This window comes from Buteo buteo, chromosome 9 (assembly GCF_964188355.1).
Source record: "Buteo buteo chromosome 9, bButBut1.hap1.1, whole genome shotgun sequence".
In the NCBI taxonomy this organism is placed as follows: Eukaryota; Metazoa; Chordata; class Aves; order Accipitriformes; family Accipitridae; genus Buteo; species Buteo buteo.
In genome coordinates, this window is record NC_134179.1 from 46,668,730 (window position 1) to 46,725,494 (window position 56,765).

A 56,765-nucleotide genomic window follows, 5' to 3' on the forward strand; every position below is an offset into this window, starting at 1 on the left:
TCCTCACTCTTGCCCTGCTGTCCCCTCCGTGGCACCATAACTCTGGAGCAGGGATTCCCAGTCCACAGGCTCCCTCCTAATCGCCAAGGCAGTTTTCTCTGCTGGAATAGCCTCTGCGGTTGCCATGACAGTGACTAGCAGGATCATAATACAAAGGTGAGGAAGGAGCCTGTAAGTTGAAGGAGGCCTCATGTAGGGTTTGATTGATAGAAAAAGTGATTTTTAGCTTGGTAAGAAAGAGTGTGAGCAGCTCCTCCACTTGCCCCTCGCTGGGTTCCCAGGGCCCTAAGCCCTCTTGCAAATAAGGAGGTATTTGCCCAGAAGCTATGAGAACAGAAGCTTGTCTAAAAAACCCAAGGAATTCTTCCATTTCTCTCTGAAGGATTCCAAATTGCAAAAAAGAGCTAAAAGTGGGGCAAGGAGGAGCTACTGATCCATCCATTCCAAAGTATGTATTATACTGTGACTAGCTGCAGCTAGGAGTATATACTGTTACTGGCAGGTTTAAACACCTTGACACTTGTTTTTTCCTGTATCTACCATATATTTGGATATGCTTAGAAGTCAGAGAACTCTCTTACTTTTGTAAATAGTAGCATGTTAATATGTTAAAGATTCTAGACTATAGTAAGGACAAACTTTTTGGATAGGATTTGGAGAGGATATTTTTCTTTCAGCGAGTCAGTCTTGCAGTTAACATTACTCTTTTTAATAAGAGCTACAAGACTTCAGGTTGATGACACAAAGTGCTGTTTGTTCTAATTCCCATAGCTGGTACTTACCCATATGCTTTCTAGGGGACTCATAAGATACAAAGGTACTGCTATTATACCTGCTGTAATTAACCTTCTGTTCCTTGTAGGTAGTCAATAGACAACAATAGAATGGTAAGGTTAACTGGAAATGAAAAATCTTTGACTGAATTTTCATGAGTATAATGGTCTAATTCTCAAATCAGCTGAACATGTGTATCAATCAGAAGTCAGACTGTGTTTATAGGTCTAACATAGTATTCTCATTACCAACTAGTGGAGTTCCTAGAGAGAAAAAAAGAAGGGAAAATGACAGAAGAAATACTTTCATAATGCTTTCTTTATGCTTGCTAGTGTTGTTTCAGGCCTGCAAGAATACCTCAGGTATTTAGTCAGTAAACCGTGTGGAAGAAGTGTGGAAAATATACTTGTGTTATGCCTATGAGTAAATAAATTTTTGATATACAGTTGGAGTAAAATTATCAGTATATCATAATGGTAGTTCCTCTTTTTACTTGGCATCAATCAGAAACCATGGTTTCTACCCAGGAATTACCCAAATAATAAAACATGAAGTTTTTAACTTGGGGGGAGTGTGGTTTCATTAGAAAATGTGAGTAACAGGGACCTGAAAGTCAAAAGTGTATTTCCACATGGTGATTGAGTTAACATATAGCTGTAGGCAATTCATTGAGGACCAATTTTCTAGATTTTCAAAAGATCTCTACACTCAACATAGAGGTATAGGTTGCTTTATCAAGTCCTCTGTTTTGCCAGGGGTCTATGCCACTAGAAGCTAATACTCGGAGGACTTAGATGTCTACTCTGTTCAGTTCTGTGCTAGAGTCAGCCTAATGCAAGTAGGAAATGGACAAAATTAAACACAAACTGACATTAAATTCACACTTTCAAATGGTTGCCATTTGAAAATGATGTAGGCTAGATCCAATTAGCAGTTACCACTTATTTATTATGAACAAGTAGAAATTCTAATTAGGCTCATTTGAGCCTCAGCTACCCCCTCAGATTGAATTGGCAATTAAGGTAATACTTGCACTAGTAATTATGGTTTACCATGAAATTACCCTCCCTTCTCCACTCTCCCCCCAAAAAACCATTGAGTTAGCCATGAGTGGAATTATATTTATCACAGGACCCTGTGCAGCAGAGGCTTTGCAAATAAATACAAACAATTAGAAAACCACTCAGATTACTGTGCCAGCACAGTAATTAGGGTTTGAAGGCAGGAATTTTTGCTGAAGCCAAATTGCCTGGGTTGTCATGCAAGAGGAGCTGCAAGTGTCTTCAGCAAGCACCTCTGAGGGTGCAGATCCAGTCACTGGCTCTCCTGGTCCCCTCACAGGAACAGACCCAGCAGAAGGAGCTATGCAGACAATAGAGTGTTCTCCCCATATAATCCTGTAGTAAGGAGCAGACTTTGTGAATTCACCAGTTTAGTGTTTTCTGAGATGTTACAGTGACCCCAGTGGGTAATGGGCAGGTTACAGACCAATACAAGGCTGATGCAGTGTATTTCAGCAGACAAAAGTGTAAACGAAAGGATAGCAAGCATAAACTAAACCTAAATTGTTTTTCCTTGCCCAGAGAATTAAAAACAAACTTCTTGTCCTAATATTCAACTTCTAGTCCCTATAGTTGCAGTCTGTTATTTCAGTGATAATTTCCAAGTGTCATGCTGTTGTACTGGCTAATGAATAAATCAGCTTCTGGCCTTTTCTCTCCCCTTTCCTCTTGGAGTTGCATAAATGCAATTGTCTCTGGTCTAATAGCCAAAGTGTAGAATGCTGTACCACAGAGCTTTTGACTTTCGTAGATGGAATAATTATCCCACTTCATTATCGCTTTTACATTTACTACCTTGGGGTCTGCCTGGTACAGCTGTTTATGTGTATCATCAGTAAGGGATCATGGACTAAATATTGTGTATACATTTTAACAGTCACCTTCCATTTTTTTATTTTTACTTTTGAGGAAGTAGCTTTGCCTCACCCAATGTGCAGAAATGCTGAATGTTTTATTTTTCAACTTGTTTAGCCATCCAAATACTCATAAACATTATGAATTTCCTTTAGAACACTACGAATTGTTCCTAGCTTAGAGTCAAAGTGTTAAATTGCTTTTAAGCAAGCAAAGAAAAAAATCTTTGATTTATAAATTCTCACATCTTGATCATCTTTAGATCAGTGTTTGTAAGACTAAGAATTACCTCTACCCAAAGGCCATCTTCTCAGCAAAGGAGTCTGTCCTAGGCCTTCAGATACCTGGGAGGTTGGGGTTTTTCATAAATTATGATAGATAATGGTATATTTTCCAATCTCCTAGGTTTCCAAAACAGTTAATGCTACACAGGGTCTTTCTCTTACAGATTTTGCTCAAACTCTCGGATATTATTTGTACTTAGGCAGTTAGCACATCTAAGAACTTCAGGTCAGTTTGGAAGCTAGGTAATTCTGGATTTGGCCAAAGCAAATTTATACAAGATATTATGGCTTATACTGAAATTAGTTATTGAGGAATGGTTGAAAAAGTATCCTTCCAGAAGCTGTCTCTCCTACAATACAACCCACCAGCACAAGAAAACCCCTTTTTCCTCCATGTCATCTGCCATACGCTGGTCCCTGGGAACCTCCTCCCATGGACTTATGCCAGCAAGGTGTTCTTGTCTAGAAGAGAATTGTTCCAATGGTTTTGTAGAGTAAGAATCTAAAACACAATATAAAAGATACAAGAAACTAAAAAAATAGAATCTTATAGTAGAAATATTCACATGTTCTTACCTGTATACACTGCTGGTACTTCCATCTCTGCATGCCTTAGATTTCATCCAAAGGGAATAATTTCCCTTTTCTAGAAAGTAGAGAGAAACTGAAAATTAACTTTTGCTACATCTATCGTGTAACCACCATTAGGGGAGGACTTGTTAAATATGTTGTTAGCTACTGTTTGCATAACAAAGAATCGGAGCTGGCAAAATTAATTATATTACAGATATTCTTCTCTGGTTACTGTCATGGTTTTTTATCACCTGCCAAGGATTCATTAGAAAGGACTCTGATGATATTGCAGTAAAATGGTTATTTCTCACAGTAATGTGTGGTCTTTTCAAGTCTTGAGCACATATTCATAAATTTATCTAAAGAGTCTGAAGACTCTGCACACAAACTTGGTCTTCATGTTCCTAAAAATGGTTCGTTTTGAGAACAAATAATAGGTTTGGAGAAAAACTCCAAAATTTTCTCTTCGCTAACTCTAAAATGAACACCAGAAAGATAGAGTGCAGTCAGCTGAAGGTTTGCCTGCCTTCCTTATGTCTGCAGTAGAGTCACTCTGTGTGTCAGGGAAAAAAAGGAGAGTGTTGTAAAGATTTTGTTCTTTCTCTTGCCAAAACATTCATATGACAGCAAAATTTACCGACATATGTTGGAAAAATAAATCTGCTTCTTTAAAATGGGGGGGGGGGGGTGTTGTCTATAAATTAATGTGCTATTTTTTTCCTTTTTTTTTAAATAGCATACCATCTCCTAAATTCCAATCCTGAGCCTAAGGTAACTCTTTCTTTCCATTTCACTTAGACGTGATTTCTGATCCTGCAAGGACTTAATAATATAGTGAAGAATGCAATTAAAAGATAGACTGTAGACACTAGTGCATTCTGAATGGCATCATAACTAAATTACAATTATTAACAAAGATGCTTGCCATTAAAGAGGAAAAGACTAAGGAAAACAATAAATTCACTTCATTAGATTTACAGAAAGTGTAATTCAAAATATATTGACAAAAGCAGGCTGTCAGCATAATAAATTGTCTCCCTGTCTGTAAAATATGACATGATACTTCTTCCCATTTCAGTAAGAACAATCTAGAACGCAGACAGCACAGAATAGCACATTTGTATCATAGCAATTCAAACTACCTGTTTAAGTTAGACAAATGAAAAAAATAGACTCCAGCCCACACATTGTGGCCTGGCACAGAGTAGCATCCAAAGATGAATGCAGCTGATGAGATTAATTTGTCGGGCCCTTACTTATCACCTACAGACTGAGGCTTCATATATTATGAGATCATTTCCTGATGCATGCGCAACGTGCTATTTCAGCTTGGCTCCATCCAAACAGGGCAATTTACTGTGGCCAGAAGGGGCCAGAATTACTACCATATCACATTATTAAAATGGTCTCATAGTTCAGCCATTTGACCTCTGAGTACTAGGTCTACCATGGGCTTCTGCTAAGGATGGCATGTGAAAGGTCTCTTTCTTTTTGGTCTGTCTTATGCCTGTCACTTTTTGTCCCTCTAATATTTAAAATATGGGAAATTCACAAGCTTTGGTGCAGGATTTTCTTGTTTGCACTTATCTGTATGCTAGGGTCTGTTTGATTATGTTAGCTTCATGAAATCTTAATGTAATGTATTGTTTGTCCGTGAGAAACAGATATTATCCAGTGCTATTCAGTCTTCTGCAGTAAGGGTCACCCCCACATGAAAGCAGTTCAAGGAACAGAGCTAGGACACTCAGTATGTCCAAACTGCCATATCCCACAATTTGTTTAATTATTTTCCTGGTGAAAGTGAAACTGTGACCCGAATCATGCTATTGGCTATAATAAGTACTTTAGTAAGTCACAGCTTAATATGATTCTTTAAAGGTAGTCAGCACCCTCCTTCTGGAAGGAAGGTTCTGGCAGTCCTTGCAGGAATCCAGTACTTCCTACTGGTCTTCAATAGCTAAGAATGATGCAGCTCCTTCAGAGTCAAACACACCTGCAAAACCAAAACAGAGACACTCCATTTTTTGTCTTCAACAGGCACAGGAAGCTCTCTCTGCATCCACAAATTAACATGAACGTTTCTCACAATTCAGTTTATTGTACAGAGTAAACAGAGTTTAGTTTATTGGTTTTTATCTTAAATAATAGGATCTCTGGGGCTCTTGTTTCTTTGTGTACAGCCCCTGGCATAGTGTGCCCCTGAAGATAGAGCAATACCTCTAACGAACAGTTTATTTACCAAAATGGATTGTGTTTGGAAGTGTGTTACTCACACTACTACTCTAGCTATGTCCACCTTCTCATTTCAGTTGGAATTGATCTTTCCTGTAAAAAGCTACCAAGAATCAAAGCATTCACAGAGAGGAAGTTTTTCTGCTTGACTGTTAGAAATGAAATCCTGTCTAGTATCCAGACCCATTCTGAGTATTCTTAAGGCACGTGCAGAATGATAATCTGATTTCAAAGAAAGGTGAACAATTTACATATACTGAACTACTTAGTGTTTAGCTATATGATATGAAAATAAGATATTCCTCTAATGACATCTGAAGTCTGTGAAAAAGCTTATATTGACATCATTATCTGACTGTAGCATTTTGCCACTATCTCAAGGACCCATTTCTATACATGTCTGTGCTCCTGGAACATTCTTCCTTGATGTACATTTCAAATCTAGTAGTAAATGTCTTATCATGAACTCAGTAATTGAACTCTCTACAACAGTATTGACTGAGGTTGATTATCCACCAGGCTTGTGTGTGCATGTGTTTTTCTTTTACATTATATAAATAGCTGCTCAGCCCTGAGAGCAAGATAAGATGCAAGTCTTTGAACTGCAGGAAGGACAACACAAGTGACTGACAGCAGCAAACCCATGAAAGTGGTTGAGACAACTTTAATTTATTCGTACAGCATGCATATGAAGGGTCCTCACCTCCCGTTTTGGTAATGATAAATGACAAGATGTTGACAGTTATTAATTAAACTGCCTGGCATAGCAATGTACACGATGATAAGACCTAAGAAATGTGTAGCATTCCTTCTACCCCATCATGAGAATGAGGCCCCTCCACTGTTCTCTGGCACAGCAGAGATTAGGCTAAAGCATCAATATTCCAGTACAAGCTGGCTACCTAGTAACTGCCTGAACACAAGGCCCTAAAAATTGAAATCCTCTCTCATGCGTTGTGTAGTAATTAAACTTCAGCATTCTTTCTGCAGGAAATGTTTCTCCTGTGTTGTTCCCACAGATTGTGCTACAACAACAATTTTAGCCCCATGAACTGTTAACCAATTATAATGGGATTTTCTCAGTCTGCTTTAACTGAGGATCAAAGGCAAAAATGTTTTTTTTTTTTTTTTCTTGCCAGATATTGTAATTTAGGATACATAACACCAAGCGTACACAGGACTCAAGGGTTTGGTCAGCTGAACAGAATGAACTCGGGGCAGGGAAGTAACTCCCACCCCGTTTCAGCTTTTCTGATTTGACTTGCCAATATTCCAGTGCTTTCCTTCCTTCAAAATATCCATTGCCCCACAATTGGAATGCATATATCCTATTCTACTTTTGTTTATATCTTTCATATCTATATCCTTTATGTATGTGCTACCTGGAGCTAATTATGTTTATATACTGCTCAATTACTCAGAATTTAATACATACCCAATTTCTCACCAGCTTACTTGCCTAATGAAGCCTAAGTTTTCTTTTTAGAGTCCTTTTTGAATTTTAAGTTGTGTAAGAATAGCATGCTGAGCTAATTTGGTTAGCTAATACAGATTGTGATGATTTTTGTCTGCATTTGCTGCATAAAGCAGTAAATAAACCCTCAGTGCTGTACATAATATTTATTAATCATTATTATTTAAAAGGGACCAGGAGACTCTCTTCAAGCTTTATGTTTCAGTGAGTTTAGAACGCTGTACAAAGGACTGGCAAAGAACCGAAGTGGTCTTAAAATAACATTGGTGTTAACCATGTGAGTTAAGGGAAGTTCTTTGAATTAGCACTGTAGGTCCTAGAGCTTCCCAGTTTTGTCCCAAAGAGGAGAAAAACAGTCATGACGCAAGCAAACTATCTGCTCAAAACACAGCCACAGTATCACAGAATTGTTGAGGTTGGAAAGGATCTCTTGAAGCCATCTAGTCCAACCACCTTGCTCAGGCAGAGTCAGCTAGAGAAGGCTGCCCAGGACTGTGTCCAGTCAGGTTTTGAGTATTTCTATGGACAGAGATTCTCATGAAGTTAAACAAGGCCCAGTACAAGGTGCTGCATGTGGGTCGTGGCAATCCAAAGTGCAAATACAGGCTGGGTGATGAGTAGATTGAGAGCAGCCCTGTGGACTTGGGGTACTGTGCTAGTGCTGAAGTGTCATGACAGCCCCACCTGTATCAGTTGGAATCCGAGTAGCCAATATGTGGCAAAAAAGTGATTCACATCACACACTGCCTCACCTGGGATGGCTAAAATGGGTGTTCATGGCATCAGTGTGAACCAGTCAGGCCCTGGTAGCACCAGGGAGAAGCAGGGCTGGGATGGATTACAAGCATAGATACTAAAGTGTTCAAAATGACACCAAGCTGAGTGGTGTGGCTGATGCTCTAGAGGGAAGGGATGCCGTCCAGAGGGACCTTGACAGGCTTGAGAGTTGGGCCCACGCAAACCTCATGAAGTTCAACAAGGCCAAGTACAAGGTCCTGCACATGGGTTGGGGCAACCCCCAGTATCAATACGGGCTGGGGGATGAAGGGCTTGAGAGCAGCCCTGTGGAGAAGGACTTGGGGGTACTGGTGGATGAAAAACTGAATATGAGCCAGCAACGGGTGCTTGCAGCCCAGAAAGCCAATTGCACCCTGGGCTGCATCAAAAGAAGCGTGACCCCTCCAGGTCAAGGGAGGTGGTTCTCCCCCTCTACTCCGCTCTCGTGAGACCCCACCTGCAGTACTGCGTTCCGCTCTGGGGCCCCCAACACCAGAAAGACATGGACCTGTTGGAGCGAGTCCAGAGGAGGCCACAAAGATGGTCGGGGGGCTGGAGCACCTCCCGTATGAGGACAGGCTGACAGAGTTGGGGTTGTTCAGCCTGGAGAAGAGAAGGCTCTGGGGAGACCTTGTAGTGGCCTTCCAGCACTTCAAGGGGGCCTACAGGAAAGCCGAGAAGGATTTTTTACAAGGGCGTGTAGTGATAGGACAAGGGGTAATGGCTTTAAACTGAAAGAGGGTAGATTTAGATTAGGTGTAAGGAAGAAGTTCTTCACTGTGAGGGTGGTGAGGCACTGGAACAGGTTGCCCAGAGAAGCTGTGGATGCCCCTTCCCTGGCAGTGTTCAAGGCCAGGTTGGATGGGGCTTTGAGACACCTGGCCTAGTGGAAGGTGTCCCTGTCCTTGGCAGGGGGCTTGGAACTAGATGATCTTTAAGGTCCCTTCCAACCCAAACTGTTCCATGATTCTACAACCTCTCTGGGTAATCTCTTCCAGTGTTTGACCACCCTCCCATTATTACCAACTGTGGACCCAAAATGAAGGACAAGGAAAGCTTATAGCTATACTATATCTCATAATCAGGAGCCTGTTGTTCAAGACTGAATTATTTAAATTATAATGTGGCTTAGGCATAGAATCAGATCCATACTAACTAGAGACACATGGGTTTTGACCCCTACCCAGCACAGTGAAGAGGGTTGGAGTGTCTGCCTATAAAATTTTCTTTATCCTCAAGAGCCAAAACTGAAGCACTGGGATTCTTGGTGTCTGGGCGTGCTGGGTCATGGTAGTGGTGAAAAAGTGTCTAACAGCAGTTGACTATAGCCTGTTCCTTTGCCAGGACTTGCGGGCTAGTGCTGAGGACCCAGATGCCCTGCTTCTACCATGCTGAGGCTGCAAGCAGTAGTGACAAGCCACTAGACAATTCCAGCAGAGTAAATGCTACGACTTTTTGCAACCCCTGGAAAATATTGTTCCTCAGAGGATTTGATCTGACTTGCTTAACTTGGCTTCTGTAGTTAAAAAGAAATATTCTGAACTGGAAGTTTATACATTTTAAATTATTACATGATTCACTGTAGGTCTTCTTCAAACCATATCTTAAGTTCAAAATTAACATACGCGTGCCCTTTTCTTTTCTTGTGAAGACCTGATATATAGCTTCAGGCCTCTCATTAGATCATTATTTTTATGGAGCATAAAATTTCCATCTTCCTGGGATATTACCTAAACTTATTGTTATGTTTGAAAGTCTGTTGTCAGCCACTTATTTGTTTATAAGGCCTGAAGTTCCCATGAATAGTAAGTTATGTGAGGAAAGCTCATTTTAAAATGTTGTGATTGGTCATTTTGATTATGCGAAGAGTAAAGAGTCAGAGTAAAGAATGTCAGAAATGATGAAAAATTAAAAGCATCGACAGGCCTGGTTTGAAGATTTGGTAGACGAGCTTTCTTTCCTGCATTTAGCCTCAAAGGCTCTGAGAGTAGCATGGGCCACAAACATTACTGGCCGTTATGCTCCTGCAGCTCCTAGCCAGGTGGCTCACGCTGACAGCCACCTCTCAGGAATCTGGGGTGTGATACTGATCTTAGCATCTGGAAATCCTGATCCACTTTCGAAAGTGAATATCTAACAGCTTCTTTTCTACTCCTCACATTTCCATTGTTGTGGTTTAACCCCAGCTGGCAACTAAGGCCCATGCAGCTGCTCACTCACCTCCCTCACAGTGGGATAGGGGAGAGAATCAGAAGGGTAAAAGTGAGAAAACTCGTGGGCTGAGATAAAGGTAGTTTAACAGGTAAAGCAAAAGCTGTGCACGCAAACAAAGCAAACCAAGGAATTCATTTACTACTTCCCATTGGCAAGCAGGTGTGCAGCCATCTCCAGGAAAGCAGGAGTACTGTGTAACGGTTACTTGGGAAGACAAAACACCATAACTCTGAATGTCCCCCCACTTCCTTCTCCTTCCCCCAGCTTTACATACTGAGCATGATGTTATATGGTCTGGAATATCCCCTGGGTCAGTTGGGGTGAGCTGTGTTCCCTCCCAACTTCTTGTGTTCCCCCCAGCCTCCTTGCTGGTGGGGTGGGGTGAGAAGCAGAACAGCCCTTGACTCTGTGCAAGGACTGCTCAGCAATAACTAACACATCCCTGTGTTATCAACACTGTTTTCAGCACATATCCAAAACATGGCCTCATACTATCTACTGTGACGAAAATTAACTCTACCCCAGCCAAAACCAGCGCATCCATATAATAGAATTATGATATAGTACAGTATTTCCTACAGAGGCCTATTTCTAGCATTTGCAAAAATGGTAAAAATTCATGTGCACACACCTTTATGTGTACATGCGCATACAAATGAAAAAGAGCCTGATTATCATGAAGTCAGTTTTTGCCTTAAGGAGAGGAACCTTATTTTGATGTCATTTTACCTTGGCAGAATATAAAGGGGAATCTGGTCCATGATGCTTAACAGTAGATTTTAAGCAATGATTTAGGTGTGGCACTCGCATGCCAGGAGAGCAGGTGTTAGTGACTAGGGACTGCCTTGTACATCCTATTCCTGCAGCAATGCCTCCTGCAGTATTGAAACTTGGTAATTCACCTGTTTTGTCTTCCCTAGTTACGCACCTTGTGCATTCTGAAATCAGGGAATGTTTTTCTAAATTAACTTTAACAGATGTGTAGACTTTACTTTTCCATAAATATATAGCAGATATGAACTAAACCACATGTATGTGTGCAGTCTGAGGTAGCTGCCAGGAAACACAGGAAGAGCCATATGTGTGGAAGCCTTGGCAGCTACCATGAGGTTTGTGTCTGAGCATTTTCAAAAAGCAGCAATGAGATAGCACATCAAGATCTGCATTTCCAATAGGAAAAATACAATGGCTGACTAAGGAGGCTTGGAGTCAGTCACTGCATGAAAAATGAAATGAGATCTACAGTAGACAATGCAAAAAAACAGTATTGTGATATAAAGAAAAGAGTGAGAAGAAAGTGGCAGCTAAATAATTACTTTGCTTAGAGTGGCAGCCTTTCCAAAGTCACCATGGCACTTACACAAACAAAGAGGGTCTTTTAGAAATACATACACAGCTTAATCATTTTCACAGTTGTTAAAAACACTTTCCAGTATTCTTAAATGCAAAAAAAAAAAAAAAAAAGAAAAAAAAGGCACTATAAAAAAGCAAACCTTCTCCCATGTAATTAAATAGCAAGCAAAAAATTTGATGTTGTTGGAAAAAAAAAAGTAGATGCTAATTACATCTTCTCTCCTTCCAGTGTCAGTCTCCTGACTCAACTTACTCTACAATTAAATCTTGTAAAGCCCTCAAGTTGGTAGCAGCACAAAATACCCTCTCTAAGGGCACTAAGTGCCTTTCACAATGTGAGGCTTTGTTTTTTCTTGGAAGTGCCAGAATATTTAACCTGCTTTTCTTTTGTTATTTTATTCTGTTATTTTATATTTGTACTGTACAGTCCTAACTGCCTTCACTGGTCTGGGATTTTTTAGTCCCATACATGAAGAGCTTGCAGCCTGAAAGTTTTTACAATGTACCTGCTGACTATATTTTACCATGTCTTGCATTTAGTATAATTTATCTACAGCGAAGGGACTGCTTTAAATATCTGTTATTTGTAACAGATGAGTGCTATGACCTCCATGACTAGAACTACTTTAAATGTTCCAGCTGGTTTTAGTCCTTTCAAATTCGTCTACCTGACTAGAATTAAATTTAACTTTTAACAGTGGCAACGTATTGATGCGTGTGACAGTATGAAAAAGAATACATAGCAACACTGTACATATCGGTCTTTTTTTCTTTTTTTTTTCAGTCTAAGGGTAAATCACACTGCTGTATTATTTAGAATTTTAAATACATTTATTCAATGCACTCCTGTAAGGCAATAACAGATTGTTCAGCTTCTCAACCAAAGCATGATCAGGTGCTCTTTTTTCTTTTCTTCGGAAACAGTCAAATGAATCAGGCCAGCAGGTTCAATTTTTTTTTCTTTTTTCCTTTTTTCCTCTTTTCCTCAGTTAGAAAGCATAGGTCCATTTTATGGTTGTTGATACACCTTTTAATATCCTCACATTCTCTGTGATTCTTAACTGTGGGTAGGAAAGCATGCTATAATTTTCTTCCTGCAGTTACAATCAGAAAAATATGTCAGAAAATGTCTACACTCTTTTCCTGCTGAAAATTAAAATGTAAAATACTGAACATGTTAAGGAAGAGAGCTGTATTTACTAATATAATAATAAAAAAAGACTAAAGAAACTTCCTATCTGGTACCTGTATAGAGTTTAATATCACATCTGAGTAAAAATATTTTGAAATAACACTGCTATGTGCTGATTTACTACAAAGTATGTCCAAAAGGATATGCATGAGTTTTTTAAGGTAAACCGTGTACTAGGCCTTGTCCTCAACTCTTTGCAAAAAATGTAATTGAAATGAAGTCAACGGAGAGAGCTCAGCTTAAACCAACTGACAATTTAATCCTTGTTTATTTATATTCTGAGAGGTTATTAAGCTTAAGCGTTAAATCCAAATATTCTTACCTGCTATGTATGTCAGGATTATTTTTGAGAGATTAAATGTTACTGAGAATTCTCAGTTTTGGCTCTCAAGAGATGTTATTTATGCCTATGTATGTAACCAGACTAAAATGGTTGATGCTTGATTCTGCAAACCATCACTAATTCTACATTCACTGGTACTGAGAAAGCTATCTCTCCAGGAGTGCAACATGCAGACATACAGCTGACTCTAACAGACAGCTTTTGTCTTCTTAAGAACACTGGTCTTGCTTACCCTATACATCCTGTGAACTGCACAGAAGTCCATTTTATAAACTAGAAAGAACAGAGTGTGAGTAGAAAGGGTTCTGAGAGTACAACAGAAGATTTTCAAGAACACTGAATTTAAAATGTGATTCTCCACCATATTTCTGCTATGAAGGGAGTGACAATGTAAGCTAGTATGGAGAAGGTTAGGCGTAGCTGTAACAAGAAAGGCTTCTGTTTGGCAACTATGGAATAATGGTCCAAAGAGTCCCTCACTGATGAAACATTTTGCAAGATTTTAAAATTTTATTTGGGAACATGTTGTAATTATATTTGAGATTTTTTTTGATACCTAAGTAATCAGAAGAAAGCTTTTTCAAGCTTTTTAAATTTGCAGACACCTGGAAATTTCCAGTGGAGGTGTACTCTCATGCGTAGTGAACATATTTGATATAGGGTCATTTTTCTCAGTCAGATTCCAGACCATCCCTGCCTTTGAAGTAGTCCCCAGAGTCTAGGTGTTCATAGCCCACGACTCAAGAAATTATCTGAATTTTTTTTTTCTAAGTGAATTTCTTGAATGTTAACTCATTTTAAATCATCAAGTGTTGCAGATGTGAAGAATCCTTCCATTATTACTGCTAAATGTGTTTCTTTTTGCTTATTAGTATGGCTTTTTTGGCCTTTCATAAGTAGAAAGATCTCTTTTTTAAACTGCATAAATGTAATCTGGGTGATTGTCCTTTAAATATTGTCTTAGGATCCAAATGTCAAAAATCAGTACAGTTCCACCGAAACCCATATTGGTTGCAGTTTTCACTTGGATATGATTTTCTTCTCAGTTATGTTTTGTTTTTAAAAAACAAAAAATTTCCTGGACCAGCTTCTCATCAGACGTGTGTGAGGTCTCACTGAACAGCCAGTTCCAAGTATGTTTTTAGTATACCTGCCATTGCCCCAAAGACCACCCATAAACTTTCTATAACAAGTTAGGGGGGTTTATGTGAATGCCCTTAGAGATGTGGCACATCCACTGCTTTTGGCCCTTCTATTTGCCTTCTAAATAGCAGAGCATTCTATATATATTAAAAGTTATATTTTCACTGTTTGCCGAGAAATACAAGTAAGTTCAAAGTCACTGGCTATAACGTCTGTAACATGTACTTCAAAATAGTAGTGATGTATTTCAGTAAATATAGTGTGATGGTACTGCTGACCAAGACAGAATTACATATTTGAGAGCTATGAAGCTTAAAAGTAAATTGGTCATGGACTGAGTTTATTGCTCATATGCAGACTGTTCAGACTATGCTACAAATCACTTGCATACACATCTGATGGCCACTTTCAGGTTCCAGGCATCCCAAAATAATGAAAAACTAGCTAAAATCCTTAAATTCTAGACAGACAGCATTTCCAACTAGAAGAAAGGGACATGTTTGAGGATATGATGCTTAAATTCTGAAATTATGCCAGTTTTCCCAGTAAGGATATCCTATTCACTAATTCCTGTCACTGAACTATGCTCCATTGAATGTTTGCATTTATTAACCCTTTTCACTCCATGAAGTACTATTGTTCTGTTCTTGTTGTAAGTGCAAGCCCAAAGAATAATCATTATGACTCATTGTTAGCTCTTGATGCCATATTAGAGATGTTAATGACAAAACTAGCTCTAGAAAAAAGTGTCTTTTAAAATGACTGGGCCTATTTTTGGCTCCTAGGAGGAGCCCAGACACGTCTGATTTGAACATTAATTTATTCAGAGGCCCATACTAATGAGCAGGCTGAAATTTCACATGCATTTTCTCAATTCATTGGAAGTCTATGCAATTGTCTGTCCTCTCTTTCCCCCCAATAATGATTTTCTGGTAGTGCTACTTTTGTTTCTAGACATGTAGAAATTCATCATGAGTGAAAAGTTTCTGGTTCTGAGCACCACCCTTAATCTGAAGAACAATTTTAGAAGAAAACTATCACTTTTAAAACTGACTTCTCCTGCTAATTTGACTAGAAAAAAATAAGGCCCTGCAAATAGCAAAACCATCCAAATGGGAGAGTAATTACCTTCAATTAAGCCTTATTTCTGGTTATAAAAAAAAACACCAAAACAAACCAACAACCACCCAATTCTAAAAGCATGTTGTGCAGACTGGAAGCATTAGAGTTAAATACTGGCCATTTTATAGTGAAAGGGAAGGAAATAGACAGGAGGAAGGAAGGAAGAAGAGATTAGAGAATCTGACAGATGTAAATAGTCTCAGAGGAGCCACTATGTCCCAAGGCCTCTCCTAAGGGAAGTTTTTACACCAAAGAATCTGGTAGCCTGAATGAAGAATGACATCACTGATTTATTTAGCCAGAGCTGAGCTGTTTTCCTAAGACATTGAAATAACCTCATGCCACAAGCATTAAACTGTTGGTGAAGTGATAAAGATGTCTGTTTAATTTGGGGACTTGATAACCACAAAATAAATACACTTTTATTTCTTGGTTTGAGAGTATATTTAAATTGCCTGGAAAGCCATGAACAAGAAAGCTTGAGTCTGAAGGTTGATGCTACAAACAGCCTGATGTGGCAGTCTTCAGTAGGAAGATGCATAATTTTGGACTTGTAACTCAGTCAAGGAGTTGGGGCTGCTTCCCTTTGAGATGAAAATGATGGTATTACCCTTATGGACACCAAGCACAGGCCAATGTTTCCACATCCTGAGTGCTGTACAAATTCTTAAGAAAGGAACGATTTCAGTCTAAAGGGCTAGTGCTGAAGTGTCATGACAGCCCCACCTGTATCAGTTGGAATCCGAGTAGCCAATATGTGGCAAAAAAGTGATTCACATCACACACTGCCTCACCTGGGATGGCTAAAATGGGTGTTCATGGCATCAGTGTGAACCAGTCAGGCCCTGGTAGCACCAGGGAGAAGCAGGGCTGGGATGGATTACAAGCATAGATACTAAAGTGTTCAAAATGACACCAAGCTGAGTGGTGTGGCTGATGCTCTAGAGGGAAGGGATGCCGTCCAGAGGGACCTTGACAGGCTTGAGAGTTGGGCCCACGCAAACCTCATGAAGTTCAACAAGGCCAAGTACAAGGTCCTGCACATGGGTTGGGGCAACCCCCAGTATCAATACAGGCTGGGGGATGAAGGGCTTGAGAGCAGCCCTGTGGAGAAGGACTTGGGGGTACTGGTGGATGAAAAACTGAATATGAGCCAGCAACGGGTGCTTGCAGCCCAGAAAGCCAATTGCACCCTGGGCTGCATCAAAAGAAGTGTGACCCCTCCAGGTCAAGGGAGGTGGTTCTCCCCCTCTACTCCGCTCTCGTGAGACCCCACCTGCAGTACTGCGTTCCGCTCTGGGGCCCCCAACACCAGAAAGACATGGACCTGTTGGAGCGAGTCCAGAGGAGGCCACAAAGATGGTCGGGGGGCTGGAGCACCTCCCGTATGAGGACAGGCTGACAGAGTTGGGGTTGTTCAGCCTGGAGAAGAGAAGGCTCTGGGGAGACCTTGTAGTGGCCTTCCAGCACTTCAAGGGGGCCTACAGGAAAGCCGAGAAGGATTTTTTACAAGGGCGTGTAGTGATAGGACAAGGGGTAATGGCTTTAAACTGAAAGAGGGTAGATTTAGATTAGGTGTAAGGAAGAAGTTCTTCACTGTGAGGGTGGTGAGGCACTGGAACAGGTTGCCCAGAGAAGCTGTGGATGCCCCTTCCCTGGCAGTGTTCAATTTAGCCATACGTTGTGATGCAGCAGAGGTGAGAATGTTTTGATGATTGTCTTTGTGTTCCTTATACTTTTACTTCAGAATTAGCAGGGCTTGTGCTGATGAGTTTTACCTCTACTCAGGTTTTAGTGATTAGTTTTATTATCCTCTTTTCAGAGTAATAACTTGTCCTTATAAAAGAGCAGTGAGAGCTTTTAGGATTGAAAGAAATAGCTAGTTCATGATACAGTGTCAGGAATGGTTAAACGGAGACAGAAGAATTATTACTTCCTTTCCTTTGGACTTCAGGCACAATATGTTTATTTTACTCTAGTGAGAAAAAAATTCATTTTGGCATCAAAACAGAGAAAAGCATCATATTCCTAATCCAATGAAAAGACATCAAGGCATCATGAGCCTTGTCCATGAAACACTGCAGCTTGACGTTACAACTCTCCAACATTCAGTGTAAAAACTGTTCACACAATTCTGGGAACAGAAGAGAAATGTCCACCCCTTTGTATATAACTGGAGAATACTTTGTGCAGAATTGTCCTTTGATGACTCTAAGACTGTAAGGGGAGCAGTTGTACTGTTTTGTGTAACTGAGTAACATCAGCTGTGTTTGTTGAAAGTTCTGCAGCCTATACTGGCTTTATTTTAAACTGTGAGTTATTTTAAAGGGGGACTTCCTTTACTTGCCTATCAAGGGGAGTTTCAGTTTATTCAAATTTCAGGTTACAGCTGCACAGTATGTTCAATCCAAACTCAAGCTACATATAAATGTGTTCTATGTTAATTTAAGACTTTTGAGCCTGTTTACTATAGAAAAGTTGTTCTGTGCGCCCATATACTGTACTAATTTGAGTGAAACAAGCTAATTATAAGTTGATGTCATATGGCTAAAAAAATACATGTTTATTCCTTCCGTATTTCACAATGCTGACTTTCTCAACCACATTTGCAGAACACATGCATAATATGTTTTCTGGACCTAGGGCCTCACTGGATGAAGTTATGTTCTTTGTAATAAAAAGTTGAACCTCATGCAAAATCTTTGGGACTTTGTGGATACCAGCAGGCTGTTTGTGCTTCCTGTAAATTCATCTTTCACTGAAAAATAGCAGAATTGTATTTTTGCCAGAAAAAGAAATAAAGTAGGCACACTGACTATTTTAAGTATATTGTAGAGAATGCACCGTGATTCATTGTCTACACAAGTTAGAAATAAAAATGGGGGACAAATGAATGTTCAAAGCTGATTTGGAGAAATCATGAATCCTGCCTGAAAAAATAAACTTGCTTTTTTTTCTGTGAACTACCCATTATGACAGTTGTTCAGTTGTTGACAGGCAGCTGTCTCCAGCCAAGTGAAGGTAAATTCAGTGACCTGTTACTACTTATAGTTCAGGAGCACTTAAATTACATACCATTGTACTATTTTATTGCAAAAATTACAATGAAGAAATTTACTCTTGCCTGAAGAGTTTATAGTCCTGAAGAAAAACTATTTAATGCTTCTGTAAAAGGAGTGCACAGCAGTTCTCTGCCCATTACAAAGCCCCTTTGGAGTATTTGTTACTCTGAAAGAGCCTGTCCCATGTATGTCTTGTGTACAGTAATGTTTCATTGATGTAAGGACAATCTATAAAGTCGCTCTGTTTTCACTTATTTCCTCTGTGTACGGTATCAAGCTTTTTTCTTTGGAAAGGACTGGAAGTGTATGGATTTGGTGTGAAAGACAAACTGAAATTTCCAGCAGATGCTCATTCTCAAACCCCCAGTTAGAGATGGCATCTCCGATGTACAGCATGTCCTTTGAGTCATAAATAATGTTTTCAGCAAACACTGACACAGATTATTAGACCAGTAAGTCACTCTCTAAATTTCTGTCTTGTTCTAGAACCCTACTAATAGCTGTAAGTAATATGTACTAATGTGAGGCTATAATAATGTACACCTTTATTAGAAATTACAAAAAAAAAAAAAAAAGAGAGTGTGTGAAAATCAATAAATAAATAAACAAACCCAAATGCTCAGTTTGAAAAGAACCCACGTGGGGGTGGGGGAAACGTAGCAGTCTACCTCTGTGAAACATCCCACATTTTGGGTTTTCCAGCTGTTTGCAGAATACTACTATTTCTTGTTCCTCTCCTGATAATATAAATTGCAAAAGAGGTGGTTAGACAGGACTGTTTCAGGAGTAAGATTACAGAAGACTAAGCATATCTGCAGACTGCTCATCTAATCCACTTTTAACGTGTGGTAAGAAACCAGTAGAGAAGCAACTGTAAACAGGATGGGTGTTGAGAGGAAATGTAGTAGTGTAAGTGCCTCAGGACTACCTGTCTATTGGTATTCTTTTAAGAGCTTTTATAACATGCAAAGAACCAATCATTACATTGTAAGTCAGAAAACTGCAAGATTCTGAATGGCAGCTTAGCAGCAGGAAACTTTTGCACTTTTGGTAGAAGAGAATTGTGTGGGAGGACTGGGGTTTTTTTTGGAAGAGGACATCTTTAAGGTGAAACATTTGGGAGAAAGATATTACTGGTTCACCTGCAGCAGGCCCTATATTTCTGAACTGCCTGGAATCCAGCATGAAGTCTCAGATAAAGTAGAGTAAGTCTCTTTCACTGGCTTATCACAGTCAACATTTTAAAATTAACATTCCAGTAACTTTAGATGCCAGTGAGACTGTGGAATAGCTTTGCAGAGGAACTGAACTTTTCTTATTTAAGAAGCCCTTGCAAGTGCTCATGCTGATTTCTGAAAATTAAGCCCCAAGTGCCAAATTCATAAAGTCAAAGATAAGTCTGGAAAACATTGTCACAGGTATGACAACTGTTTGTATTAGGTTTCTATATGAGGTATCAAATAATAGTAGTGATAGGACACTTTATCTACTGGCTGTCTTGAAAAAGCTGTTAATCTTTACAGCTGTATTGAAAGAGCTGCACGCTATGTGCAGTCCAAGCCCAGATTTCCCTGACTTCATTGGAAAATGTTTTTGTTTCTTAAAGAACGTGGCCTTATAAATGAAAATAAACATAGGTCTACAATATCAAATTGTTAAAAAGTTTAACTGTTGCTTGGCAGCACTTGCAAGGGGATTCCACACTTTTTTTTCCAATGAGAGAAATCTGAAGCAATCAGATTTCAATCAAGAAATCTTGACTGGCAGTTCACAGACTTCTTGTTTTCTTTCGTGGCTTTATCAGGTTGTGAACATATGAATTGGGAAATGTCACTGGGAGTAGGAGGGAAACTGAAATTGGCTGAGTTTTTCTTCCTCAGGGGAAGTTCTGAGCTCCACATCTGCCCAGGAAGACTTTTTCCATGAGAAATGTCATGCATTGGAGCAAGAAGCTCCAGGATAGAGCTTCTTTAGAGATATGTGGGTTATTGATTGAGAATTAAGGACCTTGACACTCTCTATCACAGAAATTGGAGTCAACACCCTGACTGTTCTAATTCACCGGCTTTGCAGCACATCAGCTTTATAATATAGCTGAAAATCAATGAGTCTTCCTATAATTAATCATTGTTTCTACTTTATTAACAATGTATTTAAAATTAAAAATAACAGACTAATATTTTTAAAGCAGTATTACTTTTCATTCTCTACAAGGAAAAACATTGCATAAATAATTTCTGAGAAAAAAATAAATACGTAATTCACTCTCTGAAACAATACCTTTTCTCTCTAGGTTCTGGTCCCGCACAAAATAATTGCAAAATCTATCAACATCACAAATTTCCATGGTTTATATGATTTCAGCATAAACTCTACATAGAAAATAAGAACAGTGAGGAACTGTTTTCATCCCAAACTGTGTTCATCTGATACTAGGCTTAGCACTTCTACAGGATATATACAGCATGTGACAACTCACTTTCTAACAATATTCTTTAATGTAAAAACACAAACATTAGTCTGAATGTTGAGAAGCTAAGTAAAGGAAAGTCGCTGTCAAACTAAAGACTTACCAAAGTTGCACATACCAAAGACTTTTCTAGAGGAAATCATGACTTTAAAATTAGCAGAGGCTCACTTTTAATGCAGAACCATCACCTTACTCCCAGAACTTGGCTTGCACAGTCAGTGCTACGAAGCGTGTGGCCAGATAATCCAAACTCTACAGAATAGAAAATGTATGTTGAGATATCTAAGCTGATACTAAAGTCAATTGTGTTCTAGGAAATAAGGCATAATCAGTACCTTTTATGTTAAATTATGCACATCATTAGCTGTTTACAGGACAAACATCAGTGAGGTTATCTGGTTTGAGAGGAGCATCCATTTCATAAATCCGCTCCACTTAGAATTTTTTTAACTGTTCCTAAAACAAATCATTGTCCCTAAACTAAATATGGTTTTAGTTTTCAAATCTCAGTTTTGAATCTGTTGATCCTACAGTCTTTTAATTAAAAGTACGAAATAGATTTATCACACTTTCACTTTTGTTTTGACAACATAAATATCATGTTTTGTGTTTTAGAGGAAACAACTGGGGCATGAGGACATCTGACAGGATGTTAATTTCCAAACAATTTGACTTCAGCCACCATAACTGTTGAAATCCCTGCTATCACTAACTTTCTACAAGTCATTCAGAGAGTGGTAACTCTCCAGGTACTTCCCTAATTGCATGCTTGTCCTGCATCATGGCACTTACAAAATTGGGAAAAGGATCTCAGTGTTCTTTTCACATAAAGTGAGTTAGAATGACTTCTAACAAAGTGTGATTGTCACCATAGCAGCTTCACTTTCTTCTGCCTTTCTACTTGTACAAGCCACATGACTTCACATGAATCTCCAAGGTGTACCTCTCCTCTCAGACTGAATTTAGGTGTTGCTACCTCCAGCTTGGTTTATCTCATTCTCTTATCAGACCATAACTGCTATAATCTGATAGATTTTTGACTATGTGAGCCTTTGACCCAGCTTAGCAGAAGGAATTGGAACCTACTGCAGTCAGAACGTCATGCTGTGGCCTGTGAGTGCCATTTGATGTTTTGTAAAATATCCAGAGCTGCTAGGCTGTATCACTCAGAGCCACCTTCTAATAAGCATTTTCTAACTCATGCTGGTTAGATTTGCTGCTCCTGGCTCTGGAGAGACGGGGCTTCTTGTTCTTCTGAGGCCTGACAGTTTCCTTTCCAAAGTCCTTCAGCTCAGACTGGTTGTGGTAGCGGGTGTAGCGCTTGCATTTGCAGGATGTGACAGCTCGGAATTTGTAAGTCCGAGTCTCTTCCTCGGGACAAGCCATCTGGATGCGCTGCGTGCGAGTATGAGCAGGAATGCAGCGATAATCCAGGGCATTCTGACGCCACCACTTCCCTCTACCAATAGAGTTGGGAAGGAGATGCGAGGGGACACACTGACCAGAGCAGACCAGTTCCTTGACAGGCTTGATGCTGCGGCAAGGCCCCTCTGTGACATAGCGGGTGGTTCGCATTTCTCTGCAGCTAAAGCCAGAAGCATCTGCAAAAAAGAAACACATTAATTACTGCTTTCCTCACCATCCTTGAGAAAGCACTTTTTGTTTCTGTAGCAGATATCTAGCTCTGAGCTAGATACAAGCTGGACATCTTGAATGGCAGATTTTGGGAAGAGTATCTCCAAAGACTCACTCATGCAGCTTCTAAATAGTTGGTTACCCTAGTTATGAGACCCTTGAATAACAGTGTACAAATTGATGAATAAAATCCTTCTCTTGCCACTAGGTAAATTCCATGTCAGGGTTATGCAGGTGGGCAGGGGAGCTTCTGAAGTGTAACCCCAGCAGCAGCAGTTACTTCATGGGAAATTTTGATGGGATTCTCCTGGCTTCATTTACCTGTGGGCAAAACCTTCTCCCATTGCTCTAGTTTAACTCTATTGACTTCAGAGGTTGACTCCAGTTTTAAATTCTTTTGCAACAAAGAAAGTGTTACTTAAGTGATTTTTAACCAGCATTATGTGTTAGGGAAATAGCAGGTAACAACAGTGCTAAGGAATTCCCACTCTTCAGGCATTAGATTTTCCAAGTTTACTGCTCTCTGTGATAATCCCACATGTCCCACATAATTTCCTTCAGACAGCGAGAGGCATATTCTGGCTGATTAGGAACCTTAACTGTGTTTTTCCCCCCCCTGCTTCTCAATGGATAGCTATAGGCAAATGAAACATTAGGAAATATAAGATTTTTTAGCATTAAGGATTTAGAAAAACTTTCCAACTCTAGGAGCAGACTTTTTCCAAAGGTGTCTCTTGCCAAGTGACACGCTTGGCTAATTGACTTGTTTGGAAGACACAGAATTTGATTTTTGAAGGTGTTTATCAAAGAACTTCATCTAGATAAACACATGTTAATGTTCTTCTCTCAGTCAAAAGGGTAGTTTTAACTCAGGAATGCTACTTGGGGTGGAAATCCTTGAAGGTCAGATTACAAACAGAAGGCTGTGTCTGTTAGGCCCATTCTCCTTGCTGTGCACAAGGTGGTTCCCTCCTTAGTACATCAGAAGAGAATTCTGACCCTGAGTCATTAGTGATAGAACAATATTTGTACAGACATTTTAATTTTTGTTTTTCCTGTGAAGTACAGAAACATGATTTTTAGTGCTCAGGTTTATATTTATCAAAGTACAGCTAGCAAGATTTCATTTTTTAGAAGTTTTAAGGACTGCATTAATGAAATGAAATGAAACAATCCATGTCATAATACTGTGACAAAAAACTAAACTCCATGTGCACTTAGACTAATCCCACCAAGTTCCCTAAGCATTTAAGAAAATTATGTCTGTCTATGTAAATAATGGTCTGAATCAGGTGTATTGTACAACCGTAGCACATAGGCAGATACAGTTAAATATACAGGCATTTGCCTCAGCTATATAGGTTTTTTTTTCTGTGCATATATTTCCTGTTCTGTACGTGTGCAGGTTCCACGTACTGCAAAATTATTCATGGTCTGGTGCAACGTCATGTGTCCTGGGAAGGTCTGGACACTTTGGATTATCATTTTGATTCCTTGTGTTAAAGATGTTAAAATAAGTATGCAACACCATTGCATATCTTGAATAACTGTCCAGTCTCCTTCACTCTCTCTTTCTTAAGTAAATGTCCTTTCCACTTAAAAAAATATGCACATATGAGAGGTACAGATTCCCCCCAGTTGATGTCAGAGTAGTAAGAGGCTAAAAAATGAAGCTATTCAGATGTAACAACAAAACCAACCTGCCTTGACCTGGTGGTTGGTGGGGCTGCCTGGGAGAAGTAGAGTGCTCCCCCTTTTAGGGATTTAAGACCCATATAAAGTTGCACTCTCAAAATCATTCTTTTTTTTTCCTTTTAAAATATTGTTAATGCTATGGTTTTAAACACCTTAACTGACAGCTGCAGCAGGAAAACAGAATTCCCTTCCAGTTGTCCCCAGAGAAAGGCAGCTAACTCAGATCTGCAATGCACAATAGTGGAAAGTGTAAGTTTGACTTGTTGCTATGTGCATTTGGTAGCCAAATGTGTCAGTCCGGAGGACCAAGTTCGCCCTGTTTGCCAGCAGAACACTTCTTTAAAACTACCTTTCTCTGTTTGGTGCTAACTACCCATCTTCCATCTCTGCGCACAAAGCTTGTGTTTTGCATCATTGCTAATGTTAGACATTTGGCCAAATGCAGTAACAATATCTTATGAAGTATGTCAGTGCTGTAAAGTAGCCAAACTGATTCCAAGATTGCACACTTCTGCAAAATAAAGTCCCCTCCAATTCCTTTCAGCATGAATTCCCCTGGGGACTGCTTTAACTGTTCATAACAGCTTTTTTGGCTGCTGGAATCTGGCTGAAAAGCTGGCTGTTGGCAAAGGGCAGTGAGCAGCACGCTTCTCTCATCCAGCTGAATGCAACCTCCATGTGCCATTTGTGCTGTGTGATCTTAGACATCACTAGTGTGACTCTTTCTTAATATTAAGAATTTATATTATTATCTTCACTGTCAACCCATTGCCCCATCTTAACATCAGAGAAAGAAAGATCACTTGTGGTATTTCCCCACGCTGCTTGCAAGCACAAAACACAGAGAAATTTAAGTAATATCTTCTACAGGTTTTATGTACTGGATTTGTGTCTGCAGGGAGCAGCTGGGCAGAATAGGAATGCATGTTGTAGTACCTAAGGATTGTTCAATAGATAGACCACATTTTTCATCAGTAAACTCCGGTATATCCCTTCTAACATTTACATTGATACTTCAACAGTAGCTGTAACTCTGTATCACTTTACAGTGTTAGCTCCACACCTTAAGTTTTTAATAAATAAACATATATGGTAACAAGTATTCTTCTACAAACTGTCTGTTAGGTCCAAAACAGTAATAATGATGTTATTTTTCTTACCATTAGGGTCTGGAGCTTGTTGTATGTGTCTTCCTCCATGCTTTGCCTGGTTCATTGTGTTGTTGTTGCTGAAAGCCTGCTCCATCGGTGTTTCTGTATTTTCAGTGATCTCAGGAATGATTTCTGTGGCATCATTTTTAAACATTTGCCACCCTTCCACAGATCGAAATGCAATTTGTATTAAGACACAGACAGAGTACACAGCCCAAGCGATCTGCATGGTGGCAGCTCACAGATTAGCTTTTCAGCACCCTGACAGTCTCAGATCCCAGGCAAAGGCACATTATTCCCCTTTTTTAAATCCTTTTTAGAACCAAGCCAGCCAATGACTATACAAAGTGGGAAGGGCCAGACAACAACTCATTCATCTCAGCTTTTGTCAGTGTGAAATAAAATGGGTGTGTGGGAGTGGGTTAGTGACAATATTCTACACCTTCTATGTAAAAACTTCTCATATGTGCTTCATTTTTATGCCTGGCAACAACAGTGATTGACAAGACTAGGATGAATTGCAACCTGACAAGCCTTTCTGCAGTTTTTTCTGACAATGGTAGAATTAAAACTTGCTTCTACCTCCATATTTGAATCTTTGGTTATTGACTTTTCCAAAGGTTTTTCAGACTTTTTATTTTTACTGTTCTTCCTCCCTGAGCCACTCCCTGCCCACCCCCACCCCGATCCCTGGTATAAAGTAAGCAAATCTAGAAACTGTAGCTCAGTAGTTACACTTTTCAGTCTCTGCAGGCAAATGACTGGGCGGTGGGGGGGGTGTAGCTTTTTTTTTCCTTTACAAAACAAGGAACTCCACATTTTGTTTCACAAATGTACTGGAAGAAACAGGAAAGAACTTCTTTTCAAAATGAGAAGTTGTTTTGTTTAGTTTTCCTTAAAAAAAAAGCTACTTGGAATATGTTAGTTAGGGTAAACAGCCAGGATGTTGTACATCATGCTTTTTGTTGTGCTCTTTCTCACCTTTGTATCACTTAAAAAAAAAGCATTCATGTTTGCTTTAAATAGACTGCATACTACTACTTCTGCTGACATTCTGTGCAAGTGTTGAATATAGGACATTTGCTTATTTTAAACACAAGAACATGACCAGACTGATTTCCATTCATGATGCAACCAACAGAGAGAATTGATGACCTTATGTCTAGGGCACCGATGCCTGAGATGTATTAATGTGTCATGGTTTAAAATCTCATCTATAGTATCCTTCTTCCTTGCAAAAATAAGACAGTGGTGATAGCTGCATCATTTCTTTGTCTCAAGACCACATACACTTTCAAGTTATTTGCAAATGCTGTCAGGCTAAATACATTAATCGGAAAGCATCTCAGCTTTTAGTAAGGTTAGATACTACACTGAGCTCATCATAGCCACTGAAAGCAAAATGTTTGCTTAAAGCAGTAGAGGGACATCCATGTGTGTTACTGCAATGTTTGTTGCATACATCCTCATGAAAATATTTCACGTAGAAGAGATTAAAAAGTGATTCACTGTCTGACTTTTCCCTACTACTGTAAGAGTCATTACCGAAGGCTTGCATTCCATTCTGACAATTCCCCTGACCTGGCACAGAAAACAGATGTCACCAAATTCAAAGTGGAGGTGTATTTCTCCCCTGGTGTGACCTTGATGATAAATAATAGATTTAAACAACAGCAATGACCTGAGGACATTTTGCCTCTTCAGCCTTACACATACAGACACACACAGCAGATGCACTAGTGAGTTTGATGAGCTTTAGCATACCTGCTCTGTACAATGGTCCTTTCCTAAAATAATAGCATCTGAAATATATTATGACATGCTTTCTCTCCTACCCTTTCTCTCTGCCCAAAATTATAGAGATTAGCATTCTCAGAAGAGCCCTCCTTTCCAAGAATCTCTAAAAGCAACCATGCATTGTGTTGCATACAACTGTGTGCCCTTACTGTCTGTTCCCCTTCCTCCTTTCCTCCAGCCCACATCTTATGCATCCTACCATCTCAGAAATTATTCTGTTTTTATGGAGGGCTACAACTTACTATCTTCTTTTTACAAGATTTTTTTCTTCTCCACAGTCAGTCAGGATATTATTCTTTAATACAGGCTGTTGCCACATAAGTTGCCTCAGATGTGCTGATTCCTTTTTCCCTATAATCATCATCAGCAGCAGCAGCACTATCTTTCATTAATAACTGCCTGCTTTACTCAAAGCAGTTAATTATCATCTCACAAATACAGGAAACCTAAACACTCAGCCATTGCAAACATTTTTCCAAGCATAATTTTTTCCCACTTATGAGTAAGTCTATTTTTGTCTTAGACATACAGGTGAAATCTATTCAACAGCAAGGGATACACAACTTCACAGGGGGATCATATGATTGCCGACCAAATAAAAATGATTCTGAAGAAAAGACGGACACCAGCTTGGAAAGCTGTGCAACCACCTTCCTTGCAGATTTTGGTTGGTTGGTTGGTTGATCGGTTGGTTTATTTAGGGGTTGGGTTTTTTTTCCTTCAGAGAACAGGCTAGACTACCATGATTATGTTATACTTGATATTGCGTACAACGATCTGAAGCTTTGCTTTCAGGCCTTACACTACCGCTGTTTTTTCTTTTCTTTGGAAATACTGACTTGCGATCTTCTAATGGCCCTCAAAGGAATAAAAAGGTGTGGGGTTTTGTTTTGGTTTTTAGTTAACTGAACAAGTTGGGAAGGATGACCAGGAACTAAACAAAGATTTTTAACTTGGTATTGTTTTTGTCAGATAGGAATACCACTTTGTATTGGTATTCACCAACCTTGTCCAAAGTGACATCACAGCTTGTGGCACAATGGAGTGCAGCTGAAAAGCAGAACAGGAGAGCAGAAAAAAATTGAGTACTGGTAATCACTGAACCATTGCTACCGATTCACTCCCCTATTTAAATGCCTTCAGAATTGTATGCATCTATCAAAGTTCAGTTTCTGTTAATTTCTTTTCATGTAATGTCTGCCTAGACAATATTTCCAAAAGCTATCATTGTTGAGTAGTAGGCCTACTACAGAGAACCACACTTACAGTAATCGTCACATAAAACATAAACATTTCTTGATGTAGCTTCTCTAAGTACTTAAACAATCCCCTCTATTAACTGTCTTAACATTTATCTGTATTACCCACTGGGAGAAATAATAATAATAAAAAAAACTATGAAAGTAAAAATCAGAAGCTATTTTTAGCCTCCAGCTTAAAACTTCTTGACCACAAGCTGGGAGGGCAGCCTAATAGAGGCAAGAAAAGAATCCAAATCCCATAGACATTCAGATTCCCTAACTACAATAACATTCTTCCACGTCCTGTAGCTGCATGCCTGCTCACAGTACTTCCTGCAACAAAGCAGACGTGGTCTGGGCTGCAGCCCCCTACAAATGATTTTTGCACTGTTAATGAAGCACAGGAAAAAATAAGAGAGGTATCAAGGATGCTTTCAGAATGAACCCTCACCCACCAGGGTGGAACTGAGTTTGGATCCTCTACATTCAGAACTGGGATGCTATATTCTGAGCTGAAAAAACACCACCCTTAGCCATGCTAAGTAGGAATCAGACATATTAGGGGAGCAGGTACAAGGAGTAAATTGGCATCATATACTTAGCCTGAATCTGTTGCTGCTGCTTTCTGGACTCAGACTTCTGTCCTGATGTGCTTGCATTGCGAGACTGTACTGTGAAGGCATGCACTTATAAACCAGTTTCTGCCATCAGTTCTATCACTTGTAACTTCTGGTGTTCACTATGCACCCCACTCTGCCCACACCTGGGCCAAGTGGTGTTCTGTTAGGTATCCAGGCCTTAAGATACACGTGTGCAATTTAGGCTTATCTGTGGACAATGGCTCATAATTTACACACTGCCCAGGAATTCAGTTTCTAACGTTCAAGAACTTGTTTGCTTCTCAAACAGTTCTTTTTCTAAGATGCTGCTAAGCCACTCTTGCCCAAGCAACTTTTATCTGTCTCATAAGAATTTTGCTGAGTCACATACTACCTTGTGAATTTATCAGTCTGAATGCTATGATGTGATCATCTCCAAGCAGCCAAGAATAAATGCAATCTTAGTATTCTACCACCAGAGACCAGCAAATGCACTGATAAATCATTCTGGTGGCTTGCCTTTTTCAGTGGTAAGATAAGAATACATGAGATTCATACAACAGCATTGTTCAGGGATGGAATGATGACTATCTAGTGAAGAATAACAAGCCTACAGCTCCATCTGGTGAGTCAGCTAGCCAGCAACCTTGGCATACTGGAATTAAAATAAAAAAAAACCCAAACCCCAACACTTAACTGATTTCCAGGTTTTATTTGCAGAATAGAAGAAATGAATAGGATACTAATTCTCACGCATAAATCCTTAGAAGATACCTCTCAGGCCTGTTCTATTTTCAGTTTTACTCATTGGCAAAGCCCAGAAAGTCATTTTAGAAGAAACCTCTGTGCTATGCTAAGTGAGATTCCATTACATAGTCCCTCTGTGCTAAAAACATTACAGTAAACTAGCAGAACTAATTTAAAAAAAGAGGGGAAAAATCCTGCTTCTAGTTCTAGATTTAACTAGTTCTGGACAACAGAAGACAGCTCAATGACAATATTTAAATGATGAAAACAGAAGACAGCTCAATGAAAATATTTAAATGATGAAAATAGAAGACAGCTCAATGAAAATATTTAAATGATGAAAACAAACATTGCAAACATCCTTTCTGCTGTTCTCCTTTGCGCAGCAAGAGGAAGATGTATTTGACACAAGTTTGTTTTTCATCTCAGAGATCATGTAGTGTTCTTATCCACAGTGCTTTTCATCTTCAAAGCCTTTCATGAAGATTAATTAATTCTCACATGACCAAGAGAGGTAAGCCAGGCATACTCATGTTGTAGGAGAAAAACACGTCCAATACTAACACAGGCTCAACATCCCCAAATGGCATGATAATACAACATATTGCAGCTGCTAGTCCTGCCTTCAGAAGCTATTAATTTTAAGTTTGAAATCACTTCATGAATTGTTCACTTTTCAGTAGTGACATATTGCAACGTTCTCTCATGAAGTATTTTCTGGCAGTACCTATCGTTCAGAGTACCATGCTAGACACAACACTTACTGTCAAAGTTTTGTTTTGAATCTTAATTTTTGGTTACAAACTTATCTCCTTTGCTTATACCACAGCTGAGAAAGATTTAGTTCAACATGAGTAGAAGGTGAATTTAGTTTTACATGTATCATCATTTTATCCATCTGGGCTTTCTTCTTTGTTACTTGCTATAAAATGCTAATAGCTTCTCATCTCCATTCTTCCCCACCTCTCCAACTTCACTAACTCTCAAGTACAAAAACCCCAAGCTATTGCTTTTTCTTTCATTGTGCTGGATTTGACATGGTAGACATCTTTGTTCTATGATAGATGCATATTTTACAGAGACCCCATCCCTTCTCCAGAGTGCTATCTACACAAAAAGTACCACACTGCTATTCAGAATAAATATATTAATGTAAATCCAGATCACATTATTTTAGTTATAATCAAGAGGTTTCAACTCCAAAAATGTAGTGTTGCTAATTGCAACAAATAGTTGTGTTAAAAAATATCTTCCCCAATTAACATGCTTGTAAGGAACATCTCACAGCAAATGGCAACCGTGCAGCAACTTCAGGAGAATAAAAAGATGTATTTCTTCCAATACTTTCTCAATTTCATATTACATGGAAAGAAAGCTCTCATTCCTGTTTTTATATGATCATTCCTTCTACAATCAGAAAGAGAAATTTAGAAGTACATGGTGTATCATTATGGATTAGAGGCATACAAGCTTTTCTTGTCCAGCTAAAATAGGCAGAGGAATTTGCAACATTACTGTACTTAAACAGCAAGATAAGACTAAAAGAGGAAGGGTATGATCCATTAACGGAGCAGTGTTCTGAGATTCTATTTTTAGCTTACTCTAAAAGCAGAGCTGGAAATGGTTTCATTACTGAGTCACCTATCAGTAACTCAAAATAGAGGATATACTGTCTTAGAGCTCAAGTTTTAGAATCATTTTATAGCATTGTCTTATCCAGCTATACAGAATTACCCACCACCACTCCCACCCCTCAAACCACACAACCCCAACAACTAGAAGTAAACCAATGTATGTCCTTTGTGATTTTTGACTAGTGAACTGAAGATACAAAACTAGACCTGGGCTTACATGTGTTATGAATACAACAGTGTTTCTGTTTAAAATAGTGTTAAGATTTTCAATCTACAACTACATTAAAGCACAGATAAAAAGGGAACACATACATCGCAGGTTCTGTTAGTTTAACCAACAATTCCAAGTTTGCAGTGCGTTAATACAGTGCTATAACTGACAGGTACAGGTTCACACACTAGCCAGGCATACTGTAAACAAAGCTCCCTTTCTCAATGTTGCAATGACTCATTTCATCTGTACGTCAAACAGAATCAAGACCTCATTTATTTTAATAGAAAGGAAATGTTTCCTATTCCATGTGGTACATAACAATGCTCATTTCTATTTAATGAACACCATGCAAGCAATCCAAGAAGTCAGGAGCGCACGTCTGCAAACTGCTTTGTAAGCACACCTGTGCTGCCCTACTGGAAGTAATCTGTATATGAGCTCATTCCATTCTGTGTTAATTAACAGTGATAGTAAAGAAGGGAGAGATGCTGTAATTCAATATAAGCCTTGGGAGCCATTATATTCTGATACTTAGGACTTTATCATACATCCAGTACAAGCACTCCTAAATACAGACATTATTTCTTCCTCGTTCAAGTTTTTGCCTCGACATTTGCTCTTGGCATTTCTTTCTAGTATGACTTCAAAACAAAAATAAAAGAGCACTTAATATCAGACTATTTTGTGTCAATCACAACAGCAAGAGGTACAAATTCTCTTGAAAATACAGTGTGCATCAAGATTGGGCTCTGAATGGCTTTACTACCACACACTGCGTATTGCATAAATCCACACTAAACACAACACTGCATACACTTCATTGTACAAGCAAGTGCATCTGTGCATTTGTATATATGCTTCTCCATTCCTTGAAGCTCCTACACTAACTTTAGGCACCTGTGTGCACGAAAAAGAAGCTTTAGAAAATACAGTACTTCAATTAAGAGTGAGTGAAGAGATGTGTTGGGGGTCTCAGAAAATGGTGCTCTGGTGGGATACAAGAAAAGGCTTGAATGAATCACGCTCAATGTCAATGCAAACCACATATGCTACAGAGCCTGTAGGGGGCTCTGAAATACATGTGAAGACAGCTGTTATCGTTGGAGTTACCCCTCTAAAAACACCTCTTTATTGCAACAGCTCCAAACAGTGACACAATTTTGTGCCATCTTGAAAGACAGACCCAGAGTTCGAGAAAGATAGATACTTTCGTTAGACAAGAGCAGGAATTCTGTCTCCCTCACATTATGTGATTTAGCTTGGTGGTTGGGGTTTGGGAATCTAAAGCACCTAAGATGTCCTCTGATGGTTTGAGAAACTTCAAAAAATACTACGGTGCTCTGTTCTAAGGCTTCAGTTTGCCCTCCTTCACTAATTGCTCATTGAGCTGGCAAAGCTGCCTTAGAAAGCCATCATTGGGGCCAATCTCTCGCTTCTGCCGGACAGTGCTCAATGCAGACTTGACATCCATATTCTGGCGAAGCATGAGGTAGGCGATGACCAGTGTAGGAGAACGGCTGTAGCCCTCACGGCAATGCACAAACACTTGTCCTGCAAGGAAGACAGGTCATACTTTGGGTTATACTGGAATATATGTTTGAAAAGCAACATGAAATAGCTAGGATATAAAGTGTAATAATATTAGTCCTTCAGCAGCTTGAGAACTGTAAATTCTAAATGCTACAGAAGACGTGTAGAACTTGGAAGGAAGGTGCTAACACTGTTAGTAGCTACACAGTCTGTCATCAAGGATAATGCACAAAAAAAAAGGTTATATCTCAAACATTCACACTAAAGCATATTTGCTACAATATTAGAAAAAGTCAAACTGTGTCTATTTACTACACTTCTCCAATCTTTTGCGGTTTAGAATAAGCCTTGCCCCTAAAGATGACTAGTACCAAAGAGCACAAATAAATGATGCAAAGTTTAAAATACACTGAAGACAGAGAAATATGCTGTTTGTCATATATTGCATCTCTTCAAAGACATCCAGCCTTTTTGCTGCATTGCTGCCAATTCCTATGCTAACTCCATATTGGCTTATACCTGGCTACATCTCTGGCTATTTATGAAGACACATTAACAGTAAATGAAGTAAATTAAGTAAATGAAACTGCTGAGCGTACAGCAGCAAGAAGCAGAACCATCTAATCACACCTACACCAGCACCAATAAAATGCTTCCAGCTAACTCATTAGGGAACTCATTCTACATATTGTTGGGTTGTATTGGGTTTGCATGGCAAGGTTTTTTTTTGGGGGGGGCTACAGGGGTGGCTTCTGTGAGAAGATGCCAGAAGCTTCCCCCCTGTCCAACAGAGCCAGTGCCAGCCGGCTCCAAGATGAACCCACTGCTGATCAAAGCTGAGTCCATCAGTGATGGTAGTAGCACCTTTGTGATAACATATTTAAGAAGGGGAAAAAACCTGCTGCCCAACAGCAGCTGGGAGAGGGGAGTGAGAATATGTGAGCGAAACAACTCTGTAGACTCCAAGGTCAGTGAAGAAGGAGGGGGAGGAGGTGCTCCAGGCACCAGAGCAGAGATTCCCCTGCAGCCTGTGGGGAAGACCATGGTGAGGAAGGCTGCCCCCCTGCAGCCCAGGGAGGTCCATGGTGGAGCAGATATCCACCTGCAGCCCGTGGAGGACCCCACGCCAGAGCAGGTGGATGCCCAAAGGAGGCTGTGACCCCATGGGAAGCCCACGCTGCAGCAGGCTCCTGCCAGGACCTGTGGCCCCGTGGAGAGAGGATTCCATGCTGGAGCAGGTTTGCTGGCAGGACTTGCAACCCTGTGGGGGACCCACACTGGAGCAGTCTGTGCCTGAAGGACTGCAGCCCGCAGAAGGGACCCATGCTGGATCAGTTCATGAACTGCAGCCCAGGGGAAGGACTCACGTTGGAGAAGTTTGTGGAGGACTGTCTCCTGTGGGAGGGACCCCATGCTGTGGCAGGGCAAGACTGAGGAGTCCTCCCTCAGAGGAGGAAGGAGCGGCAGAGACAACATGGGATGAACTCACCCAAAGCCCCATTCCCCGTCCCCCTGCGCCGCTGGGGGGAGAAGGTGGAGAAAACCAGGAGTGGAGTTGAGCCCAGGAAAAAGGGAAGGGTGGGGGGAAGGTGTTTTAAAATTTGGTTTTGTTTCTCTTTACCCTACTCTGATTTGATTGGTAATAAATTAAATTAATTTCCCTAAGTTGAGTCTGTTTTGCCCATGGCAGTAATTGCTGAGTGATCTCCCTGTCCTTAACTCGACCCATGAGACTTTCATCATATTTTTCTTCCTCTGTTCAGCTGAGGAGGGGGATTGATAGAGCAGCTTGGTGGGCACCTGGCATCCAGCCAAGGCTAACCCACCACATAGGGTAAATCCTGTAGGTAGGTATCCAATGATAATAAAGTAGGCCACTGGTCTCTTTGAGAAATCTAATGTGGTTTTATTGCTTCTCAGCTGCTTCCTCTTTGACCTGCTTTTCCAGACACAAAAGTTTTCCCCTTCCCAAATGCAGTGGAAGACATGGCCCCAGGCTACTCTCCAGAGTAATTTTTTTTCTGAGACAAGAGAAGAGATGACCCATATACACACATTTTCATCATAACCACAACTTGCTTTGAACCGCAGCAACAGAAAGCCTGTTACCACATTTGCCTTGAGCTGCAGAGGCTTCTCAGCTAAAGGCAAATCTCTAATCAGTAGTGAATTAAAAGCTAAAACAATTAATTCTCAACATTTCTTGAGAGCCCATAGCCATAAATTAGCAAGATTTAGAGATTCTTCATCATATATGTGGGAGAGAATTGACTTCCCCTCTGCAAATGAGCAGAATCTAAAGGGTTTCTAGCTTTCCACTGTGAGAGGCAGTGTCTTAAGGGCTGCCTTCCAGAATTTCATGCAACTACAAGCTCAAATGAAATTGAAGGAAAATGCTACTGCATCCCTCTTCACTGTCTTTACTCTACACTTCAATGTAAAAAAAAAAGTATCAAATTTCAGTAGCGAGTTAGTCTTAAAACTGGCTCCAGCATCACCCAGCTACAAAGTTCCTCTTTGTTTACCATAGCAAGAAAACAGTGGCAGGCATGGTAGACAACTACTAAGACTGAAAGAATCAGCAAATAGAACTGCTACTGTAAATTCAGATTGACTGCAACTGTTTAGATCAAACTGAGTAGGGACAGTCATGGTATAGCTGGCACTGTTAAACTCTTCTTTCCTACTGCAACCTGTTTCAGTGAGTCACAATGCTAACTGGAAGAGTCGCATTTCCATTTTTAGAATTTTTCATACTCCACCAAACTGGAGGTAAAATTTCTTTCCATCTGTCAAAAGCACATCACAGCTCTAGTACCCCTTTTGCCCATTTCAAAGAAAGAACATCTAGAATTGTGGGAGTTCTTGTTCCTCCTTTTTCATGTTTAGTCATGAAGCAAGAAAGAAATTAAGCATCTGTAGAAATAAATGGTATGCTGAAATAGCCAGACAACAACAAACACTGTCTGGCCCACTGCACTATGTCCTAGGATTTCTGCTCTGAGGAAACACACTAGAGAAATGTGGCAATCAACAACATTGCAAATATCATCTCCAGCCTTCCTGTAAACCTAGGGAATAAAGAGGTAATAATCACATAAAATAATTTGATGACTTAAAGTAATAAAAATTGTAAGGTCACAGTCTCTATCCTTACTGTACATTTGGAAAAAAAACAACATATAGCAGGTTATCTGAGTACTCTTCAGTAATGCATTACTTGTATCACTTCTGCCTTTAATTTACAATTTCTAGTGTCCTAGAACAACTTTTAGATCCTGAATGTATGTTTTTGACTTTTTTACATGATTTACCACTTCTAAGAAAAAATAAGAACATGTCTTCCCAGAAAGGCACTATTACAGGAAGCAGCAGCTGTTTCACTTTTCAAAGTCACCCCTACAGTGACAGACTTCCATTTGCCATATGCTGGAGAACTACATGTATAGACAGATGATTAAGATATCTTATTGTGTATTCTGGTGTCTTTGATCCAGAGCCTTGATCTGAATGCCTAACTTGGTTGTTCAGCTGATAACCTGAGCAAAGAACCATTTTAAGCAGTAAAATAAATTGCTAAGAAACATGCATAGTGCACAGAAAACATGGTAGAAAGATATTCCAGTTTGCCTTACCATCCTTCTGGGAAAGTGCTTTCTCAATAAAATCAGCTGCCTCCTCAAAATAGCGACTGAGGTTAAATTCTTGTGTATCATTAGCTTTAATGCCATGGTATCTGATGCCTGTGCCTTCATAGAACTCTGCATTAGTGTTCACATGCATGAATGACTTCCCCTCTGCTGCATTCAGAACATGGGTTATCCCCAGACGCTGCAGCCTCATAATGTTCTTGGCTATGAACCTGTATGATAAAAAGTGTCAAGAAAATGATTAGAACTTGGTGAATCATCTCAGTATTTATGATGACCCCAGAAGGTATTGATAACCAAACCCTCTGATTCTTCTGTTAATAGATGCTAAATATACTGTGCCCAGAAGTGATTTAGCTACAGATTATAAATTCACAGAAATATTTAAAGCCATAGTCACTACCTGTGCATGACAGAACACTACTTTCTTGGCTCACAACCAAGCAGAGTTGACATGAAACACATGAAACTTAATCTGTTAGACCCTACTATGGCATAAAATTGGAACTCTTTCTGAACATAAAATTCTGACCAAAGTAAGAAAATACTGGAGATAACAGAAAGCCCAGGATAGTCGCTTCTAAGATTAACTGTCATCTACATAAGATAATTTAAAAACCGGTTACAAAAAGCCTCTACTGTCAGCTACCAGTGTTGCAGGGCTAGGTAAGCAGTACTTGCTACTCTAGCAGACAGTCCAGACAGACATTTTAGGGGGCAATTTTAACCACTGTGAAACAGCACTGGCTGCTTCTCAGGCCACAGGAAGACAAAAAGTAACTATGAGTAAATGTTTCTGCATCTCCAAAGGTCTCATCTGAAGACACCTACGAGTTGTACTCCTCTGTCCCTTTGCTATTCAACATCTTTGAAGTCATGGAAACATCTGGCAAGGCTATCCAAAGGCCAGCAACATAGCAATATAATTCAGTCTTTGCCACTCATTGTTTTCATCACAAGTTTTATAATTTTTAGTGTCTTAGTTGAAATCAGTATCTGAATGGAAAAGAATCCAGATGAGTGATGTTTAAGAAGCTTAAATGCTTAAGAAAGTATTCAGTACTTTCAGGTCAGCTAAGCCCTTTCCAGCTCCTCAGTTCTATCAAATAATTGTAGCAAAACCACTTGCTTCCATCTTTAAGTGGCTAAAAGAGCACCCTACCCTATTAGTGAACAATTGAGCAGGATGATATATAATAATCATGCATTTCAGGCTTGATGATGACAATGAATTAGATCCAGTAATAATGCCATAACCTCTGATAAAAGCTCCAGTTTGTACAATGACAAACAATCCATCTGCTTAGTAACACAACTGATCATGCACAAATCTCTGCTTGTGCACTGGAATGCAATCTATAGTAAGAGGAGATAACCATTAAATAATATATGAGGAGACAGACTATTGACTCCTTTCTGTCGTAAACCCACTACTTTTCGTTCTGAGTCTGATTATTTCCATATGTCAGTCCCAATATTTGCCTCACTTTCCTGGGAAGAAAAAAAACAAACGTATGTTTTAGCACACCATGTGACCTCCTAGTAAAATCTGAGCCCACTGGTCAACATTAGCAGAATGTGACAGAAGGCTTTAGTTGAAAGATAACTCAGTTCCTGCACACTTTGTGAAAAGAGGTAGCCTAACCAGACATAAATCCCTTTATTGTTTTTAAAGGCAGCTGTCACTATGTGTCTAACTGGATGTGGAAACAGAAATCTTTTGGAAAATCTCCCTACGGCTCAAGTCATAAATTGCAAATATGAGGAGTCTTAACGTTAAGCTGAGCTCCAGATAAGCATTTGTACAGTATCTTTTTGGACAAGTGTTTAAGAGATGGCAATGCACCTAAGGGTTTTGGTTGGACACTGAACTATTCTAAAAAAGTTAAAATAAATACCCAAATTAGTTGGTTTATATCTGTATGAATCTCTGAGTGCATTCACTCTCAATTTTCACGTAACTCAAGGCTATACATGAACATCTAGAGCACTCCTTTTCTCCTAATGACTGTTTACCCCTTAAACTGTAGTGTAAGCAGATGAATCATGCATGAGTAAAGCGCCTACATTTTCTGCTGTCTTTGCCAAACAACTATGGCAATGAGCCAAATATTTGTAAAGACTTCATTACCCAAACAAATGTTGACAGATTTTCCATCTGGCAGGACATCATCTGTGCCAGGGGACAAGTATCAGTGCCTGGGGAATTCTGCTTGCAACACAAAAGTAAATCCTACACTGCAAGGCTATAAGAAAAAGTGTTAATTCAGCTGTGAGTTATTATGCTTAGTGTGGTGAGTATATGGTTTAAGTATATAGTATATAGATCAGTATATATCTGATAGTGGTCAGGATCAATAGGAACTTGTGTCCTGGAATCATGGTTGAATCTGGCGACACAGACTGACTCCTCTGGAGGCAAACTCATTCCCAGTGAATGATTTTTGCAGATTTTATAGATTATTTTCTTAACACAGCTAGAGGTGAAAAAGAGAGTATTTGTATGCCATTTTCTTCTCCCTTTCCAAACAGTCCTTGGATCTCTCCCATCCTTAACATTTCAGTCCAGCTGCATCATGTTCCATGTTGAAATGCTAGGTCCTCCAAATAGCAGAGAGCTGCTAACATCAGCTTCTTCCATTTCCCTAAGAAAAATCACAGAATCTTGTCTGTTCTCAGTATGGAAGATTGAGAATTCTTCATCCTGTGAGTAACACTAGTAAGAAATGTTTCTTTTGAACAGAAGTGAATAATTTTACCAGCCACAAAACACAGGTCGTAGAGAACCATGCATCAGCAGTTAAGGGTACATGAGGCTATAAAGTATTGCCATATGGGATTATAAGCAAATAAACCAAGTCCTTAATGGCAAAAAATGCCAGCACATTAACACATTTTAATTTCCACTGTTATGTTCATGCAAAATTGTTTCATCACCAATTCTTCCCTTACAGTCACTAAATTTAATCTTAATTTTGGGAGAATGCCTTTCAAACTCCTTACAACATGCCTGCACTTCTAGCACATTAAGAACAAAGAATTGCTTCATGGGTTACCCACACGCATTAAAGCAGACAGAAAACTCACATTGGGCATTCATAACCAGAACCTTTTTACCAAATACAGTTCTGGAGACATGGTTTCAACTGTTACAGGCTTCCAATAGCCTGTGAAAAAACCCACAAACAGATTCCCTTAGCCAGTAGTTCGGAAAGCTAAGCCTGCTAAACACTGGTTTTGACAAGACACAGTTGCTCTGAATAAAACCCCTACCCTCCAGTGTGCTGACTGCTCCATTTTGGTGTCATCTGCAACCCTGATAAAGATGCATTCTCTTCAACTGTCCTGGTCACTGATTAAGATGTTACACTGAAACACATCTTGACTTGTACAGAAATATAAAATGATTTATACTTCCAGTGAAACACATCTTGACTTGTACAGAAATAGAAAATGATTTGTACTTCCAGTGTATCCTGAATTTTTGTTTTGTTATTGCTTGAAAAATATATAATTGTGCTAGTCTGTCACCTATGTGATGATTCTTGTTTTAGTGATATTACATTTTTACTTGTCTTCACAAATCTTGTCTAATCTTCTTGAGAGGTTAGAACTTTCTACTGTAATATGCAAAACCATTATTTTTAAAATATTCTGTTTTATCGTTTTACCTCTGTGTTTTCATTAATTATGTCTTTCATGTATTGCATGGAAGATCCAGTACTTTGGCTCTGCCTGTAACCTGAAGTCATTTGACAGATAAATTGTTATTCTACACTCTGACCCAATTTAATTTCATCCACCTGAATGTCTCTGCATTGTCATTTTTATCTAAAGATGAGTTACTCTTAAGGAGAGACAGCAGCACCCCATGCAAAATATTCTAAAAGGTTTCCAACTGAAGTTTCTGAATCTCACACGCACATTCTAATTCTTTCTGTGAGTTCCTATTCAAATTCTACTGCTTTTATGCCATGTATTGGGATTCCCAACCCCATGTTAAAACTCTACAGATGTGGCTACTCTGTGAAATCTTATTGTTATAAAACCTTTGCTGTTTGTAGTCATAACTGTGGCCCTATATTGCAGGAAGGTTTGATCCATCCAAGTCAAAGCAGAGATTTGAATGTCAGATCAAATGACCGTGTTACTTTGTTCTCCTCCTATATTGCCTTGCTGGACTTCCCTGTAGCCCAGTGCAAAGTGCTTCCAACGACTCTTCAGAGATTGAGTAAGGAGATTTGTGCAACAAAGGCCAAAACCAAGATATGAGGTGAGCACCAATCAGATGCACTGCACTGCACCAGGACAGCTTCAAACATGAAATGTATACCAAGCTGTGTGCAGATGCTAGAGCAGACCAAGACAGGCTAATGAACTGCAAATGTAGCTGGAAATGGCATGAGAACAGATCTGCACAGTTTCAAATTCTTTCAGAATGACAACTAATATAGCAAATACTACTTACAATGCAGTATACCACAACCCTACCTGATACAAAAAATCCTCTTAAGAATTAGTATTATTTCCAGTTTGAGAATATCAAAGTTCACCCTGCAGTTATGGAATCTTAATAGACATTCATCCATTCAACTAGACCTCAGCATTATCTTAACACTCTGTGGATGCTTCAAAGATATTATTGCCTACTAAGTCTTGATAAACTAAGTAGGTTGTCTGTTCCCACTGTGAAATAGCTTTTTCAGCCCACAAAATTATTTCTTGCCTCTAGCTGTCCTCCACAATTTTTCAGCACCCTTTTAAAAACACTGACAGTAGAATTGCACATTGTCTGTTAGTTCAACTAACAGTTAAACTGTTCTTATGCTACAAACTGCACTGGTGCTCCAGATATTTTCAGTTGTCAATCATTACATTAAAAGCCCTTCTCAGTGGTAAAGCTTTCCACGAGACAGACATTTTCCATCCTGCAACTTACACACGCATTCTGTTCCTAGACAACCTTGCATCTGAATGTATTAAAGTCCATACTGTATAATTAAAATCAATTACTGAACAGTGAAAACTACTCTGTAGTAGCCAACTATCTTCAAAGTTATTTTTAAATTATTTACTACACAAATCACCTTGCAGGCTATGACTTCATTTCCTCCAGGTAACTGCTAAAAATATGAAGGAGAAGGTGGCTGTCAGATGTCAGATTGGCTGTTGAGATAATAATTTCAGTCCCATCTCTAGACGCGCATGTCCTGCATCAACCGGCAGTGACAAACATCATTCGGTTTGGCTTAGGAGAAAGTTAATGAAAATCTATGGGTTTGACTTACATTTATTTAGGAGTTAAAAGCTTCAAATAAGAACAGTGACCCAGTATACTACACATGTATCAAAAAGTCCCCAATTTCACAGAGACGAAGTGTACAAAGGTGGACAAAAAAGGGAAAGAGAATCAGCAGGATATGACAGGATTGGAACAGATAACCGAAATCATAATCCTGGTGCAAAGAATAAACATTATACAACTGAGAAAAGAAGTGCTATTGGTGACTTTTCCCCATTTAAGGGCTTTCATCATAGCCATACCTGTATCGCTCTGGCTCCCATCATGTGCATGAATACTTAATTAGAATGAGGGTTTTTTAGGGCTTAGAGTGCAGAAACATAAATCTGACCAATCACAGACAGGGGTGGTGACTCCTGTTGAAGTCTTGCTTCCTTTAGGTCATTTTGCACATGGTTAAACCAAGATCTATTATGGCTACTTTGCTTGTTCTTCATGTTTCAGCTTATTCCACTCATCTGACACACGGTTATTACACTGGTGTTGTGATCGGGCTTCTACAGATGATATCGTACACACCCCTCACGGCACCTTGTCTCTCCTCCCTCGTCTGTGAGGACAACCACAACTTGTTAGCAAGAGTAGGGAATATCAGCAGAAAAAAAAGCCCAGAGCTGAGACGACTGAGCAGGTGTGTTTCATTCTTAAGCAACTTAACTAGTTTTAACCTTCTTTCAGCTCTGTTTTAGGTTAGATTTGGGACTTCACCAGGGTACTGAACATTTCAGCAGATGCCATTTACGAGCTGTGCCTCGTCACTGCCGCCTCAGGCACCAGCAGGAGCCCCGGGCAGCCTGCTGCCAGGCTGCTCGGACCTTGCAGCCCCAGGCCTCCCGGCTGACAGCTCCCCGGAGCTCGAGACCCTCGGGCTGCGCACCCGGGGCCGGGCTCCGGAGGGCCGCCCGGGGCCCGCACAGATCCAGCAGATTCCGCCCCGCAGCTTCGCTTCCTCGGGCTCAAACTCCCGGTCAGGCGGCTACCCGGCGAACGCCCTGCGCCTCACCACCCTGCACCACGGCCTGCGCCAGCCTCCGCACTCCCGTGCCGAGGGGAACACCTCTCGCAGGCTGACAGACGCGGACCCCCTCCTCCACCGAGCCGCCCGCCTCGGCCTCGGCCCCGGCCCGGCGCACTCACGCGTTCCCCACGTGGATGCGCGGCACCACCTCGTTGCTGTGCGCGCTGGGGAGGCTGTAGCAGCCGCTCCCATTAGCCAGAAGGTCGTTCAGCTCCTCCACCGAGATCCGGTAGTCGGACATGGCCAGGCCCGCGCCGAGCCCCGACGGCCAGCCAGAGGGCCCCTTGGCGCAGCAGCTCGGGCCCGGCCCGCTCCCGCCCCGCCCCGCCCGGCACCGGCCGCCGCCTGATAGGCGGAGTCGCGTCAGCTGGTTCTGCCGGCGGCGCCCGGCAGGGTCAGGTCTGGAGCAGCGCGCTGCTCCGTCAGGCTTGCGCTGAGCCTCCTCTCCGCTTCGATCGGCCCGGCCCGGCGGCCTCCGCCACGGGCGGCTCCGGACCCGTGCAGCGCGGGGGATGGATGCTGCGGGCCTCACCCTGAAGCTGCTTCTGGTCGGAGACAGCGCCGTGGGGAAGTCCAGGTGCGGGCCGCGCGGGCCGTGCGGGCGGGGTGCTCTCGACAGTGGGCTGAGTTCTCGGTTGCTTTCCACGCAGCCTCTTGCTGAGGTTCACCGACGGTGCGTTTGAGCCGTGCCTGAAGCCCACCATCGGTGAGTCCGGAATACGCCCGCCCCCGAGCTGGGGACCTTTTCGCTTGTTTTCGGTTGGGTCCCATCGGCGAGAGGCAGCGGCGGGGAGCCGGGATCGCGGGGCGCCGGGCGGGCGGGCGCTGTTGCGGGGGGGGGGACGACAGCCGGCTGCGAGGGGGGGCGGGCGCGCCCTGGTGGGGATGAGGGGGGGGGGGCGTTCGCCAGTTCATTCTGACAAGCCTTCCCTTCTTACGTCTTAGGTGTTGATTTTAAAGTGAAGAAAATGGTCGTAGACGGCCATGCAGTACAGCTCGCAATATGGGTAGGTTTTGTTCTCGACAGGTGTGAAAACTTCAAGAGCTTCTTTTTGTGTTTTTTTTCCCTCTTCCTTCCCTCCCCCTCCCCCTTGCTAAAGTCTTCTGCATGTTGAGGTTGTGTACTTATGATGCAAATGCAGGTAGAATGAATGTCTGTCGTTATCGTACAACAGTAGTTGCAGACAAGGTTCTTTCAAAACACTGGTAAATGCTTCATTGCTTTAGGTTTGGGACTTCCTTCAGTTGTGGTAGAGATTTTGACTGTTCTTTCCTGCACTTATACAACTGGGTTTCTCAAACCCTTTGTAAAGTGTTAGACTTGCAAAGATGTGGCCTTACAAGAAAGGCAGGCATTTCATGCCTGTATGACCCAGAAGCGCTCCCAGGACAGGCAAGCACTGAAGTTGAGTAAACCATAGAAAAGCTATGTCCTGGGTGATGAGTTGCATGATTTCCTGTAGGAGCTGTGCAGTGACTCTGTGCGTATACTATACCAGAAACAGTCCAGATGATTTATGGTGGTTAAAATATTGGAAAAAAAAATATATACTTGGTCCTGAACTATTTAAAAGTTGGTTCAGAGTTACTGGAAGACTTGAGCATTTGTCTTGAACTTCCTGATGCTGTATTTCCAGCCCCTGCAAACTGGGTAATCAAATTTGCAGCTGTGTGATCAGGTTTATTTATAATATTAAAGCACCACATTTATTCTCCTAAACGGAATGAAAGGGCCCTAGAAGGAAGATATTTGATGTGTATGGTCACAGCTATTCGAGAAAGAACATGCCATTACTAATTAAGTAATTGGAACTATTGGAAAGAGAGCACAAATGTGCCTTGGGCTGGTATTAACAGAAGTAATATAAATGCCAAAACTTGAATTATTTTCTTGTTTTCATTCACACTGTGTACAGAATGCAGAGCAAAAGTGATAAAGTCACACTTGCTCTAGCCAGTGAGCACATGTATTGGCTGTATTCTGAACATGCTGCACACAAAGCAGCAGCTTTGCTGAGAGTAACCAAGATATGTTTGCACTAATAATCACACAGGGGTGTGTCTCCTTGCTGTGAAATCAAAAGCAAGGCCAGAACTTGCACGAGTTGTATAGCTGGAAAAGGCACTTTTGCAGCAGTCTGTATCTGCTAATTAGGGGGTAAAAACTAGTGCAGTTGTGTGATGTTGAATAAAAGCTTTAATGCAGGTACCGTGCATCAAGGTCAAAAAGAGGCTTCTGCTTTAGTGTCCATGTGTGCATAGATGCCTAAGAGTACAGTCTCTTTAGTAACTGTGACCTGAATTAATATATTGCCAATTTCAGGTGTTTTTTTTTTTAACAAAGAAGAAATAAATTACAACATAGCTGTTAGTCTGTCTATTGTAATCTGTACATAACCTTAAATAAATTTTTTTGGTAAAATTGTATTTGTGTAATTCTTTTGCCTCCTTATGGTTTGTTCTGAGGGGTTTTGAATTTCATGTTGTGTTTAGGAGCTATTTCAAAGATTTGTGAGAATAAGTGTGACATACTGCAGTAATAATTGAATGAAACTACTGATTTTAAATTTCTTACCTGCTTAGAGTCTTAGCAAACTTGAAGTAGTTCTTTCTAACTGGTTTCTCCTTTCCTGCTGTGGAGGAGTAAAGGGAGATTTTTGGAACCACTATGTCTCCTTTCCTGCAGTGTCTCTCACTGGAAAACCAGTTATTCCTCACCTCGCTCAGTTCAGCTGATTGTTAACTGATTAAGCCTAGCTGCTTGGCTTGCAGCAGTAGTCTTTTATGTATTTCTCATGAGACCCACTGACTTTCTTCTTGTTTCAATCATGTTACAGGTGTCTGTACCTTACTGCTTTAACCTTCAGTCAAGTCCTCTCCATGCTCTTCTACCCCTCTTTATCTGTTTTCTGTTGCTAACGTTTTCTGACTGCTTCCCTCATTCTGTTGTCTTGCAGTTTCACATATACTTACTGGTCAGGAAAAATTTAACTTTATCTTGTGTAGTTTAAAATACCTTTTTTGTTCTAAATGTATTTGATTTTGTGTGTGTGGTGTGTGTTGGGTTTTGTTTGGGTTTTTTTTCGTTGTTGTGTTTTTTTTTTCCTCTGTAGGACACAGCAGGACAGGAGCGCTTTAGAACGCTGACTCCCAGTTATTACCGAGGAGCTCAAGGGGTTGTTTTAGGTAGGAGGTATATGGAAGAAAAACATGATTACAAAAAGTGTGGTCTTTATTACTACCTAAATGTGCATGTCTTTACAAAAGGAGGTTTTCTGAGAGAATCAGAGGAACAATTATGTTTTTTACAACGTTACTGAATCATTAACTCAAGTGCTGAGTGTGCAAAACCACTGGCAGGAAATAATGCTGCTTCAAAATATTTGAAATAAAAAATACAGAGATGTCACAGCAAGCTGTTGAGTGGATGAATTATTAGCTTTGTAGTTATTACTTTGGTGAGTTTCTGGTAATCGGGCAAATTGGGGTTGTTTGTGTTGGTTCCACACCCCCCCACCCCCCACCCCCCGATGTTTTTACCTTTTTTCCCAGAAACTATTGATGTGATTACTGTTAAGACATGAGGTTTGTAGCACAAGTAATAGGTGGCTTGTCCCTCTCTGTGTGACAACACCAATTAGAAAAAGAAGGGACTCATTCTTGGGGTTTGCGAAGGTTGAGCACCTTGCTGTACAAAATACTCTTTCTGACTATGATGCAGCTTTTTAGACCTTAGTGATTAAGGAAATGCAGTTATGAAGTTACCAGTGACCAAAAGTCACTTTTTATTCAGAATCTGTGTTTTTAGCAGCAGTGCATGCATGTAATTATACGTTAAATGAAGTGACAAAATAGCTATTTAAAAATATTCTCTGTGGCCCAATTCAGAACTAGTAACAGGTATAAGATTTCAGCTGGTAAGTCTGATTTCCAGTCGCAGATCTATTGCGGAGATGCTCGTGTTCTGTAATCCCTAGTGACTTCTGAGTGAGCACAACCACTGCATTCCAGCTCTGGGAAAAGGATATGGTTGACGCGTATTTGTGTGATTCCCTAATACTGCTGGGGGGGGGGGCGGGGCAGGGGGGCAGTAGTTAGCTAGTAAGGACTAAGTTCTGTCATAATGAAGTAAACAATGTTCAAGACTCTACAGCTGTTAAGCTCCTTTTCCTCTGTTACCAGTGTATGATGTTACAAGAAAAGACACTTTCGCAGGACTAGAGAGCTGGCTGAATGAGCTGGAAATGTATACCAAAAGCAACACTGTGAAGATGTTAGTTGGCAATAAAACCGATAAGGTCAGTTTAGAAATGCATCTTCTTACACTCTTCCACAGGTTACTCAGTCATGATAGAGTATAAATGTGAGATAAGTCCTGAAACTAACACATCTGTTGTCTGAGGCGGTGGTATGCTTTGTAACTGAGGAACGTAGGTTGGGCAGGCTCCACTTATTATGTCATTTTAGAAGCAGATCTTGTTAAAGATTTTAATGGAAACTCTCCTGGAGAAATGCAATTGATGAGAGAGATTCTCTTAAGATAGTGAGAGGTTCTGCCTAAAAACTGTTGTATACTATTGATGTTAACTGCAACGCAGCAGCACAACTGCTGCTTTCTTTTTGACCAGACTGTGTTTTGAACAGGTGGTGGGGAAGGAGAATTCAGCTCTTCAGATGGCTATAGAGTATGCATGTGTGTGGTGTGAGGTGCACTGGTTGCTGTACGTTTCTGGAGTGTTTTGACATATCTTAGATGCCTGTTCCATACTGACATGTTTCACTCTTGCTTTACTACAAGAGGTTTCCAGTCTGGCTGTCCTGAACTAGGTTCTCTTCTGCCCCCTTCCAAATCTCATTTTCAGATCCTTTGATATGCCTTTTCAGCTATTTGACTACTGAAACCTCTTTTCTGGCATGTATCTTGCTCCTAGTTGATTCAGAAGATAGCAACACATTCATTTCCTGCTGATTTGATGTTGCTACTGTTCAATTTGACCCCCTAACAGCCTGCTTAGCACTAAGCTGTCTGTAGAGTGGGAAAATCCAATTGCTGATTACTACATGGTTTTATAGACCTTTTTCTTTTCAGCAAAATTTCACTTCTGCAGTGGTTCTTTTACAGGGACTTCCTAAAATGGCAAGTGTAGCTTTTTTTAGTCATGTTCTTCATTCATCTCTGCAGCCTGATCGTGAAGTAGAGAGAAGAGAAGGACTCCAGTTTGCTAGGAAACGCTCTCTGCTTTTTATAGGTATGTAACACTGTGCCAAAAACTTGTATATTCATATCTTTATTTTGGTATTGCTGAGTGTGAATGAAGCGTACAATTGTATTTCAGGTTGATGTGTTGATTCACCTTTTTTTTTAGTACCTCATTAACATGGGTTCCTTTTGCTGCATTAGTACATATGCATGGATGTAGGTTTTAACTTTTTTTTCACAGATGCTCTGCATTGACTGCAATTGGAAGTAACTTTTCTCTGAAAGAGATTTACTTCATATAATGCGTAGGCATGAATTTTATATTCTTTTGAAACTAGCAGGATTTCTTAATTCAGAACTGAGAAGACTGGAATTTTTCTCCTGACTGATGTCAGCGAGGACCTTGGGTAATCTCTTTTTTGTTTCCAAGTTTCTGTTGCAGCTACATAAAAGACAGTATTCTTAGACCAACAATAAAATGTACAGTGTGAAGAGAGAAAGATGGAGAATGAATTATGGGTTTGTTTTTTGTGTTTTTTTGTTTGTTTGTTTTTAAAGTTCCTTCTAAGTGAAGCTTCTTGAAAAGATTTTCAGAAGGAACTGGAACAAACTCAGAGGGGAAAACATGTAATTCCCTCTGCAGTCTTTATTTCCCAGCTTAGTTATGGAATAATTATCTTGTTCTCAGGTTGTGATAGTAAATCTACAATTTCTGTTTCTCCATTAGGGAGAGAGTGGGGAACTGTGGAAATTTTTTAGGTGGAAAAATGAGGTGCTTCAGACTAGGATGCATTTCTGTTTATCATATTCAACTTAGGTGTGCCTTTAAGGGAGAATGGAGAGGAGGTTCACTCATTAAAAAAATCTTCTCTCTGGTCCCAAAAGAACTTCTTACAAAGTGGAATACTCCCTGCAAATAAGATAAAATACTTTCCCTCCCTTTTCTTCCCCCTCCACCAGAGACCAGTGCCAAGACACAAGATGGAGTGCAACATGCCTTTGAGGAACTAGTGATAAAGATCCTGCAGACACCAGGTCTTTGGGATAAAAGCACAGAGAAGTGGGGAGTCCAGCTAATGGAATCTTCAGCACAGCAGGATAAAAGCTTATGTGGTGCATACTGTCCACTTTCTTAAATCTATAGGTGGCTGTTCTATCTGGAGTGGACCTCTTTTTTTTTTTTTTTTTTTTTTTTTTTAAATGGGGGGCAGGAATTCCAAGCACTAGTCTGTGCCTTGTTTGACCTGCCACCAGTTGTGTAGATCCAAACCTGAAACTGATTAGCAAAATACATTTTTGTTCATTAACAAAATACAGTTTCTCTTTCCCTTATGAACAGCTGATGTCTCCAGATATTTTTCTGGTAACTGTCAGATTTTTCACTATTAAATCATAGTGCTTTTTAGAGTGTTGTGCTCTTGCTGCATGGCATTCAACATGGACTTTTTCTGAAATTCCTGCCTTAGCATAAAATAAGGTAGTACTCTGTTTTGGAATATTATTGAAAAGCTTCTTTCCCTACAATGGCAAAGGAGTCTTTCAGGCACCCACGTTCGCTTAAATGTTAACAGTCAGGAGTCACCCTGAGCAGTGACATTGTTTCCGAATTTCAGATGATTTTAAGCAGTTGAAATTGCTACATGTCCCCAGATAGTAAGTTCAGTTATTACTTAATTTTAGGGTTGTAGTGAAGAGGCGTATCTATTAACATTTGGCAGGGAAAAAACACTGCAGGTTACCCCTTGCTGCTCTTAAAATACTTTGTACCGAGGATCAGTGGTGAAATGGAGTCATCATTTTTGGCTGGTTTACACTGTGGGTTCTTTTTGCAGTTAACAGGGCTTTCTGCAAACCCATGTTCCTGCCCTCATTCAGCAACTGCAGGCCTAAAACTAAGTTTAATGTAAAATGTGCTGGTTATGGAAGACTTTCACTAGGATGAGTCTGTCTATTGCCAATCTCATTATAAAGTTCTGTCAGGTAACTGCCTCCTTTACACCCTCCTCCGCACCCTCCACCCCCTCCCCAGGCCCATTAAACGCACTGCCTTTTCTTGAAAACACACTGAGTCATGGAAGATGTTAGCCTAGACTCTGATCTTGGTAGTAATGTTTCTGGAAGACTTCTGATTGGCTGCCTGGAACACTGTAAAAGTATCAACTTTGGGGACTATTAAAAGCATTTAAAAAATAAACCAAAGTGCTTGTAAACAAGTGACAAATCCAAAGACAGTCTTTCATTACAGGCCATTGTCAAGTCAGAACAGAAAAATTGCCTTTTTTTTTTTTTTTTTAAAGATGCATGTTTTGATGATTCATTGCTATCAAGTTCATTTATATTAGTGGGAGTGCCTTCCTGAGTACCACCAGTGATTTGTCATGAGTGCTGTCATAACACAGCTGAAGACAAGGCATATAAACTTCAACCTCTCTTTGGAACTGTTCTAGCTTCTCTGCAAAGTTGCTCTTTGTGGAGCTGTCGTCTTCTGTGAAAAGTAGGTCTGTATAATTTTTGCTAAAGTGACTGGAATACCCGTATTGGGTTTTTGCATCAGCTTCTGTCTGCCTTGCAATGGATTGCAAGTGGTTGCATAGTTGGAATATCACTCCTGTGTATTTCCTTCTCCTGAAATCAGTCTGAGGGAGATGTCAGATCTTACAGTAGTTTTTAATGTCTTTAGGAGTGGAAACACAGGTGCTTACAGCTAGCTGAAGGACTCCTTCTTATACTTTCATCTTGGTTTTGGTCTATAAGATGTCCCTTTTGGAATACTTACTTGTATCAGCTTGTGAGAGTAGAAGAGAAAGCAGTTTCTCTTGGTGTGACTGATAGCAGCTGGACAGTCATGCTGTAAGCACATCACAGACTGCGTGGTTTGTTAAACTATTGAGCATCTATCAGCAAAACGTAGGCATGTCACAATCCAAGATTGTTTGGAATGTCCAGGTATAACGGTGAGCACAGCATGGACACAAGAAATTAAGACTAGGAAGTCAAGTTCAGAAGATGGGAGGCTGTGGCAACTGTAACAAAGCCATAAAACCAGCTGCGAAGGCTAGGAAGGAGGCAATCGTGGGAAGCTAAGAGAGGAATGACTTCTGATCAGCAGGCCATGCAATGGTGCTGGTGCGTTCTTATGACGGCCTGACAGAGTTCGCGTCTCAAACGCTGTGGCGGGGCAGGCCCTTCAGAGCAACGACGCACCGCCGGGGAGGGGAGGAGAGGAGCGGGGCCGGGCCGGGCCGTGTTCTGAGACGCTGGGCGGGGTCGCTCACCATATATGGCCAGAGGCCGGGCAAAACTGGAGGCGAGGGCGCACGGCCGCCCGCGGGGACCTTCGCGACCACCCCCCGTCAACGGCGCCTGCGCACGAGATCAAACGTTACATAAGCCCTCGAGGGACGTGACTGGCGCCATCGAGGGCGGGAAGAGGGCGGGAAGTAGACGGCAAGAGGCACACACCTGAGGAGAGGGGTGCGCGCCTCTCATCGGAGGATGTTCGCCCTCATCGTGGGACCAACGGTGGTGACTCTCCCCCCACTCCCCCCGTCTCTTAGACATAAACCGTTGGTCAAGTCTGGGACGAGGAGCAGATCCAGCCACCCCCGGGCTCCTCTCTGAGGAGGAGTCTGGAAAGCAGGGGGGTCCACTCCGAACCTCCTGACCCGACGGGAGGGCTCTCCTTATTTTCTTCCCTGAATTGATCCCTAAGTAAGCAAGGCCTGTAGTATGTGTTTGGTGTCGTATTGTTAGCACGTGTTACGCGGCTTACTGACGTAGTTTCATGCCAGTTCTTGTTGTGAGTGAAAAGTTGAGTTCTGTGAGTTGGAGGGTCCCTGGTATCATTCCACCTTAATGCTGACCTGGGAATCGGCGAACCTGAGTTGTTGTCCTGCGAAATTGGGACGTGACAATACTCTGCTGTTTGTGTAGGGGTTTTTTTAGTGATGATGGGCATGACCTTTGTACAATAAGACTGTCACCAAGGCAGTCACTTCTTTCCTACATTTCCTGGGGTTAAGGAAGAGACTGGAGAGAAGACACTGTGTTCTGTTGCTGTTCTGTTGAATGTGGGCTAAACTGCTTAGCTGGTCTGTGCTGCAGTTGATATCTGCCTTCCTTAGAAGGCTTTATTTTTATGAACTGCGTATTTTTTAGAAATAATTGAACAGCTGGCAGCCCTTTTAAAAGTAATGTCTGTCTTTGCATCATACTTCAGTTTGCTGCAAATGCAGTCCTACTGAATGAATGCTTCCTCTGTTGTATTTGGCAGGAGGAAAACACCCAGAACCAAAGTCCACCTTGATTAATATATGAATTTTTGTTGTTGTTGTTTATAGTAATAACAATTTTTGAGGGAGGTGAGCTAAATGAATCAGTCTTCCATTCAGTTTTGAGTATAGTCAGATCTGAAAGTAGTAATGTAAATACATACACTCGTTCTTACCAGAAACTACAAGAAATGTGTCTACAGTTCCAGGTTTGCAAAATGAAATGTAAAATTGAGTGTTCAGGTCCAAGTGAACTATTCCTGTTATGGAATGCTTATATGCAGTAAAAAAGGTATCATCTGATTGTCTGTCTTTGCCTTTCTAAGCTCAAATATGAAGGAAAATGAACTATATTACAAATTTGACTGGTGGTATCACTGGAAGTTATCATAGATACTCTTGCTATGACATCAGAAGCTAGTCTTTGACAAGGTGAAAGTCCTGTGGCCATGAATAAGTAGCTCTGGCAAAGATGGGAACTGTGCAGTATTTAGCATATTCTGTCATAGTTGCAAACAGTGAACTAAGAGCTGTGATAATGTAGGTCTTGTTGAGTATTTGATTTGCAAGAACAAGCTAGAATTTGGTATGCGTTTTTAAAATTATTGCACCCCCACACTTCAGTCAAGAATTTTGGTGGTGTTTTTTTTTAACACCAAGATGGGATTTTTTTTTTTCAACTGAAAAACTGCTAATAAGCATCTTCAACTATTTAAACTATAAATTGAACAAAAATAAGAGAAATGGGAGCTGCTATCAGCATGAAGCATTTGCAGAGATCCTGTTGGGGAAATTCCAGTCCTTCTTATCACTAGATGTTTTAAAACTGTAGCTAGTTAATATCTCAGAAAGTGAACTTGTTGAATTACTGTATTTTCAAATTAATTTGACTTCTGATGAAGCTTGAGCTAAAATAGATGAAGGAAGATTTTGATCCAGGTTCATGCTTTTGTGAACAGAAAACCCCATAAACAATATTGCAGTTCACTTACTGTGAGTTGAGGCACAATATGACTAGTTTGGCAGGTAAACAGGAAAATATTGCTGCACAGTGGTTAGGTAGCTCTGAAATGAGAGGACTCCCCTTCCTGTCTCTGCAAGTCTGAAACATTTTTCCTATTCTATTGCTTCTACAAAGTAGTGCAGATTTGCAGCGCTCTTCCCAACAAAAGCTGTTTCAGGGTTTATTGGGGGATGCTGATGGAGGAAAAGCTGGGTGAAGGGATTTGAGGCTGAATAACTTTCTAAGACTTGTTTTTACTTCAGGCTTCACCCTGCCTTAAGCAAGATCTCATGTGGATAATAAGCCTCCACATGCACAGACCCAGTATTTTAACCTGGGCAAGATTTAGGTAATGGTACCCCTAAGTCTGTGCCATGATAATGCCTCAGGTGGTAATGAAGTCTTCAGGTAAATGTAGAGCAGGGGGCTTTTGAGTCACCAAATGAAAGTAGCAATAGCAAGGGTAAGGACAGGAAAAAAAATAAATTGAATGTGTTCCTGCTTTCCTATCTTGTTAGTTTATATGCATATATAAATAGGAGTGCTGGGAGAAGGAGAACAGCAAGAGAATGTGGTGACTTTGTGTGTGACCGACTGCAGAAAATGAGAAGGTGGTGGGTTTTTAAAATATTTGTATGTATCGTCAATGAATAGGGCAACATAATAGCTATGAGAGTCAGCCCAGTAAAGATTCGTATGAGATAATACAGACTTGTTATCTCTTGCACAGGAGGATCAAAAGTGGGGTGGCCAGGTTGAAAGAGATAATAAGCTCTCGGAAAGGCTAGCTGAGATACAGCAAAGGACAGGGAGGGTGGGCTGTTGGAATGAACACTTTCAGAGGAGTTAGCTGCTTCCATTTGTTCCAGGAGAGCAGGTATGTGCACATATGTAGAAAGGAAGGATGTTGCATAATATTAGTGGATGGATCCACAGTTTACAGAAGTAGAACTACAGCTGTCAGCCTTTCATTTCCACTTGTAATGTTTCTGAAAAGCTGCAGTGCCCCCCCCCCCCCCCCCCAATTATATCCACAGAAGGGCTCCTGTAGAAAGAGTGCTTGATGAAACATTTCAGCCTCAGAAGGGGCCATCTATAATAGAGGGAGCTAAATTAGCACCTACTAGGTGGCAGGACCTTCCTACCTCATCTTCTGAGGAGTTAAATACCTTTTGAGAGTTAAATGCCTTTTGAGAGTTCTGTTCTGCTATTATTTTTAGAATTCAACTGCATTCTCATCCTCAAGGTCCCTGTATCCCCATCTGCTATAGCATCCTTATAGAGTTCTGCCTTCAGTCCATTCTGTATACAAAATTTGTTTCATGTGCACACCCTCTGCAACAAACACTCAAGTGAACCACTTTTTGGAGATTTAAACCCTTTTCATTGTGTATAAAATGTGTCTACTGAAATGCTTTTATGTTGGATTCTTTCTTCTTCCAGAGCTTCCACTAGTCACTGTCATTTTGTGCAAATTTATGCTGCGTATCATCCTATACCATCCAGACATGGAAATGTTGCTCCTTGCTAGGCTTTGACTGCATCTTTCACTAGCTATTGTCCTGGGGTTTTTTTCTGCCAACCTCAGTTCTCCTCAAGTTTTTTTCCAAACTGCCCTAATGCATGGACTACAAGCCCAAACTTGCTTTGTCATTGTGATTTCCCCACACTTGATTAACTTTACAACCAGCCATCCAAGGCAAGCCAGCAAGGTGATATCTGGTTCTATATTTGCAGATAGATATTTGCACTGAAAGAGCCTACACATGTAGTACACATTACTGAATTGCAGTGTATTATCATTGCCTCCCCTTACCTATTCACAACAGCTGTTCTGTTGCTACTTTCTTTCTGCATACAGTTACACTTTTAGATCTTCACAAGTGAGATCACTTTACCTATTTGGTGGTGCCTGTACTCGTGAATGCTGTAAAAGAGTAAAGTTATGTAGGCCTAAGTCTGACTTAAGACAGAACTGTGAAGGGAAAGGATATGACAATGAGCTGCAATAAAGGTAACAGCCCTTAACGTGCTGTTACGGAAATGTCGACTAAAGCTGATGTCTGATTACAGGATTCACTGAAAGGCTCTGTGTGTGTATGTGTATGGGGGTAGATAATGTGTTTGTTTGACCACGGGAGTTTGCAACTGTATACATATACGCTTTACAAATATAATTTTATTAGCCAGAAAATGTGTTTTCAAATGTGTTCATTTTTGTTTATACCTCAAATAGAGGCAAGCAGAACAGGAAAATAATGAACAGCACTGTGGAAAATCAAGGTATTTTGAAGAGGCTTGTTGACTGTAAGCCTACCTGCGATCAAAAGAATTCTGAGACTGGTTGGCAGGGATGTACTTTAGTTTTTGTTTTGATAAATATTGTAACTTCAAACTAAATAAATTGTGTTGGGATGCTTTTAAAATTATAGCTATTTAGTTAACTGTATATTGAACAAGAAAAAAACTATACCTTACAAAAATCTGAAAGTAATAAGAAAACATTAAGTAATTGGAAAAGGGAGCAAGGGAAGCATTTTGTAGAATAAAGTTAAGTTAAAAATTTGAGTTGAAGGGCTGCCTATATGAAAAAAATCATGTGTGGTGTTAGTGCTAATGGCTGCTTTGCTGAAGTTGTGTTTTGTTGCTATTTTATTCTGGTATTCTCAATAAATATTGCCAGTATTTTAGTATAAAGAAAATATGCCAGTACATTACATTCAAGACTTAAATCTTTCTATTTTCTACTTACATGCATAAGCAAAAATACTAATTTGTTAGGGCACAGCAATAAACCATAATGTTCTGTTTCTTTATAAAAAGATCACCAGAACAAGAACCTTGCTTTTACATTACAGAAGTGGAACCTAATTTCAGTAACAGGCCCAGCCAACTTTTCACTGAAAGTTTAGGAAGCCATTGAATCCTAGGCAGGTATTTTTGCTATGTCTTTTCAATTTGCTATTTAGGAGCTTGAGAAGCTCACAGGTTTTACTACTTAAAATTGTAGCCTTTTTTTCCCCCCATGAGACACAGCATATGATGGGTTGTACAACTGTAAGGGAAAGCATCTTTATAACTGTTCCCCATATTCCCCTTGCTCCTCCTCAGGTTCACTACAACAAGTTTTTCTACACTATCTGAAAGGG

General features: G+C 40.4%; 3 protein-coding genes across 4 annotated transcripts; 1 reads left to right on the forward strand and 2 right to left on the reverse strand.

Annotated features, from left to right (window-relative positions):
- Positions 1-20,718: 20,718 nt before the first annotated feature.
- SOST (sclerostin) lies at positions 20,719-31,642 on the reverse strand. The gene is made up of 2 exons (XM_075036665.1): positions 25,420-31,642; positions 20,719-22,530 (listed from the first exon to the last, which is right to left on the reverse strand). Exons 1-2 carry the CDS (start codon positions 25,637-25,639, stop codon positions 22,109-22,111), a joined length of 642 nt encoding a protein of 213 aa, XP_074892766.1. The 5' UTR covers positions 25,640-31,642; the 3' UTR covers positions 20,719-22,108.
- A 250-nt stretch (positions 31,643-31,892) lies between these two features.
- On the reverse strand, positions 31,893-43,475 carry DUSP3 (dual specificity phosphatase 3). 2 transcript variants are annotated; one of them, XM_075036668.1, is made up of 3 exons: positions 43,262-43,475; positions 36,808-37,034; positions 31,893-33,193 (listed from the first exon to the last, which is right to left on the reverse strand). In XM_075036668.1, exons 1-3 carry the CDS (start codon positions 43,381-43,383, stop codon positions 32,988-32,990), a joined length of 555 nt encoding a protein of 184 aa, XP_074892769.1. In that variant the 5' UTR covers positions 43,384-43,475; the 3' UTR covers positions 31,893-32,987. The 2 variants fall into 2 exon arrangements, with proteins under 2 accessions (XP_074892769.1, XP_074892768.1); XM_075036667.1 differs by having other exon boundaries at positions 43,291-43,455.
- Positions 43,476-43,518: 43 nt separating this feature from the next.
- Positions 43,519-51,311, forward strand: LOC142034841 (ras-related protein Rab-18-B-like). The gene is made up of 7 exons (XM_075036666.1): positions 43,519-43,719; positions 43,793-43,848; positions 44,088-44,149; positions 46,256-46,328; positions 47,325-47,440; positions 48,325-48,391; positions 49,303-51,311. Exons 1-7 carry the CDS (start codon positions 43,655-43,657, stop codon positions 49,476-49,478), a joined length of 615 nt encoding a protein of 204 aa, XP_074892767.1. The 5' UTR covers positions 43,519-43,654; the 3' UTR covers positions 49,479-51,311.
- Positions 51,312-56,765: the final 5,454 nt, after the last annotated feature.

Excerpts from the sequence above, each read along its gene's own strand:
- SOST (XM_075036665.1), bottom strand. The coding sequence starts at position 25,639 with ATGCAGATCGCTTGGGCTGTGTACTCTGTCTGTGTCTTAATACAAATT. Across the intron at positions 22,531-25,419 it reads ACAAGCTCCAGACCCTAATG|ATGCTTCTGGCTTTAGCTGC; the intron begins GTAAGAAAAATA and ends TCTTTTTTGCAG.
- DUSP3 (XM_075036668.1), bottom strand. The coding sequence starts at position 43,383 with ATGTCCGACTACCGGATCTCGGTGGAGGAGCTGAACGACCTTCTGGCT. Across the intron at positions 37,035-43,261 it reads CGCATCCACGTGGGGAACGC|GTTCATAGCCAAGAACATTA; the intron begins GTGAGTGCGCCG and ends TTTATCATACAG. Across the intron at positions 33,194-36,807 it reads AGCACTTTCCCAGAAGGATG|GACAAGTGTTTGTGCATTGC; the intron begins GTAAGGCAAACT and ends TCTTCCTTGCAG.
- LOC142034841 (XM_075036666.1), top strand. The coding sequence starts at position 43,655 with ATGGATGCTGCGGGCCTCACCCTGAAGCTGCTTCTGGTCGGAGACAGC. Across the intron at positions 43,720-43,792 it reads AGCGCCGTGGGGAAGTCCAG|CCTCTTGCTGAGGTTCACCG; the intron begins GTGCGGGCCGCG and ends CTTTCCACGCAG. Across the intron at positions 43,849-44,087 it reads GTGCCTGAAGCCCACCATCG|GTGTTGATTTTAAAGTGAAG; the intron begins GTGAGTCCGGAA and ends CTTACGTCTTAG.